The sequence below is a fragment of the Phoenix dactylifera genome, chromosome 2 (genome assembly GCF_051530095.1).
Source record: "Phoenix dactylifera cultivar Ajwa chromosome 2, Ajwa_hap1_PhDact_Kaust_v1.1, whole genome shotgun sequence".
NCBI classification, from domain to species: Eukaryota; Viridiplantae; Streptophyta; class Magnoliopsida; order Arecales; family Arecaceae; genus Phoenix; species Phoenix dactylifera.
Genome location: NC_143191.1, coordinates 58,251,964 through 58,309,493, shown reverse-complemented (window position 1 = coordinate 58,309,493; position 57,530 = coordinate 58,251,964). Strand labels below are relative to the sequence as shown.

At 46.6% G+C, this 57,530-nt stretch overlaps 2 protein-coding genes across 2 annotated transcripts; both read right to left on the bottom strand.

Annotated features, from left to right (window-relative positions):
- Positions 1-24,475: 24,475 nt before the first annotated feature.
- On the bottom strand, positions 24,476-26,753 carry LOC149768472 (uncharacterized). Its single transcript, XM_089929302.1, has 2 exons — positions 26,633-26,753; positions 24,476-25,939 (listed from the first exon to the last, which is right to left on the bottom strand). Exon 2 carries the CDS (start codon positions 25,427-25,429, stop codon positions 24,575-24,577), a length of 855 nt encoding a protein of 284 aa, XP_089785428.1. The 5' UTR covers positions 25,430-25,939; positions 26,633-26,753; the 3' UTR covers positions 24,476-24,574.
- Positions 26,754-35,804: 9,051 nt separating this feature from the next.
- On the bottom strand, positions 35,805-38,331 carry LOC103695784 (Pentatricopeptide repeat (PPR) superfamily protein). The gene is made up of 2 exons (XM_039123502.3): positions 36,104-38,331; positions 35,805-35,980 (listed from the first exon to the last, which is right to left on the bottom strand). The coding sequence occupies exon 1, from the start codon at positions 38,113-38,115 to the stop codon at positions 36,364-36,366; it is 1,752 nt and encodes a 583-aa protein (XP_038979430.2). The 5' UTR covers positions 38,116-38,331; the 3' UTR covers positions 35,805-35,980; positions 36,104-36,363.
- Between the last annotated feature and the right edge of the window lie 19,199 nt (positions 38,332-57,530).

The following is a 57,530-nucleotide window of genomic DNA, read 5'->3' as shown; positions in this document are numbered from 1 at the left end:
ATAGCAAACAAAGTAAAACTGTTAGCATGAAGATATTAGCCTACAAAACAAGAAAGTTCTTGTGATCTACTCTATTCTTATTATTGCAATTTAGTTTCTTCATCGTTATCACATTCTGATTGCGAAAAATCCTAAATGTCTAAACTTATGCAGTCATGGTGACAACTTGCAATTTAAACAAAAATTTAAAAGGGTTTGTGGATGAGTCCGGGTTTATATAACACAAGTGGGTCAAGTATGAATTTATATTTTCCAATCTGATTATCAATAAGCTGGTTTGGGTTGGAATTGTTTTCTTGCCGACGTAAACCGGCATCGACAGAACCTAACCCGACCCAACCTATTGCCACTCCCAGTTGTTGGTGGTTCTTTAGTTCGAACTCACAAATAGTCAGCATGCCCAAGCTTGTCTGATGATTTATGTCTGGTTAATCCTCCCACGGTATGGAAGTTCTGTTATTAGCTCCAAACCGACGGCTGGCTTATATGCTAATGCCAAAGTCTCTTATAATCTAGACTGGGAATTAAAACTAGTTTCTTAAAGAATACAGCACACTTGTAGAACAACTGAAAACAGGGTGGTTGGTTGGTCATGACACTTTGTATTGAGGGAAATACAAGTCACCCTAAAACATATGGTCGGAAGTACCCGACCTTAGGACGACCGACCTGACGTCCGACCTGACGCCCGACCTTAGACGACCGACCTGGCGCCCGACGCCGGACGGCTTGGCGCCAGATCAGGCGCCCAACTCTGGGTTCTCGACCTCAGAACGTCCGATCTCGGAAGGCATCCGATCCCTAGAAGTCAGACCTCACCAACCGCTCGCTACTGTCACGTCCATCTACGGCCCAGCTCGGAACCACGCCTTAGCCGGCTTACTCAACAATTAATGAGCATGGTCTCCGCAGACCTCCGGCCTACTCAACAATTAATGCTTATGACCTCCGGCTTACTCAACAATTAATGAGCATGGTCTCCGCAGACCTCCAGCTTACTCAACAATTAATGAGCATGGTCTCCGCAGACTTCCGGCCTACTCAACAATTAATGCTTATGACCTCCGGCTTACTCAACAATTAATGCGCATGGTTCCTGCCGTTTGCTAACCTCCAGTTCCCCATAGCAGGTCAGTTCGGCTACGTCCAGTCCGCCGCGACAACTCCTTGATTCCGACCTCATCCTCTACAGCAAGGCATTAATTCATGTGATCACCCACCAATTCACGCGACGTACTCAGTCGTACGGCGATCTGGTCCCGTCGCATCACAGGTAATCCAACACCCCATTATAAAAGGAGAGCCCCTCTATCGTAAAAAAGGGGAGAGAGAGAAAGGAAAAGAAAAACTCAGGTCATTCTCCCTCTACTCATATATTCCCCCTCTGACTTAAACATCGGAGGGCCGGCGCCGGAAATCCCGGCCACCGGCTTTTTGCAGATATCCTAGAGGACGTCGTCTGCCGACGGACCGCCGCCACCCGCAGCCCGTCGATCCCCACCGGAGCTCCTCCTTCTCAGCCGACGGCCGCCCCCGGGTCCAGTTTCCAGCAACAGTTGGCGCTAGAGGAAGGGCCCGAGTTGCAGCCATGAAGTTGAGAAATAAAGGAGCTTCTAACACCTCCCGGCGTCCCCCACCAAGTCCTGGACACTCTGTCCAGAACTCACCACCTCCGGCTGACCCAGTTCCTCAAGTTCAGCCGGAACAGTTCAACATCTTAGTGCAGCAGGTCCAGGCCTTGGCCGCAGCCGTCCAAGGCTTGCAGCGCGAGGGAGCTCTACCCGTGCCGCCCCCCCAGGCCCAGGTTCAACCAACGCTCCCTCCAAACGGACCAGTGCCCCAGAGCCAAAACCTCCGTGGCTCCTTAAGGGCCACCAATGAAGAACAGTGCTATCGCCAAAGCTCGGCCCGAGCGTCTCCCCGGAGGGAGTTGCCAGGGAAAAGCATAGACCGAAGGCCACAACTTTCGGAGGCCGAGTCGACCCTGGACCGCCGCGAGCCGGAACAGACTACTGCGGCAATCCCCCAGGCGGGGGAGCTCGACAAGAAAGTCGAGAATCTCGAGCGCCAGATTGAGGCGCTTCACAGCAGGAAGGCGAGGCGCGAAGGGGACTTTGAATTCACCACCAAGTCCCCCTTCTCCCACCACATCGAGGATGAGCCGGTCCCACCGAGGTTCAAGATGCCCCAAGTGGAGCCCTACAATGGAACTACCGACCCCCTCGACCATTTGGAGAGTTACCGAGCTCTCATGGCACTGCAAGGGTCCTCGGAGGCCCTGCTCTGCAAGGCCTTCCCAGCGACCCTCCGGGGAACAGCTCGGCTATGGTTTTCCGGACTGAAGCCGAGCACGGTATCCTCTTTCGAGCAGCTCGGCAGGCAATTCGCCACCAATTTTGCTGCCAGCCGGCGCCAGCGGCGAACATCGGACTCCCTCCAAGATATCAAGCAAAAGGAGGGGGAATCTCTCAGGGAGTATCTCGACCGCTTCACCGCCGCAACATGGGAAGTCCGCGAGCTCGACCAGTCAATAGCCATGTCGGCACTAAAGACTGGGGCTCGCTCCTACAGATTTCTCTTCTCCATTGAAAAAAGCTTCCCCGCCAACTTCACCGAAATGCTGGCCCGAGCCCGGAAATATGCAAAGGCTGAGGAAGCTATCGCCTCCAGGCGGGGTGCGACCGAACTGGCTTCAAAGAAGCAGAAGAAGCACCGCGAGGAGCGCGGCCGCCAGAGAAGTCGATCCCCCTGCCGTGAAAAGAATCTCCCTCGACTAAGGAACCCGCCTCGATAGCAGGGACAGCTTCGACCAAGGTCCCCACCTCAGCCGAGGTCCCCGCTACGACCTCGGATGCATTCGGGGAAGTACGAAAACTACACACCCATCAACGCACCCCGGACCGAGATTCTGATGGAGATTGAAGGTCGGAACTTTTTCCGACCTCCGCCCCCTATGCGGGATATGGGAGTCCCATGCAACCCCAGGAAGTATTGCCGCTTCCATCGAAAGCACGGGCACGACACGGAGGACTGTTTCCAGCTCCGAGACGAGATCGAGGCGCTTATCCGCCGAGGGGTACTCAATCGGTTTGTAAGAAACCGACGTGAGGAAAGAAGGCCAGTGGAAAACGCCGTGCCACCCGAAAACCCAAATGACAACAAGCCCATCGCCGGCATCATCAATGTCATTGGAGGAGGAGAGAGCCCGGCTGAAGACTTAGCCAAGGAAAGGACCTCTTCGAAGCGCCCGCGCACCTCCGAAGCTATCTCATTCTCGGAGGAGGACTTAGAGGGAGTTGAGACTCCTCACGATGATGCTGTGGTTATATCCATGGTTATAAACAAGTTTCATGTAAAGCGGGTCTTAGTTGATAATGGAAGCTCAGCAAATATTTTGTATTACCAAGCTTACCAAAGAATGAGCTTAGCAGAACAGCTTCGGAAAATAAATGCCCCGCTGGTCAGATTCACCGGGGACTCGGTCCCAGTTGAAGGTGAGGTCAGCCTTCTAGTCACGGTCGGTCTCGCCCCCCGAGAAAGTACTATGAAAACGGACTTCCTCGTGGTCCGCCTGCTTTCGGCCTACAATGCTATCCTCGGACGACCAGGGCTAAATGCCCTCTGAGCTATAATCTCAACCTACCACCTTCTTCTGCGGTTCCCTACCAATCAAGGAGTGGGCGAGGTCCGCGGAGATCAGATGATGGCCAAGCGGTGCTATGTGGCGACCTAAGAAGCAAAGCGATCAACTGAAGCATCAGGCCAGCAAGAGTTACTGGCTGAGGCATCAACCCAAGCAACAGGTCGCATGCTACCGATCGAAACCCTGGACGTGCGGGACGACCCTTGGAAGAAACGGGTAGAGCCCGGTGAGCTTCTTACCCAAATCCCTTTACTAGAAAGTTCTCCAGAACTAACCGTACAGGTCGGCTCCGGCTTGAGTTCCTGCGAAAAAGGGCGTCTGATCGAATTCCTTCGAGCCAACATAGATGTCTTCGCCTGGTCGCCTGCTGATATGCCAGAAGTCGACCCCGAGGTCATGACCCACCGACTCCAGGTGAAACCGACCTGCAGACCCGTGAGGCAAAAGAAACGAGGCTCCGCCCCGGAGCGGCAGCGAGCGGCGGCCGAGGAAGTGGACAAACTCCTCGGAGCCGGCTTCATCCGGGAGGTCTCTTATCCAGACTGGCTCGCCAATGTGGTCCTCGTGAGAAAAGCCAATGAAAAATGGCGCATGTGCGTGGACTACACCGACTTGAACAAGACCTGCCCGAAAGACAGTTTTTCCCTCCCCAGCATCGACCAGCTTGTTGACTCTACTTCGGGGCATCAGTTGCTAACCTTCATGGATGCCTTTTCGGGGTACAACCAGATCCGAATGGTGCCCGAAGATGAAGAGAAGACGGCTTTCATCACCGACAAGGGCACTTATTGTTACAAGGTGATGCCATTCGGGTTGAAGAACGCGGGAGCTACATACCAAAGGCTGGTTAGCCAAATCTTCAAAGACCAGATAGGCCGAAATATGGAGGTCTATGTGAATGACATGCTGGTGAAGAGCCGGATGGTATAGCACCATGTGGCTGACCTCGACGAAGCCTTCTCCAAGCTCAGGAAGTACCAAATGAAGCTCAACCCTGCAAAATGTACGTTCGGAGTCACCTCGGATAAATTTCTGGGCATCGTGGTAACCCAGCATGGAGTTGAAGCCAATCCCGAAAAGATCCAAGCGCTGCAAGACATGGTGCCACCGAAGACGGTCAAGGAGGTACAGCGACTTACCGGGCGGGTCGCAGCTCTGGGGAGATTTGTCTCCAGATCGGCCGAGCGACGCCTCCCATTCTTCAAAATCCTCAAGCAACCAAAAGATTTCTTATGGTCGGAGGAATGCCAGCAAGCTTTTGAGGAGCTCAGGCACCTTCTCGTCTCCCCTCCGCTACTCACCAAACCTCAGCAAGGCGAAGTTCTTTACCTGTACCTGGCCGTCTCCCCGATTGCACTGAGCTCGGTCCTGGTCCGGAAGGAGGACAGGCTCCAAAAGCCTATCTACTATACCAGCCGAGTTCTCAGGGATGCCGAGACCCGGTACTCTAAGCTGGAGAAAACAATCTTCGCCCTGATCACTTCGGCTCGGAGACTCCGACCCTATTTCCAGGCCCACACTGTGGTCGTGCTGACTGACCAGCCCATCAAACAAGTCTTGCATAGGTCGGACCGCGCCGGAAGGATCGCCAAATGGGCAGTCGAGCTCGGAGAGTTCGACCTTGAATATCGACCGAGGCCGGCAATCAAAGCTCAGACACTCGCCGATTTCATCGTGGAGTGCACTTTACTGGACGATCCCGAGCACCCATCCATGCCAACAAAGAAGACCCCGGGGCATCCATGGGTCCTATATATGGACGGCTCCTTGACCTCGGGGGGTAGCGGGGCCGGTCTTGTCCTTACAAGCCCAGACGGGGTGGTAGCAGAGCAGGCCCTGCGCCTTGAGTTTCCGGCTTCAAACAATGAGGCGGAGTATGAGGCGCTCATTGCCGGGCTCAAGCTGGCAAAGGAGCTGAAAGCAGAAGATCTGAAGGCCTTCAGTGACTCCCAACTGGTCGTGAGCCAGGTCTTGGGAGATTTTGAAGCAAAGGAATCATCAATGCAGAAATACCTTCAGAAGGTGCGGGAGCTCATATCCGCCCTAGGCTCCTTCAACATTCAACATATTCCCAGAGCGGAGAACCTCAGGGCTGAATTGTCAAAGCTGGCGACTTCCCGCATGAGTGAGCTCCCTAAGGCAACGGTGCTTGAATATCTCCGAACGCCCAGCACAGAAGAGCCTGAGCCGACCATGTGCATCGACACCGAGCCGAGCTGGATGGACGAGCTCGTCGGCTACCTACAAAATGAAACCCTCCCCACTGACAGGCTCGAGGCTCGCCGAATCAGGCGTTTAGCCTTCCGATTTATATTATATGAAGGCAAGCTCTATCGAAAATCTTTCACCTCTCCTCTTCTTAGATGCCTCCGTCCGTCAGAAGCAGACTATGCTATGCGAGAGGTCCATAAAGGAATATGCGGGAACCATCTGGGAGGCCGAGCGTTGGCTCATAAAATTTTGCGCCAAGGCTACTTTTGGCCCACTCTTCAAAAGGATGCGGCAGATTTTGTCTGAAGGTGCGACCGATGCCAGCGGAATGCCAATATCCAGCGCCGACCCTCGACCCCGCTGACCTCGATTATCGCCCCCTGGCCATTCGCCCAATGGGAGATTGACATCCTGGGGCCTTTTTCCCTAGCCACCGGGCAAAGAAAGTTCCTGGTCGTCTCCATCGACTACTTCACCAAATGGATCGAGGCTGAGCCCGTAGCCCGGATCACCGAGCAGAAGATGCGGGACTTCGTCTGGAAGTCAATAATCTGCAGATTTGGGCTCCCCCGCATTCTTATATCTGACAACGGCCGCCAGTTCGACAACATTCATTTCAGGGAGTTCTGCTCTGAGCTCGGCATCGACCAATGTTTCACCTCGGTCGTCCACCCCCAAACAAACGGAGAAACTGAGGTAACAAATCGTACCATTTTGCAGGAGCTCAAGGCCAGGCTTGATCGGTCCAAAGGATAGTGGGTCGAGGATCTGTGCAACGTCCTCTGGGCTTACCGAACTACGTTCCGGTTATCCACTGGCGAGACCCCCTTCAACTTGGCATACGGGACGGAGGCCGTTATCCCGCTCGAAATCGGCCTCCCCTCCTTGAGAGTGGAACATTACGACGCCGACTCCAACTCTTCTCGGCTCAGGAATAACTTGGACCTCGTTGAAGAAACACGAGAGGTCGCTCGAGTCCGCATGGCAAGGTACCAGCAGAAAACGGCCCAGTACTACAACTCCAAAGCCAAGCCCAAGCTCTTCAAGGTAGGGGACCTCATCCTCAGGAGAGCCGAAGCTTCTCAGCCCACCGAGCAAGGAAAGCTCGCTCCAAATTGGGAAGGACCGTACCGAATTGCCCGAGTACAACGATCCGGAGCATATAAGTTGGAGTCTCTGGAAGGGACCCCCATTCCACGAAGCTGGAATTTCGAGAATCTACGGATGTATTACCAGTAAAAACCCTAAGGGGTCCCTGGTGATCGGGAGCATGAATCCCGCCTCCTCACGATTGTCTATCTACGATTCTTCTTAAATTATACTGTGTTTCTCCTAATATTGGGACATTTGCGATCCTCAGATTACCTGACCAAGCTCGGATGCCCAGCACGGCTCGGACGCCTAATAGAGTTCGGACGCCCGACTAAGTTCAGATGCCTCGGTTGGACTTGAAGCGTCCCTCCGCGCTGACATCAAGCCCGGCCTCGATCTCCCTCAAATATCTCGACCAAGGTCGGGATGCCCCGTGAGTTGACCGTAGAGTCTCAAACTCCCTCGACCTCGGAAAGCGTCATCAGGTCGACAGCGAGCCCAAGCTCCCTCGACCTCGTGTTCGATACCTCGACTAAGGTCGGGATGCCCCGTGAGTCGACCGTAGAGTCTCAAACTTCCTCGACCTCAGAAAGCGTCATCGGGTCGACAGCGAGCCCAAGCTCCCTCGACCTCGTGTTCGATACCTCGACTAAGGTCGGGATGCCCCGTGAGTCGACCGAGTCTCAAACTTCCTCGACCTCGAGAAGCGTCATCAGGTCGACAGCGAGCCCAAGCTCCCTCGACCTCGTGTTCGATACCTCGACTAAGGTTGGGATGCCCCGTGAGTCGACCGTAGAGTCTCAAACTCCCTCGACCTCGGGAAGCGTCATCGGGTCGACAGCGAGCCCAAGCTCCCTCGACCTCGTGTTCGATACCTCGACTAAGGTCGGGATGCCCCGTGAGTCGACCGTAGAGTCTCAAACTTTCTCGACCTCGGAAAGCGTCATCGGGTCGACAGCGAGCCCAAGCTCCCTCGACCTCGTGTTCGATACCTCGACTAAGGTCGGGATGCCCCGTGAGTCGACCGTAGAGTCTCAAACTCCCTCGACCTCGAGAAGCATCATCGGGTCGACAGCGAGCCCAAGCTCCCTCGACCTCGTGTTCGATACCTCGACTAAGGTCGGGATGCCCCGTGAGTCGACCGTAGAGTCTCAAACTCCCTCGCCCTCGGGAAGAGTCACCGGGTCGACAGCGAGCTCAAGCCCCCTCGACCTCGTGCTCGATACCGGCGATATCTCCCAATTCGTCGGCATTCCCGAGACGGACTCCGAGCTAAAAAGCGCCTCCAAAAGTCGACCAAGAAACAAAGCGACCTACTTCGACATGGAGCACTTGGTCTTAAAGGTGCAAGAGGTACATCCCACTTGACACCTGCCCCATTACATTTGTCTATTTACGTACTACTGGCAAGATCCTGATTGAGCTCGGGGCCTCCCCCTGACCAAGGTCGGGATGCCCCTTTGAGTAAATCTAAGGCCGGGGTCTCGCCAACCTCGTGCGCGCTCTCTCCATCGACGACCTCCATGTTAATCTATATAAACCCTTCTGAATAAAGGCTCGGCCAAGTCCCAAACACCGAAAAATCGATGTTAGCCTGCAGTAACGACCCCGATCGCGGACACACTGGTCGAGCTCGAGAGGGCCAAGGCACTCACCATAGGTTCCGACTCTATTTGCCAAAACCTCGATCAAGCCCGAGGCCAACAACTATAAAGGCCCCGACGACAACCCGACCTTGGTTCACGATCTCCTTAGGGGCCGACCCCAGCATTATCGGTAAACCTACGCCCGAAAAAGCCGAGCTCAAGAACTTGGCCAAATACCCCAGAAGATGAACCTGGAGGTCTAACGAAACCCTTTTGAGGCTTGAGGTCCGAGCCTGGTGTCCTCGAAATTCAGGAGCCAGGCTCAACGGCCCTGCGAACTTCAAATCCGAGCCCAAAGACTTAGTGAACTCTCCTAGAGTCTGAGCTCGAAGCCTCCCTAGCAAGCATAACTGGAGCTCGGATACATAGAATTCGAGTCTACAATCCTGACCGAGCCCAAAGGTCTGAGCTCGGCGCCAAAAAGTCATTTTTTTATCGAACTTAAGCTTGATAACGTAGCGAGCATAATCCGAACCTAAGTCTACGGGCCTAGCCAAACTCGGATACTTGGATAAATCAGTTAGAGGAAAAAGAAGTAAGTACGAACTGGCAAAAATATTTTTTCATTAAGGAAGAGCCCGAAGGCTTAAGTACAAAATTGAGAGTCGGCCAAACAACAAGTTTAAAGGCCGACCTCGTTTACAACAATAAGGAAAACAAAAAAGACTAAGTCCTAAGGAACGGCGGCATCACCAGCATCACCCTCGAGGTCGTCGATTGCGATGACCTGAGGGCCTTCCGCGGGCGCTGGCTCTGAACCCTCTGCGGCGACCTCGGTCGAGGCCTCGTCAGTAGCCCCATGAGCCCCCTCGGCGATCTCGGTCAGGGCCTCGTCAGTAGCCCCGTGAGCCTCCTCGGCGACCTCGGGGGGAGCCCCTGATGTCTTCTGATCGGCCATGCTGGCTTCGATCTCGGCGAGCTCCTCCTCGGCCATGATAATTGCGGGAACCTCGTCCTCGTTCCCATCACTCAGGCCCATCCTCGGACGGATTCCCGAAAGGTCGAGCTGGGGGCAATATCGATGCATTTGTCTTCGAAAGTTCTCGAAGCCCCAGAGGAACCCGTCCACGGTTTCCTCCTCCAGCATGTCGCGGAACTCTTCAGACTCCTTGAAGAGCTCCACGGCATTCTCCGCCCGCTCGAGTGCCTTCTTCTCCCGGGCCTCGAGCTGCTCAATTTTTAGGCGGAGGACCCCGCCCTCATACTTATAGCCGGCGGCTTCGGAACGGGCCTCGGCCAAGCGCGCCTCGGAGGCACGCAACGCTGATCTCGTCAAGGAGTGTGCAGCTCTCTCCTCTTCGAGTTCGTCAACGATGGATCGCCGACCTACCTCTGTGGCCTCCCTCCGTGCTACAGCTTCCGCTAGCGCGGCCTCCGCCTCAGCTAGCCTCTTCTCGGCTGACTCCAGCTGTTTCTGAAATCGCCGAGATTCATTCTAGCAATCTGAGGTGATGAACACCAGAGTGTCTACTTCATGGATATGCTGCAGGAAAAGATAGCGATGAGTAATAATCGAAGGAAACACTGACGACTAAAACCAAAATAAGAGAATATCTCACCCGAGCAGTGTTACAATACGTCTGGTCGACAATCTCCTCAAGGCCGAGAGCTCCAAACTCGGCCCGGTCGGCTGGGAGCATCGCACGGCGAAAAACAGCCCGCGCGACATCGCCATCCCGGAAGGCCGAGCTGCCCTCCGGGATCGGGGACTCTGGCTCAGCCGATCCCCCCTCAGAGTGCCCTCCGACCCCTGAGGAACTCGCCCCGCCCGAGCCCAGGGCAACAGGACGAGAAGGGCCCGGAACCCCGGGGCCCCTGCTCGGCTTAGGCCCCGAGCGCCTTAGGTGAATGACTGGCCGGCTCGCCCACTAGGAGATGGGAGCAGGGCAGGTCGGCGAAGCCGAGCCCGACGCTCCGGAGCCCGAGCTCGCGCGCTCGAGGACTGGAGCTCTCCCCCGAGAAGACCCCGAGGCCCCAGCCCCCGAGCCCCTCGCCTCGGCAGGGGTAGAAGTGGTGGCCAGCCTGACCTTCTTGCGGGGCTTGGGCATAGCCTCGCCGGTCTCGTCCGACCTCCTCTTCAGCCGGGCGAAAAGGGACGCATTGCTGGTCGGCATATGAGGAATATCTGAAACAAAGAGAAAAATTTTTGTTAAGTATCGGACTGCATCAGGAGAACAAAAAGAAGAAACAGATGGGGCGGGAACTGAAAAATGAAGGAGCAGTACAACTGCCCTTACCCTCGGGGCGCGCCGAGCTCCAACGTGCACAAGAGCTTCTTCAGTCAAGAACTCGATCAGAAGGATGTCCCTCCCGAGACTCCGCAGAGCGTCAAAGGCCCTCTGCTCCTCCACTGAGAGACCACTAAGCCTGTTCAGGGCCTTCAACCCGGGATGCCCCCACCTCGGATCGAACCCCCACGAGAGCTCGGAAGAAAGAAAGAAAAATTTTCCCTTCCACTCGTGAATAGAGGAAGGGGCACCTCGGAAGAGCGACAAGCCGCTCCTCCAAGCAAAATATAACCACTCCACATCCGCCGAGTTCGTTTTGAGCATAAAACACCGGCGGAATACGCTCACTGAGGTCGGGATCCTATGCGCTAGGCAGAGGGACGCGAACCCGATGATGGTCCTCCACGAGTTCGGAGTGAGCTGTGCTGGCGCGAGTTTATACTCCACCAGCAAGTCATTTATGAACTCGTGCAGGGGGAACCGCAGGCCGGCCCAGAGTGCATCGACATACACTCTGACCCGACCTGGCGGAGGTCTCGTCATCCGATCTTCCGGCCCCGCAAGTTCGAGATGAAACCCGGGTTGAAAGAAGAACCGGGAACGGACCAACTCCAGTTCCTCCTCAATCAGAGTGGACCCAACCTCACCGGGACCGAGACCCATCTCAAAAAGGAAGAAGAAAAGGAGAAAGGAGTAAAAAATGAACACGAAGAAGAAGGAAGAGACAAGTATCTAAAGAAAAGGAGAAAGCCTTCGAGCCAACATGGGAGAACGACCTACTGTAAGGTCACCGGAGTATCGCCGGAAATCGCCTCCAAACGTCGCCGGGAAGGTTCAGCCGCAGTCGGGGAAGAAGAAAAGAAAGGACAACGGCGGAATCAAACAAGGGAGACCTTTCTAGGGCAAAGTCGAGGGCTTATATAGACCCTCCCGACGGCTCAGATCGGCAGGGCTAAAACCCGCCTCCCGTCCAGATTGCGCCACGTGTCCGCCCCGAGAACTGAAGCAGCGCATTTATTCTGGGCGGACGCCTCGGATACGGGATCAAGGCGCCGTCCCATCGGATCCCGGAGCCCCATCATGAGCCCGCTACTCAAAACAGCCTCGAAGGACGAAAGGGCGTCGTCTCCTCTCCCTTCATTAAAAACGCCCCGAGGCGCGCGAAATGCCGGCATAATTTAAACCTCCCTAACCCCCACCGCTGCAATAAAAGCAATTACTTCCCACGTCCCAGCTCGCCAACAGCTTGGACTCGGAAGTCGGGGTGATGACCCAAAGATTGATTCAAAGATTGATTTTGATGATCACAAAACCTTGAAGTATAGATACTAATGTTTATGTTGTAAGGAGAAAGATATTTATTTTGCAAGGAACATAGCAAGTTGGAAGAACACAAGAAGGCCTCCAAAGCTCTCAAGAAAAGTTGGAAGAAAGCTACAATTTATTGGCCCAAGTTTAAAGTTCAAAGGATTCAAATTGGAGGAGCAAATTCAAAGGAAAATTCAAAAGAATAGTCTTCGAGTCGACTCCAGAGTAGAACGAGTCGACTCTAGGGAGTAACAGACAGAAAGACAGAGAAGCTATTTTGGACTCTGAGAGGCGAGTCGACTCCTGAAGAACTCGAGTCGACTCCAATAGCTGGCAAGTCAACTCCTAAGAAAAATAAGACAAAAGTCAGAGAGCGATTTTCGACCCTGAGATTCGAGTCGACTCCTGTGGAACGCGAGTCGACTCCAATGGTTTGCAGGTCGACTCCAAAGAAAGCGAGAGTCGACTCTCAGTGGAACACAAGGAAAAAGTCAGAGAGCAGTTTTCGGACTCTGAGATCCGAGTCGACTCTCAGACAACTCGAGTCGACTCCAAGGCAGCGCTACACCAAAATGGCAGAAGGCTGTGTTTCGGAAACTGAGAGCCGAGTCGACTCCGGAACAGTTTGAGTCGACTCCAAGACCAGACAAGCCAAAAATGCAGAGGATCAGTTTTCGGGCTCTGAGAGCCGAGTCGACTCCAAGAGAATCCGAGTCGACTCGAGGAAGAAAATCAGAAAGTATGTCCTCTGAATTCATGGGATGAGCCGACTCCGAAGATGCCAAGTCAGCTCCAGATGTTGGCGAGTCGACTCCGGGTTAAGACGAGTCGACTCCCAGTCGAGGATGCATAATAATTCAAATTTGGAACAGTGGCCGAGTCGTCTCCAGTAAAGCACGAGTCGACTCCTGCAACAGACGAGTCGACTCCTGATCGCGCGAGTCGACTCCGATCCCAACGGTAATATTGTCAGGAAGTGCAGACTGTGTCCAACGGCTCTATTTTTGTCTCTAACGGCTAGATTCTTGTTTCCACACCATCTAAAGCTATAAAAACAAGAGGAGAGCTAGGGGAGAAGGCATGGAAAGTGGGAGAGAACATTTAGGAAAGAGATTCCAAAGAGATAACAAGGGAAATCTCTCATAAGCACAAAAGGGACATCCAAAGCGAAATAGAGAGAAGAAGAGCATCCAAGTGAATCCCAAAGCTTCCTCTCCATCCGTGTGCTGCCTCGGTGATCCTCTACTTCGTGCCAAATCAGAAGAGGGTCAAGTAAAGAAGAAGCCGAGCTCCTTCATCTTCAAAACTCGGTTGAGGGCTTCTCTTTACACTATTTTGTTTATATTGTTATATTTGCTTGTTTAAGAAGCTTTGATTTGTTTTAAACTTTGTTTTTAATATCTTGTAACTTGATTCAATCAAGGGATTGAATCAAGAGATTAAGGTTTGTTGGTGAGCCAAAGAGAAAACCAACGGTGAGAGGTTAGTTGGTGAGCCTAGGTTGAAACCAACGGTGTAAGGGTTTGATTGTGATTCCGGAAAAACAATCGGGGTGGTTCTAGTCGGTGAGCCTGGGAAAACCGACCGAGTTCGTTGTGCGCTCGTAAAACAACAAGTTGGGTTGTGAGCTTGTAAAACAACCGGCTGTAATCTGTAGGATTATAGTGAAATTCCCAAGAGGTCTTGGGGAGTGGATGTAGGTGCTGGGGTGCACCGAACCACTATATGTTTGTTGTGTTTGTAATGCCTCTTGTCATTGTCTAACTAACACACTTACTTACTTAGATAGATTGCTTGCTTAACTGTTATCCGCACATCCTTTAGTTGCAAGCATATTCAATCAAGTCACATTCTATACATCAAACTGTTGCTAAGTTTGACTTTCACTGTGCATCCATACAACTTAGCATAATTAATCAAAAACTTTCAGAAGTAGGTTAAAAGTTTTAAAAGACCCAATTCACCCCCCCTCTTGGGTTGTATCTACTGGGCAACAAGTGGTATCAGAGCAGGTGCTCAAATATTATTTGTAGTCTTAACCGACTAGAGCCAAAGATCATGACAACTCAAATTGATAGTTTTCTAGGAGAAGGACAATCAATTGATACACCTCCACTATTTAATGGCATAAACTATACACATTGGAAAATACGCATGCGCATTTTTATTCAATCACAAAACTATTATTTATGGAAAATTATAATAAATGACCTTCACACACTCTCTCAAACTATTAATGATAAGGACTTAGCACAATTGAATGCTAATGCTATGAACATATTATATTGTGCTATTCAAGAAACAAAGTTTAATGAAATTTCTGCATGCTTATCTGCTAAGGAGATCTGGAATACTTTAAAAAATATTTATGATAAATCTCAGATTAGCTTACATGTGCTTCAATTACCTACTAACAATGAGACTGCAGAAAAAGGTGTTGAATCTCCCACCTCAGTCGAGTCGACTCCAAGTATTCCAGAGTCGACCCTTAAGTTAACCGAGTCGACTCCAATAAGGTTCGAGTCGACTCCGAGGCAAATCAGCTTCCTAAAGACAAAGAAGAAGAGAAAGCAAGAAGAAAGGAAGAAAGAGATAAAAAGGAAGAAAGCCTTGACCAAGAAAGAGTCAAGCAAGAAAATAAAAGTTAGGAGCAACAATGATGATATTAGCTCCAAGAAACTACAAGAGGTAACTAACTTGTGCTTTATGGCACAAGAAGACAAGGTAAAAACTGAATCCTCTCTTACATCCAATGTTTTTCAAGAAGAATTATCTAATGATGAATTATTAAATGCTTTTCATGATTTGTATGGTGAATGTAGAAAATTAGCTGTGAAGAATAAAAATCTTAAGAAACTAAATTTGAAAATTTCAAAAGAAAGAAATTCTAATGATGAAATACAAGATAAACTAAATTCTGAAAATGAAATCTTAAGGTCAAATTCAAAACAATTAATTCAAAAAAATCAGAATTTAATTAAAGAAAATCAAAACTTAAGTAAAGAAATCAATCAATTAAGATCTTTTATTAACAAATTCACTGTAAGTTCAGAAAGATTAAAAATGATGTTTGAAAGCCAACATGCTGATTTTGATAAATCAAAATTTAGCTTGACTCCTTCACTTAGTCATAAATCTCTAGGAAAAAAGGTTATCAATTCACCAAGCAAACCATTAAATAAGATAACTTATTTCAAAAATGAAAAGAATGGGCATAACAACTTTACCTATCGTTCTAACACAATTAAATCAAATGGTAAAGTTATTACTATCAAACAGATTTGGATTCCAAAAGGAACCATATGTCCTAACTCTCAAGGACCCAAGCAAGCTTGGGTACCCAAAATGAAAATATGAGGATGTAGACATAGATGTGCCAAGATACCCATGAAACAAATAGATTCATACAAATGGGTGTTCTAGACACATTGAAACTTAAAATATACTTATGAAAAGTAATTTTAAATAATAATAATAATGAAATCAGTAATCCTTGCATCTCATCATTATTTTTGTTTTAGTATTTGATTAAAGTATGAATTGCATGTGTTGATCAATTTTGTGATATAGAAAATACTTTTGGAAATATAATCAAATCACTTCATTTTATAGGATACTTTACTCACCATTGGATAAAGTTGCTAAATGATTAATCATTATTAAGATTAATTCTATGAATTCTCTATATGCTTGATTGAGAGTTTTTTATCCATGGCATTATTGTTTATTGATCATAGATATGATAATGTGTACTTGGTATGCTTTTGAATATATGCACTATGAATACCAAGATTAAAGAAACCATCCTTGGCACATAGAATCAACTCATGCTAGTATGTACTTAATCTCAAAAGACCTTGCCATAGGCTTACTTAGATTATCTACTTAAAGGTCAAAGTTTTGCTATGCATGCTAACTAAGGAAACAAACAAAAATCATTTCTAAATCTAAAGATGTTGTTTCCATCTCTAAGTTTTCAAAAGCTTACATTGGATTTGTTCTTGGAAAATAAAACTGAAGTATTTTTCTGTATTTACTAAATCTTGTAAAAGCGTTTCAAATGAAAAAGGTTTCCAAACTGTGAAGATCATGGCACAGTGTTGAAAACCAAAATCCTGATTAAGGTTATACAGAAAATAATATTAAATTCAATTATTTCAGCTCCAAGGACATCATAAGTAAAATAGGGTTAATAGAATTCTTGAAGAAATGAAAAAGACAATTATGTATGATAGTCATCTACTTAAATAATTTTTAAAAGACTATCATCACTGCTTGTCATACATATGATTTCTATTAGATCTATTTTTGATGAAAATTTTGATCTTCTGAAAAATGAAAAATGAGCCATTGCATATCTTTCATATTTTTCAGTCGTACATGTTATGCTTGATATGCTCTTATGAAAATAATGCCAAATCTGATAGAGATATGTCTATCCTTGGATATCATTCATCAAGCAATGCATATAGAATATTCAATGAAAAGTTTTTAGTTACAAAAATATCATGTCATTTTATTCTCTATGAGACTAATGATTTATTATCAAGATACTAAAATTAGATTATATATGTATATGGTTAATCTTTTACATATAACAATCTGAAAACTTGTTAATAATTAGAACCAAATTGAGTTTTTCAGAAATGCACTCAATAAAGAAAAATTGATAACTACTAAAAGACTAAATCAAGAAAAGATGAAATAGATTTTGATGAAATTCTTGCATGATTAGAAGTAAAGATCACCATTATCATCTGCTTGCTTTATGAGCTTTATATTCTGTCAAATGAATGTGTAGAATTCACTCCTATGTGGTTATTTCATTAAAAAAGGAGATCTATGTAAAATAACCACCATATTTAAAGATTACACATTACATATATGATAAAGCAATTTGTGATTTGGAACAAGCATCAAAAGCATGTTAGAATAATTATTTAATAGACCAGACTGTGTGATCATTATGTGCCCTTGTGTAAGACTTCAATCTAACTCTAATGAATCATAATTTATTGATAACAAATGAATCATAATCTGAATTTTGATAGAAACAATTGTTTAAGGCAATTCGATCAAAACTTAGCTAGCATGCCTTATTGATAATTATCTTAAGCAAATAGAATCTAAGCTAAATTGATGTTGAAAATAAGAAATTAATTTGACCTTGATGAATCTTCCTATTGCTTCACATGCTTGTCCTTGAACAGTCTTGGTTAATGAAACTATCTCTTTAGTTCAAGTGTCATATGTTTGCTTATATTTAGGCAATCTCTTGAGTAAAGTGACTCAACATTCAATGATTATCATATCTTAGGTTGAGTTACCTAGTTAAGAAATATGCTATATGAATGTTTTGTATCTTGAAGAAACTAATAACTTTCTTTCAAGAAAGAAAAGAATTTTGTTAATAATGCAGGATCCTTGAGCAAGAAAATGAGAGATTTCAACTTGAAGGATATCTCCACGTAAGATACAATAAACATTCTCATGCAAACAAGAGAGAGGACATTCTTCAGCCAAAAGTTCATACATAAGAAATCTAGTAGGTATTTGACTGAAGAATGCAGAATGGATTGGTAATTCTAGATACCTCTCTCATAAATTAATTGAGCAAAGTCAATAACTTAAATCTTAGTATGGCATGGTTAAAATCTTTAATTATTAATTCCTTGATATCATGTCTATATATATGTATTGATTGACTTATGCTTTTAGAAATTGTTTCATGGTTTGCCCAAACTAAAATATATCTTTGCCAATGTCATAACCATGAAATACACAAGTTTATGCTTAAAATTTTGATTTAAAATAACTTGTGAGAAATTATGAATCCTTGAGCACAGTGAAAATGTTGTTTGCATGATATACATCTATATGATACATTTGATTATTTCTTTATTCTGCTCTTTCATGTAAATTACTTGAGAATAACAAAATGAAAGAGAGATAAAGAAAAGAAAATGAACATTATTCAAGAGAAGTAAAGATCTAAGTAAAAGGCAAATACTTCAATCTTAAGGAAAAGCAAAACAAGCATAATATATTCGGCACATTTGGAAGGAATAAAATCCATAATTAATTACACTTAAACAGGGAGAATTTGAAGTAAACATTTTAACCTTTCTATATTGCTCATCATAGGGATGGTGCCAATGGGGAGGCTAGTGGTAGTACCCGGCACTATTTGACCCAACTATTCGGTGTAGGGCATATTAGGGACGGCACAAGAGGGAGGCTAGTGGTAGTACCTCGTGCCCCTTCCCAACTCCACCGGATAGGGAGCAAGTAGAGTATAGAGCATAAGAAAGTAAAAATGAAAGACAAAGTTAATGAAATTATATAAGAAGAATCAAGTCAAAGTTATTAATCACTTGAAAACACACTTTAAGGATGAAATCATTGCAAGATAATACTTAAACAGGGGGAGTTTATTTGAAAAGAATTGATTTTGATCCTTGATATGCTTGTTCTTATTATTTTAATGCATGACTTAACACATAATATATCTTGCATGTGGCATGATGTCTTGAATTATGGGTTCTCAATATTTTGTAATGCTTCATACTTGGACAATTTGATTGAATGTTTGAAATGCTACATAACATCTTTTGTTTGGTATTATTGAAAAGAAATTTTCAGATTTGTCGTTAACAATCATCGTTAAAACCTGAAAGTTGAATAAATTTGTAAAAAGGAGAAGAGAAGGATATCTCTATTTAGGCAAAATGAATTGAGTTGTTTTTATCCTTCAACTTGATTAACTTTGGTATATAATGTTCTAACTCATACCAAAACTCAACATAAATACAAATACTCTGAATATGCTCTTACATGTTTGAAATATGTGTTTTCAAACGTAATGATTTAAGATGAGCTACAATCTGAAAGATACATATCTCAAATTATGATTTTGAAAGCCTCAATTGAAAATCCTATGTAATTCAGAATCTGATTTTGTATAAAAGCTTAAACTCCATATGATTTCTAAATAAAATCTTAATGAAAGAAAAACAGAATTAATTTTGATGCCTTTGGTTGATTGCTCCGATACGCATCCGAAACATATCATTTCTTATCTTCAAAGTATACTAATATTGGCATAAATGATGTGGCTTTCAATGATCTTGATTGCAAGTAAATATTTTTAAATATATGATTTTATTTAAGAGATTAAGACATCTATAAATATATATATGATTAAGAAATTGAGTTCTATAAATATATATATATCAATGATCATCTATATGTTTTTCTCTCCTACATTATTAAAGACAGAATAGAGTGAATGATCTTAAAGCAAGAAATATTTCAGCTCACTCGAATGATTCTAAAAGAAAGAAAATGTAAATGCCTTTGAAAGAAACTGAGCTTCAAATGAATCATTTTCTGATTAATATTTCTATACATTTTTCTCTAAGATTAGGAGAAAGCATAACTTGTTCTTAAAGGATTAGAAAGAGTGATTACTATAAATTTTGAATAATTCTAGATCACTCTACATTCTTGATATCATAAAGTTTCAGGTTTATTCACGTTTAACATTAAAATCTGAAATTCAACAAAAGAAAAGAATGATTAAAGAAGTATGCATCTTTTGAGGGGGAGCTTTAGATATCTTATCCTAAAGTTACTTCAATTTGAAGCATACCTTGATTTTTATGGATTGATTTTGATGAACCTCCTTATAATGCAATACTTGCTTTAATTATAAGTTTATGCCTTGAGAAGAGTTCTATAAAGGTTGTCTTATCTCATACCTTGAGTCTTATGAAAATAAGCTGAAACTTATGGAAAACATATTTTTGAGATTGACAATTTTATTGAACATTATCTTCAAACTCTAAACTGTTAAATGGAATAATCAATTGAGGGGGAGAAAGAAAATTTCAGAAGGAGAGGTATTATGGAACTTAATCGCAAAAATCTTTATGATACACCTTGAGGATTGTTATTTGGTTAATATTTCTTATGCATACATCATGAACCAAATTGCAAGTCAAACAGTTGATCTTAAGAGCCTCTAACTTAATGAAAAAGGGGGAGAATAACGTGTTGAATTTTTTTGAGTATCTCTTAGAAAATCTATTTTGAAATTCACTAATGAGTCCAAATTGGCTTGCTCTTTAGAACTTAAATTGTGTGCCAATTCATATTTTTTATGTATCAAATTGTGCTTATTTTCTAAAAGAACAAAAGAAAGTCTTTAAAAGAGCTCTGAGATGAATCATAAATTGCATGAATTCATATTTTGGTATTTGTGCCCCAATGCTCTTATTATCATAAAAGAACCTTGAAGTCATTAAGAATTAATGATCCAACATGATGATATGTCTTTCAAATATATAAATTTTGATCTTTTACTCTGAAAATCAATTAAATTGCTCTCATGTTGATAAAATACTTAATAGATTGGGCAAAAGGTCTTAAATGAACAAGCTTTCATACTTATTAAAGAGAGGTTAGATTTCCACTCATGTGTTTCCTTGAATATCATTTGTGGTACTTCTTGTATTAACCTAAGGAAGATTCCACCTATACTTGATTAGAAAACTATCTGTGGTATCAAATTAGAAAACTTCTTGAAATCACATTCGATGTGTTCTGCTCTGAAATTATCTTAATTGGCTATGATCTATGCTCATTAATCTGATTCTAATATTATTGCCTTGAGTTTTATGATTCATATCCTTGCAATAATTTGACATGCAAATCAGAGTACAATAAGGAAAAGAAATGTTTGAGTATTCTTATCTTTGTGCTTAATGTTTCACTATCTTTTTGATGTTGTCAAAAAGGGGGAGAAATATCTAAGTATATGCTCATAATGCTTTGTGTTTTGTATTGAACACCAACTCAGCTTAAATTGAAATAGGTTGATTGTGTTAAGCTGATTAAATCTAAAACATTATCATGAAGTATGTTTTAAATATTAAATATACATGTTTTCTACTTCATGCAACTTAGCCATGTATTACTCCTAGAAAACAATATCTTTTATATTGCATATACTCCAAGTTTTGTCATCATCAAAAAGAGGGAGACTGATGACCCAAAGATTGATTCAAAGATTGATTTTGATGATCACAAAACCTTGAAGTATAGATACTAATGTTTATGTTGCAAGGAGAAAGATATTTATTTTGCAAGGAACATAGCAAGTTGGAAGAACACAAGAAGGCCTCCAAAGCTCTCAAGAAAAGTTGGAAGAAAGCTACAATTTATTGGCCCAAGTTTAAAGTTCAAAGGATTCAAATTGGAGGAGCAAATTCAAAGAAAAATTCAAAAGAATAGTCTTCGAGTCGACTCCAGAGTAGAACGAGTCGACTCCAGGGAGTAACAGACAGAAAGACAGAGAAGCTATTTTGGACCCTGAGAGGCGAGTCGACTCCTGAAGAACTCGAGTCGACTCCAATAGCTGGCAAGTCAACTCCTAAGGAAAACAAGGCAAAAGTCAGAGAGCGATTTTCGACTCTGAGATTCGAGTCGACTCCTGTGGAACGCGAGTCGACTCCAATGGTTTGCAGGTCGACTCCAAAGAAAGCGAGAGTCGACTCTCAGTGGAACACAAGGAAAAAGTCAGAGAGCAGTTTTCGGACTCTGAGATCCGAGTCGACTCCCAGACAACTCGAGTCGACTCCAAGGCAGCGCTACACCAAAATGGCAGAAGGCTGTGTTTCGGAAACTGAGAGCCGAGTCGACTCCGGAACAGTTTGAGTCGACTCCAAGACCAGACAAGCCAAAAATGCAGAGGATCAGTTTTCGGGCTCTGAGAGCCGAGTCGACTCCAAGAGAATCCGAGTCGACTCGAGGAAGAAAATCAGAAAGTATGTCCTCTGAATTCATGGGATGAGCCGACTCCGAAGATGCCAAGTCAGCTCCAGATGTTGGCGAGTCGACTCCGGGTTAAGACGAGTCGACTCCCAGTCGAGGATGCACAATAATTCAAATTTGGAACAGTGGCCGAGTCGTCTCCAGTAAAGCACGAGTCGACTCCTGCAACAGACGAGTCGACTCCTGATCGCGCGAGTCGACTCCGATCCCAACGGTAATATTGTCAGGAAGTGCAGACTGTGTCCAACGGCTCTATTTTTGTCTCTAATGGCTAGATTCTTGTTTCCACGCCATCTAAAGCTATAAAAACAAGAGGAGAGCTAGGGGAGAAGGCATGGAAAGTGGGAGAGAACATTTAGGAAAGATATTCCAAAGAGATAACAAGGGAAATCTCCCATAAGCACAAAAGGGACATCCAAAGCGAAATAGAGAGAAGAAGAGCATCCAAGTGAATCCCAAAGCTTCCTCTCCATCCGTGTGCTGCCTCGGTGATCCTCTACTTCGTGCCAAATCAGAAGAGGGTCAAGTAAAGAAGAAGCCGAGCTCCTTCATCTTCAAAACTCGGTTGAGGGCTTCTCTTTACACTATTTTGTTTATATTGTTATATTTGCTTGTTTAAGAAGCTTTGATTTGTTTTAAACTTTGTTTTTAATATCTTGTAACTTGATTCAATCAAGGGATTGAATCAAGGGGTTAAGGTTTGTTGGTGAGCCAAAGAGAAAACCAACGGTGAGAGGTTTGTTGGTGAGCCTAGGTTGAAACCAACGGTGTAAGGGTTTGATTGTGATCCCGGAAAAACAATCGGGGTGGTTCTAGTCGGTGAGCCTGAGAAAACCGACCGAGTTCGTTGTGCGCTCGTAAAACAACAAGTTGGGTTGTGAGCTTGTAAAACAACCGGCTGTAATCTGTAGGATTATAGTGAAATTCCCAAGAGGTCTTGGGGAGTGGATGTAGGTGCTGGGGTGCACCGAACCACTATATGTTTGTTGTGTTTGTAATGCCTCTTGTCATTGTCTAACTAACACACTTACTTACTTAGATAGATTGCTTGCTTAACTGTTATCCGCACATCCTTTAGTTGCAAGCATATTCAATCAAGTCACATTCTATACATCAAACTGTTGCTAAGTTTGACTTTCACTGTGCATCCATACAACTTAGCATAATTAATCAAAAACTTTCAGAAGTAGGTTAAAAGTTTTAAAAGACCCAATTCACCCCCCCTCTTGGGTTGTATCTACTGGGCAACACGGGGGGTAGTATTGAGGGAAATACAAGTCACCCTAAAACATATGGTCGGAAGTACCCGACCTTAGGACGACCAACCTGACGCCCGACCTTAGACGACCGATGCCGGACGGCTTGGCGCCAGATCAGGCGCCCAACCTGGGTTCTCGACCTCAGAACGTCCGACCTCGAAAGGCATCCGATCCCTAGAAGTCAAACCTCGCCAACCGTCCGCTACTGCCACGTCCATCTACGGCCCAGCTCGGAACCACGCCTTAGCCGGCTTACTCAACAATTAATGAGCATGATCTCCGCAGACCTCCGGCCTACTCAACAATTAATGCTTATGACCTCCGGCTTACTCAACAATTAATGAGCATGGTCTCCGCAGACCTCCGGCTTACTCAACAATTAATGAGCATGATCTCCGCAGACCTCCGGCCTACTCAACAATTAATGCTTATGACCTCCGGCTTACTCAACAATTAATGCGCATGGTTCCTGCCGTTTGCTGACCTCCAGTTCCCCATAGCAGATCAGTTCGGCTACGTCCAGTCCGCCGCGACAACTCCTTGATTCCGACCTCATCCTCTACAGCAAGGCATTAATTCATGTGATCACCCACCAACTCACGCGACGTACTCAGTCGTACGGCGATCTGGTCCCGTCGCATCACAGGTAATCCAACACCCCATTATAAAATGAGAGCCCCTCTATCGTAAAAAAGGGGAGAGAGAGAAAAGAAAAGAAAAACTCCAGTCATTCTTCCTCTACTCATATATTCCCCCTCTGACTTAAGCATCGGAGGGCCGGCGCCAGAAATCCCGGCCACCGGCTTTTTGCAGATATCCTAGAGGACGCCGTCCGCCGACGGACCGCCGCCACCGGCAGCCCGTCGATCCCACCAGAGCTCCTCCTTCTCAGCCGACGGCCGCCCCCGGTTCCAGTTTCCAGCAACACTTTGGTTTGGGTGAAATCAAGCATGTCATGTAAAGGATCAGTTTATCAAAATTTTCATGCATCATGATGCTCAGCTTATATTTTACAATACCCTGCAACATGGGGGGGGGGGGGGGGGGGGGGAGATTACGAAATATTGCAGGACAATGACTAATCAAAAAATCTTCTTTATTTTTGGAAACATCAAATGTCCAACAAGGTGACAACTTATAAAAAAGTGTCATTTATGATAGTCCATTCAAATCTGCTGGTAATCGAGAAACAAACCAGAACTGGAAACCTTGAATGTAATATGATAGAAAAGTAATATGAACAAACCATCAGAGTTGTAAAGAAGATCAAAGTTTCACTGATAGGAAAAATAACTCAGGTTCGTGATTCGTCAAAAAAAAAGAAGAAAGAAAATACACAGAATAAATGCAAATTCAAGAAGTCCTGGGGAGACATTGCGGCATTTCAAACTTAAGCAGCACTGCTATTGAAGACTGCAGCCCCCCCAGCTGCTTCATCTTTGATTCTGCCTCTTCTCCAGCTCGAAGTGACTCCACTACTTGTCTGGATTCTTCTTTAGCTTTTTGAAGCTCCCAGGAAATAGAAGTCATGGATGCTATTGCTTTACTAATTGCTTCATCTTGTTTCTGAATTTGTGCCTCATTTTCAGCCAATTCAGTCTCAGCTTGTTCAAGTTCTTGCTCCAAGGTGGTCATCCGGGTCATTATTTCTCCTCTGTTCTTGACAAGCTTTGCTTTGCGACTGATCTCAGTCACCAGTTCCTTCTCATAGTCTCGCATCAAAGACTTGTGCCGGTTGACAGACTGTCGTATGTTGGAGAGCTCCTTGCTTTTGGCCGCAGTCAATTCTTCCACTACTGAGCCTAGAGTCATTGACTGCTGCCTCTTTATTTCATTTAGAATTTGTGACACACAGTCCCGAAAATCCTTGAAGCAATACCCTGATAAATTCTCTTCAGCTATCATGTTTTGTAATAGCTCCTCAACATAGTCAGTTGGCACAGGCTGCTCCTCAAACATTTTCTTAATAGTGTCGACATCCCCCTTAAGGTGAGCCCATGCCACTACTTGCTTTGTCAAGGCCGGGCATGGGGCGGTTGTCGAACTAAACGCTGGGGCGGTTGTCGAACCAAATGCTGGCATGGTTGTGGCACCAAAGCTCGGAGAAGATGTAGCACCAAAAGCCGGAGTGGCTGTGGCACCAAAAGCAGGGGTGCTTGTAGAGCCAAAGGCTGGTGTGCTTATAGAACCAAAAGCCTGGGTACTCATGGGTGTCGAACTAAATGCTGGGGCGGTTGTCGAACCAAAGGCTGGCGTAGTTGTGGCACCAAAGCCCGGAGAAGATGTAGCACCAACGGCCGGAGTGGCTCTGGCACCAAAAGCAGGGGTGCTTGTAGAGTCAAAGGCTGGTGTGCTTGTAGAACCAAAAGCCTGGGTACTCGTGGGTGCCGAACTAAATGCTGGGACGGTTGTCGAACCAAATGCTGGCGTAGTTGTGGCACCAAAGCTCGAAGAAGATGTAGCACCAACGGCCGGAGTGGCTGTGGCACCAAAAGCAGGGCTGCTTGTAGAGCCAAAGGCTGGTCGACTTGATGCACCAAATGGTGTGGAGGAACCAAAAGGATTGCTGCCAAATGCTGGTGATTGTGATAGCTGAAATGTGCCACCAAATGGACTTGATTGGCTAGGTGATGACCCAAACGGATTAGTGCTAGAGCTGCTTGGCTGCTGCCGAGACAGACTGGGAACCAAATGGGCTACTCGAAGACTGCCCAAATGCTGTACAGCAGAATAGCAGCCATCAGAAGTAGAGAAGAGGTGAAATGAGACAATCCACAAGCCGAGAAAACCTGAGCATATGGCATGCTACGAAAATTTGTTACCATGCTGCAGAGCAAAGCGATTAGTAAAATAGCTAATGCTGCTCGTCAGCAGCAAATATCATACTCATATGTGGAGGAAAAATCAAGCTGAAAAAAGGTAAGATAAGCCATCTAGCAGGAGAAATTTCAGTCATAGCATGCGAACTGGCGGCGACTAACTACTGGAAAAGGAAGAAAGATGAAGAAAAGCTAACTCGAATTCCCATCAAGACTGATAAAGAGACTTCAATCCTTCAAATCTTTTTACCAAGTCGAACGTCGAGAAACAAAACAATCTACCAAGATTTCTGCTGCTTGAATACAGACATGCAAGCGGCTCAGCATACCAACGAAATCAAACCCACAGAATCAAAGCCTAGAAGATCTCCCAAGAAGCAAACAGGAAACAAAATCCCGAATTCAAACCTTCCGAAAAAAGTCGCCACGAGAGCATAAAATAAGCCAAACCAAAAGAATCGAAACAAACTAAGAAAATCCACAAACCGATCTAATACTCTCACTGATAGGATCCAAAAACATATCTAGAACCCATAAAAAACAAGAATAAAAAAAAAAGAAGAAAGGAAAAAGAACGGGAGAGAGAGCAGACGGTTGGTGATGCCGAACATGGCTGCGAACTCTCTTCGATCGCTGAGATGGGAGGATTTCGATCTGCGACAATAAACGTACCGATCGATTAATTTCGTGACAAGTCTTCAGCTACATATATGAGGCAGACCAAGGGTCTCAGCTTTACAATAAAAGAACGCTGAATTGAATTAAAATAAAATATAAAATCCAACTGGTCGTCACGTGGCAAGCAGTGGGAGTTCTGTTACTTAACTATCGGTGTCGAGACCTCGTACCTGATCCGAATCATCTTGTAGCTTAGTTGTTGTCCTCCTACCCGGTGAGATTACTCACCAGAAAATTCATGCCAATCTTTCTCACCATAAAAAACAACTACCGGACGCAATATCTAGTTGTTGTCCTCTTTTTTTTTTTGATAAAAAGCGGAGCTTAAAGCGAGATTCCAAACAAAATAGTGTCACTGATGTACCAAAAAAAAAAAAAAAAAAAAGAAACAAAAGAGTATCACAGAGTATAATAGTTCCTTCTGAAAGAAGGAACCCAAACATCCAAATATATCAGGCAGATAACCTTGGCCACCGGCAAATTAAAGATAACCATAGTCATTAAATGCAGCGAGTAGACCACCCAGCTGAGAGCCATATGAAAGGACAGATTTTGTGTTCCCGAGGCCAAATTCCACTGATAGAGAGATGGGAGAAAAAAGAGGCAAGAATTAGAAGAATACAAAACGAAAGAGAAAGGGACAGTCTGTAGCATCCGTGGAGCGAGCCGTGGCTACGGGCGGGCACTCTACCATCGCGCGGAGAAAAAAGATCTGAGCCGGGGAAAATAATTGAAATACTTAGAAGCACTGACTGCTTAAAACGAACGCAAGTGCTTTTTCTGAAAACTATTGGGGGCGTTTGGTAACCCCAACAGGTTCACCATGGTGATCTAAAATCTCTGGTGATCTAAATATTGAGATAATTTGATCCTAGTAATCTGAAATTAATGTGTTTGGTGGGCAATAATCCTGTAATTAAAAATCTCGGAGTATCCATAAGTAACTTGTTTGGTATGGTACAGAGATCCAAAATCACCGACCATATAATACCACAAATACCCCTGATATATTTTAGATAGATTTTTTATGTGTTTTTAATTCTCATGAATCAAAAATACAAGTCAATATGCTAATTTATATAATAACGTCATAATTTTGTCATATATTCTACTTTTAGCAGCTTTTATCATATATTTATTAATTATATAAAATATATTATAATAAAATTTATATATATCTATCAATATATTAATTATTAATATATTCTATAAAAATATATATTTATTACTCCTATAAATTATTAATATAATATCTTATTTTTCATTATGGAATTAATATTTTTATTTATAATTATAATAGATTTTTAATACTAATAATTATTTTGATTAGAAAAATAAGATAAATAGGAATAATATATTAAATATTTTCATTATATAAATATAAAATATAATAATATATTTCTACTATAATTTAAAATTATCCTTCAATAATAATAAGATAATAATATGATTAGTAATATATTATAATATAATATATCATTAATATAATATATAATATCAATATAATATTATATATATATATAACATTGACATAATATATTGATGGTATATTGATGGATATTTTTGTCTTTAATTGTCAATTTAGAATCACTATCCTGGGGTGATCTTGGATTTCCGACCTCAAGGACGGGTATCCCATCACCGAGTTGGGCGGTGATGGGAGGAGTGGAGGTAATTTAGGATCACCGCCACGTAGGATCACCGTGGTGCAACCAAACGCGGTGATCTCATCACCTCCACCCACATCACCCTTGATTCTGAGACGATCACCCCATACCAAACGCCCCCTATAGGAAATAAAGCAGCACCGCCCGGGTCCTATCAAGAAAATAGAAATAGATAATTAACTAAAATATTTTAGGAGGAGATAATCCTCTTTCAATAACAGTAGCATTGAATATATATATATATATATATATATATATATATATATATATATATATATATATATATATATATTACAATATAGAGAAGCACCTTTTATGTAGACGAGGAGGCTGACAAAATTTAGTTAGGTTGATTAAGTTTGGCACAATCAATCACAAATCAATCAACATGAAATTTGATAAGACCGACTAATTTGGCACAACCAGCTTATATGGAGGCCAACTATATTTGGTACGATTAATGGTGAAGTTTGGTAAGGCCGACTAAGCTGGGCATAATCAATCAATCAATGGATTCTAACATTCTCCCTCAAACTTAAGGTGGTAAAATAGACACCAACTTGAGTTTGGAAACAAGAGATCGAAAGATGCTAGGAGGATGAGCTTTGATGAAGACGTCCGCAAGTTGATCAGCCATGGAAACAAGATCACGAATGTACTGAAATACTGACGTACTAGATCAAGAGTAGGAGTAGGAGCTGCTGGAGTTTGGAGCGAGACCGCGCCTGCTAAGTTTACTTTCGTCAAGCTTCTGACGGTACAGTTTGACGCGTTGCTGTTGGGGTTTGAAGGAAGACCGCGCCTGCCAAGTTTACTTGCCAAACTTCTGATGATACGGTTTGACACGCTACTGCTGGAGTTTGAAGCGAGACCAAACCTACCAAATTTACTCGCTAAGCTCTGACGGTACGGTTTGATGTGCTAATGTTGGAGTTTGAAGCGAGACTACACCTACCAAGTTTACTCGTCAAGCTTCTAAAGGTACGGTTTGATGTGCTGCTGCTGGAGTTTGGAGCGAGACACGCCTGCCAAGTTTATCCGCCAAGCTTCTGACGATACGGTTTGACGCGTTGTTACTGGAGTTTGGAGTGAGACTGCATCTACCAAGTTTATCCGCCAAGCTTCTGACGGTATGGTTTGACGTGCTGCTGCTGGGGTTTGGAGCGAGACCGCACCTGCCAAGTTTATCCGCCAAGCTTCTAACGGTACGGTTTGATGCGTTGTTGCTGGAGTTTGAAGCGAAACCACGCCTGCCAAGTTTACTCGCCAAGCTTCTGATAACACGGTTTGATGCGCTGCTACTAAAGTTTGAAGCGAAATCGCACCTGCCAAATTTACTTTCACCATGTTTTTGACACATGTCACAGCCGCCTCCATGGAGGAACAGAAAAAAGAAAAAAGTGTGAGAAGAATAGTTGTGTTTTCGGCTTGGGAGAGCGAACACCCAAACCTATTGAGCGCCTCACGTGAAGCACCTCGGAAGAAACACACCAAATCCCCCCCCCCCCCCCCCCCCCCCTCATGTGAAGAAAAACACCCACGACAGCCCAACATTTTTTTTTTAATTGAAAGTCAAACAATTAAAGAGAAAAAGAAGAAAAAAGTAGGCTATAATTTTATCAGGATCTTGATGAGAAGAAGGAGCTTTGAAAGCCGCCGAGGTTGGAGCTCCGGCTATCCCCAAATGAGGCAAGATAAACAGAGGATCTGCAAGCGACGACGGCAACCATAGAAAAGCGGAAGAGAGGATAGCAACAGGTTACGTGATCAGTGGCTCTGATACCATATTAGAAAAAAAAGAGAGGAGAATTTTATTTCTGCCTGTCTGTTACAATATAGAGGAGCAGCATTTATATAAACTAGGAGGTTGACGAAATTTAGTAAGACCGACTAAGTTTGGCACAATCAATCACAAATCAATCATGGTGAAGTTTGGTAGGGCCGACTAAATTTGACATAATCAACCTTTATGGAGGCTAATTATATTTGGCACAATCAATGGTGAAGTTTGGTAAAGCCAACTAAGTTAGGCATAATCAATCAATCAACGGATTCTAACATCCACCCTCAAACTCAAGGCGGCAAAGTAGACACCAACTTGAGTTTGAAAACAAGAGATCGAAAGATGCTAGGAGGATGGGCTTTGGTGAAGACGTCCGCAAGTTGATCAACCGTGAAAACTGTATCACGAATGTACAAAAAAACTGATGTACTAAATCAAGAGTAGTAGGAGCTGCAAGAGTTTGGAGCGAGACCGCGCCTTCCAAGTTTACTTTCGCCAAGTTTCTAATGGTAGGGTTTGATGCGCTGCTGCTGAGGTTTGGAGTGAGATCGTGAAAGTCGCTGAGGTCGAAGCCCCGGCTCTTATACCATGTTGAAAGAGGAGAATGAAAGAAAAAATATTGTATTTCTGCCTGTCTGTTACAATGTACATGAGCAGCCTTTATATAGACTAGGAGGCTGACGAAATTTAATAAGATCGATTAAGTTTGGCGCAATCAATCACAAATCAATCAAAGTGAAGTTTGGTAAGACTGACTGAGTTTGGCACAACCAGTCTTTATGAAGGCCAACTATATTTGGCACAATCAATGGTGAAGTTCGATAAAGCTGACTAAGTTTGGTATAATCAATCAATCAATGGGTTCTAACAAATAGAACAGAGACATTAGCAGAAACATAAAGAGAAGAGGGTCCATGTAGACTATTACGTGGCAATCAGTGGGCCTTTTAGCTTTTGAGGTAACAATGCCTCCATCTCCCATAGATGCTATCCGATCAACCGTATTATTATATTTACTATAGATGTGTTTGATGGCACAAGAAGTATAGCTAAAGATGAATCTTCGCGTGTCCAACAAAAGGATGCTCAAGTCTTGATACTCCATCTCTACTCTCGTCCACCAAATGGCTGCTCTTGAATCACCTTGCAGAACAAAGCTGTTAGACATTTAGTTTAGAGCCATTTAACTTCTTTTTCTCGCATCTGTTCTTCTCCTTTCTTGACAATATAACTCATCTCTGCCCCTCATCTCTATTGTAAATACGATTAATTTTTAATAAAAATCGGATGGCTCCTTTTGCCTCCCTTTACATAAATAAAAAAAAAAAAAGAAAAGAAGAAAAGAACCTGTCAGCTCCTAGAACAAGAATGGCATATGTCAAGCCTTTCCACGTAGTTATCAACTCGGCGAGTAGGACCGACATGTCATACAATGGACATCCACCTGCCGTGACCAAAGACAATATGTGATCATGAATAACAAAGCCAATTCCTCCTTATTTTTCACATTTCCATCAAAATTGATCTTGAGGAAGCCCAAAGAGTAAAGGTTGCCAAGTAAAAAGAACCACATTAGACGTAGAAGTTGCAAGTGTGGCCTGAATAAAATCAGAAGCATCGGTGATGGCTCTTGTTGCAGTCATCAAGGGAATCTCGATCATGCTCTCAAACAGTCTCATGTTCCTGCCCCCCAAATATGATAGGCAATGTAGCAAAACAAAAAAAAAAAAAACTAGGCCTCAACCCCCAGCATCTCTGTGCCTCCCCTCCTTTCCAATGCCTGATCCTAGGGAAGAGGCAACTAAACATCCTACTCCAGATCTATCGTTGAACTGGGCATTCAAACAATACATGATCAATGGACTCCTCTACGGCTCTATCTCTGCACACAACTCACAGAAGGGAGGAATGGCCAAGAGTAGGAGAAATAAGAGTAGGATAAGCTGAAAATGGGGAGGATGCATTCCTATAGTCTCTAAATAAAAATTTAAATTTTATATCAAAATAAATAAATAAATAAATCAAATCTATTTGAAAAGCAAAGTATATAACGAATATATAAAAAGTTGATTGATGCATTGACTAAATTTTTTATGGAATGACACACTTTATTAGTGATAAAGGATTTTGTTACTCTTATTTCGGTTTTAGAATGAAATAGGATTCCTACTACAATATGTTGGAGATGTATTCTCCAATCCTGTTGCTACTTAATTAAGTTTATTCATAGATAATGAATTTTGAGTTATGAATCTGAATTCGCCAAGCAAATCGGCCAATTATGATAGCATGGGAACATATGTTCCTTCATCCTAGTGATTTGTTTCTTTTTTTCTCTTTTTTTTTTGACACATATCCTTTCTTTTATTTGGGTAAAAATGCCCTTGCAATTAGCTTGGACCATTAGAACTATTCAGATTTTGATAGGACAAATATTTGTGAATTAGAATATAATCTTGTCATTTCCATTGAAAGTTAACACAAATCATGAGTTGGGTCGACAATGAGATCTTATACTCTAGTTTTCAAATCGAGGTAAGATCCTGACCTTTTATTTATATTTAATTTTTAATTAAAAAATAGAGAATATAGGTAATTGAAATATTAGAACTCTAAAATTAAGTAATTACTAAATAATTGATTCATTAATATGGCAAGTGATTGATGAGGGATAAGTTGGCATTATATTAATATTAAATTGACTGGACAGATTACGTATGGATTGGTAGCATTATAGCTGCATTGGATTGCAATAGAGGTAAGAACCCTTATACTCGGTCACCAATTATATATATATATATGTGTGTGTGTGTGTGTGTGTGTGTGTGTGTGTTTATTGGGTTGTACAGTTGGATTTATATCATGAGAAACATCGATAAATTTTGTTTAGCATATGATGGCATATTTTATATGATTTTCATTACAGATATATTCGTATGGTTATTATATGTATCAGATATTGAAAATATGATTATGTGAATAAGGATACCTTGAATTTGAGAGAAATTGATTGCATAAGTAGAAACTAATTTGACAAGAGTAACATGTAAATCAGATAAACAAGATATAGTTTGAACTAACAACGTCATAGAATAGCCTCTACCAGCTTAACACATGGAGATAGCCTCCATGGGCTTACGCATGAAATTTTGTCAGTCTTGAACTGAGTAATGATCTTGGTTAGTCCAAAGATGGAAGATAATTGATATAAAATCTGTAAATCAAGTTAATGAGAAACAGATGACATGATATAAGAAATTGTTGTTGAACAATTGGATACATTTGAGATATATGTTTAGATATATATGTGTGTGTGCGCGTGTGTATGTATGTATGTATATATATACATATTTCTTTGAAAAGATATTATATGCATATTATTTAAATGAGTTTTTCAAGTATCGATACGATATTCATTTTATCCGATATTGCTAATTGATTATTTTTTTATTACTTATGGTACAACGATTCGGGATTCTTACTGGGTTATAAAGCTCATAACCCTCTTTTTCTTTTCTTTTTAGAGTTGTAGGTTGCAGGTTGCTTAGTATCTATTTATGGTTGCTTGGCTATGATTGAGATCACATAGAAAGGAATGAATAAATTGAGCACCACTCTGGTTGAATCATTAAATTTTGTAATTGGATTAGTTTTGTTAATTCGTTATAAATTAAGATCATTTTTTATTATGGATATTGATGTTGTAAAAAATTTTTAGACTTTGCATATTTTCTAGGGCCTTACCTTAGAGAATGTGCGGCTGTGTTATGTGTTCAGACTCGGGTGCTGGGTTCGAGGTGTGACAGTAAATACCACCTTTTCTTTTTTTAATTTTTGCAAATTAATTCTTGCTATATTTCATATTTGCTTATTAATGCTCGTATTTTCTAGATTTATGTACTAATACCTACAAGCTTGTAGCTTATTTCTTTAGGTTCCTTAGGTTAACTAGATTTAAACAGAATTTTGTGTTTATTTCTCTAATGGTGCTTGTTTCATAACTCTGCCCAGTTTTTGGATGGGCTTGCCCAGGTCTCCTTAACTCTCCAACAAGGGAAAGAGAGCCAGAGCCAGCTTATCAAGCTGATAAAGTGTAACAACCCAGGACCTCATCCAAAATGACTAGCCGTAAGGTATTGTTTGGGTTCCTTGATCCTGTATAAGTACCCAAGATCTACCTAGCGAATAACTGATGTGGGACTAAATACACGCTCGCACGGGTCCTCATATACTCCCCCCGTTCAAGTCCTGACGTTCATATAAGTTATGGGCCGGGTCCGCTCTGATACCATTTGTAACAATCCAGGACCCCACCCAAAATGACTAGCCGGAAGGTATTGTTTGGATTCCTTGATCCTACGAATAACTGATGTAGGACTAAACACATGCCCATATGGATCCTCACATAAAGTACTTGGCAGTTGGACTAAAAAGACTAGAAGAGTGACTAGAGCTCTTTGAAAAAGAGTGACCTCCTTTGTTGCTTGCAAACCCTTGTACCAAAAAAAAAAAAAAAAAAAAAAAAAAACCATCTTTGCTCCATGCCGCTTCCTTCTCTTCTCAGCAATACCACACCACTGCTTCCCCTTTCCTCGAGTTGGGACCCAACCACTCCTTCCCCCTCCCCCCTTCTCTCTCTCTCTAAGGTGCTCAGTTTTCCTCTTTTCTCACATTCTTTGGTGCTCTGTAGTCCCAAGTGATTGTGGTACTCCTCAAAGAGATCCAAGGATTCTAAGGATAAAAGGATTACCTACTTTTCCCTCCATTTTGATTAGAAAAATTAGTTCTTAGACAGAGAAGTAACGTGTTTTTTAGAATTCAGTATAGAACCATTCAAAACCCGTAACTGTGGGCTTGAATTGCTCCGAGTTGTCATCTCCATTCGACATTTGATAGATAACTTGGTCAGGGAGAAGAGGAAAACTAAAAGAAAGGGAAAGGGGGCTAAGGTTAATACCCGCTCCTATTCGCAGAAGGACCGGCCTGCGCAAAGGAGCAGTTTGCATGGATTAGTAATCTCTTTTCCTTACTGATGAGCAAAATCACATTAAAGCAGAGCTTAGACAAAGCAAGTTTCATGTCACGTCATGTCATTCATCATGGTTTGAAACTTTATTCTTGGCCCTCAATCTACTCTCAACTTGTTACTTAATGCCAAAGTCTTGGCTGAAGTATGTTGGCACGTTACCAGTTATGCTACTTTAACATAAAGAACCCGGATTATTGAAAAGGTCAGATAAAGGAGGTTTATTTGTTATAGATGTGTGTCTTGGTCCAAAGAAAAAAAGAAAAGATCATAGACTCAGGTGAGAATCAGAAGTAGTTAGTAAATAAACAAATACAACAAATACCAAACTGTCATCAACTATGAATAAATGAAGATACTGGGGGCAGGAGGGGGGGTTGAATTGGCCATGTGTTCAACTTTCAAGATTAGTTTAGTAATAGTTTCATTAGATGTCCCAATATTTATATCATAATTTTTAAAATTCATATAACATAATTGCCAACAAGGCTCAGGTCAGAGATTCCAAATTTGGTCTGGGACAGTGGGGACACCACCATATTTCTCCAAAAAGATGAAGAAAAAAATATATCATAAAATTGTAATATCAGAATCTTCTTTGGCAAAATTGTCATAAGGAAAAGTCATGAAATATTCATTTTGTTTTCTGGAACATCAAATATCCATAAAGTTACAATCTTGTTACAAGATGAGCATTATTGAACGGTATTCAAAAAGAACAAACAACCAATTGATGAATCTGCACTTTATCTCTCAAGTAGCGAACCATACAGCAGTCTGAAGCTCCTGAGGTTGACAAACAAGCACCAAAGGGCAAACATCAGAAATTTGCCACAACTGGAGCTGTAGACATTGTTCAGAAAACATTGTATAACTTAATTCAACAAAGAAATTGTTAGTTCTCATCACCTTATCGCCCCTTTGACACAATCAACCCACTCTTGGAAAGATCCTTTCAAGGTAGTCCAACCTCTGGTGATGATATCAGAGATTTTTAAGTAGCTGAAGTCTTTGAGTGAGAAAGGCTCTCCTTTGTCTTTTACATTGTGCCAAGGTGTATGAAATGTTACTGCATGTGCCCCTTGGTTGTTCATGGGGCCTTCCAACTCTCATCACTAAGCTGCGATTGATTTCTGGAAGAACTGCATAATTATAACCGCAACAAATTTTCACCAATAATCACTACAAGAACAGGACCCATCCTTGAAATGATGAAACCGCACCCGGTCCCTTACGATGATTTCCCGACCATAAACTCTCGACACCATCTTCGTAAGCGAATGGCAATCCTTACATACCCTTAAATTCTTCACAATTCGAAGACTCGTCCCTTCAGAAGTTTTCATCAGCCCACAAGCAATTGCTAGCATCTCGCTATGACAGTCCCCACCATTCTCAGACAGCTCCTCCAACGCCTCTACAGCGGCATCTTCTTTTGAAGAGACCGGTGCAGAACACAGACGAGCTGCTCGGCTAACCATCTCCTTCAGCTTTTCATAGATTTCTTTAGTATCAGTGTGCGAAGTGTCACCAACGACAAATTTCCTCACCTCACCATTGACTTCGATCCAGGTCCATCCCGGCGTTGTCTTAATACCCTGATCCTTGACCATTTTCCTCATCCTAGCAACACCTTGACTATCTCCTACACTGGCATAGATTCCAGCAAGAAGAGCACAGTCCCCGGCATTCTGAGCTGACAAGTGTGCAAGATTTTTGAAGGCAATCTCGCCCATCTCAACATTCTTGTGGATCTTGCAAGCACTTAACAACGTACGCCACAGGACAGGATCATCGCTGCAGGGTGAACTCCTTATGACTTGGAGAGCCCTATCAAGCTCGCCCGCTCGGCCAAACATGTCCACCATGCATCCATAATGCTTGAGGTCTGGCTGTAAATTGAACTCGGAATGCATAAGTTGAAAATATTTGATACCCTCACCAACTAGGCCTTGGTGGCTGCATCCCATAAGCAATCCAAGAAACGAGACCGAGTTCGGCCGAATTCCGGCCATCAGCATCCTTTGGAAGAACGAGATCGACTCATCGCCATGACCGTGAACTCCCAAACCAACGATCATCGAGTTCCACGTGAAGACGTCCCGCCTCCGCATTCTACCGAAAACCCGGCGAGCCCCATCCAAGCTACCACATTTTGCATGCATGTCGACCAGCGCATTGCCCACATAGATATTCCTTTCCAAGAAACCATTCTTCTCGGCGAATTCTTGAACCTGGATACCGAAATTCAATGCGCCAACATGAGCGCAAGATGAGAGCAGCCCGACGGCGGTAAATTCATCCAGTCCAACACCGAGAACCCTCATTTCATCATATATCTTCAACGCCCCTTCATGCAAACCAGCACGGGAGTAGCACGCGATCATCGAATTCCAGGACACCAGGTCCCTCTCGGGAATTTCATCGAACACCTTCCTCGCGTCGCCTATGAGCTCGTTCCCGGCATAGCAACGGGTCAAATTGGTGCAGACAATGACGCTAGAAGAGAAGCCGATCCGGACGATCGAGCCGTGGGCCTCGCGGCACTTGGCGGCGGCCTTGGAGCGCTCGCAGGCCTTGAGGAGGAAGGAGAAGGTGACGGCATCGGGGCGAGAAACGGAGGAGCTCCGGGCCACGGCGTTGTAGAGGTGGAGGGAGTCGAGAGGGGCGGGGCCGCGGGAGGAGCCGCGGATGAGGGAGTTCCAGTGGTCGAGGTGGAGAGGGGGAGGGAGGTGGGAGAAGAGGAGGCGGGCGTAGGAGAGGTCGCCGGCGGTGGAGGTGGCGCAGAATGCGAGGAGCTTGGCGGAGACGGTGGGGTTGCGGAGGAGGCCGCTGACGATGACCTGAGCGTGGATTCTTCGGAGGCGTCGCATGCTGTTGCAGCCCTGGAGGAGGGTGAGCAGGCTGGCGGCCCGGCACATTGGGAGTCTTCAAGCCCATGTGAATCAACCTTGACGCTCCAAAATTAATACACAAACGCGTAGCCGAAGGAAATCAATGCGCCTCATAAATCTACAACCAAAAGAAGAGAGGTAAAGAGAGATGGTGTCGTCAAGGAACATGGATCTTCTTCTTCTTCTTTTTCTTCTTCTTTTTTTTTTGGAAAGATCCTCCATGGCTCATGCACAGTACTATCTAACATCCCTCCATTACTGATATTTATTTATATTCTCCTTTGATATTAATTTTCATTGTTGGTCAAAGAACCTCATGGCTTGTGCTGTGAAATGGACTTGTCCTTGTTCCCTAGGCTAACTGTTTTGTCCTTATTCACTCCATACATAGCAAAAAAATGAGGGGGCAGTTTGATCTTTGCAGTGCAATCCAAACTATCATAAAGTGTAATGCTCAAAAGATGCACCTTATTCTCTCTACTAATTCCTTCAACTAAATGCTACGCGTGCTTCGCAAAATAGACTGTTGCCCAGTAGATACAACCCAAGGAGGGGGGGGGGATGAATTGGGTCTTTCAAAACTTTTATGCTACTTCTAAAACTTTTTGATTAACTATGCTAAGTTGTATAGATGCACAGTGAAAGTTAAACTTCGCAAGGGTTTGATGTATAGACTTCGACTTGATTAAATATGCTTGCAACTAAAGGATGTGCGGATAAGAATTAAGCAAGCAATTTATCTAAGTAAGTAAGTGTGTTAGTTAGACAATAACGAGAGGCATTACAAACACAAAGGACATATAGTGGTTCGGTGCACCCCAGCACCTACATCCACTCCCCAAGACCTCTTGGGAATTTCACTATAATCCTACCGATTACAGCCGGTTGTTTTACAAGCTCACAACCCAACTTGTTGTTTTACGAGCGCACAACGAACTCGGTCGGTTTTCCCAGGCTCACCGACTAGAACCACTCCGATTGTTTTCCCGGAATCACAATCGAACCCTACTCATTGGTTTTACCCTCGGCTCACCAACAAACCTAACACAGTTGGTTTTCCCTTTGGCTCACCAACAAACCTTACACAGTTGGTTTTCCCTTTGGCTCACCAACAAACCTTAACCCCTTGATTCAATCCCTTGATTGAATCAAGTTACAAGATATTAAAACAAAGTATAAAACAAAACAAAGCTTCTTAAACAAGCAAATATGACAATATAAACAAATAGAGTAAAGAGAAGCCCTCAAACGAGTTTTGAAGATGAAGGAGCTCGGCTTCTTCTTTACTTGACCCTCTTCTGATTTGGCACGAAGTAGAGGATCACCGAGGCAGTACACGGATGGAGAGGAAGCTTTGGGATTCACTTGGATGCTCTTCTTCTCTCTATTTTACTTTGAATGGCCCTTTTGTGCTTATGGAAGATTTTCCTTGTAATCTCTTTGGAATCTCTTTCCTAAATGATCTCTCCCACTTCCATACCTTCTCCCCTAGCTCTCCTCTTGTTTTTATAGCTTTTGATGGCGTGGAAACAAGAATCTAGCCATTAGAGACAAAAATAGAGCCGTTGGACACAGTCTGCACTTCCTGACAATATTACCGTTGGGATCGGAGTCGACTCGCGCGATCAGGAGTCGACTCGCCTGTTGCAGGAGTCGACTCGTGCTTTACTGGAGACGACTCGGCCACTGTTCCAAATTTGAATTATGGTGCATCCTCGACTGGGAGTCGACTCGTCTTAACCTGGAGTCGACTCGCCAACTTCTGGAGCTGACTTGGCAATTTCGGAGTCGGCTCATCCACTGAAGTCCGTGGATCTAATTTTGAATTTTGTCCTCTCGAGTCGACTCGACTGTCCTGGGAGTCGACTCGAATCTCAGATCCCGAACTCCCGATCCTCTGTCTTTTTGCTCGTCCAGTCTTGGAGTCGACTCGAACTTCCTTGGAGTCGACTCGGCTCTCAGTTTGCGAAACTTGGTCTTCTGCCTTTTTGATGTGAAGCTGTCTTGGAGTCGACTCGAGCTGTCTGGGAGTCGACTCGAATCTCAGAGGCAGTAACTTGGTTTTCTGTCTGTTGATGGTCGCGGAGTCTCGGAGTCGACTCGTGCAATGCGGGAGTCGACTCGAATCTCAGAGTCCCAAAAATGCTCTCTGACTTTTTCTTTGTGTTCTGCTGAGAGTCGACTCTTGCTTTCTTTGGAGTCGACCTACCAACCATCGGAGTCGACTCGCGTTCCACTGGAGTCGACTCGAATCTCAGACCCGAAAACTGCTCTCTGACTTTTCTGCCTGTGACTCCTAGGAGTCGACTCAAACTTCTCCGGAGTCGACTCGGTAAACATTGGAGTCGACTCGAAATCCTCAGGAGTCGACTCGAAGACTATTCTTTTGAATTTTTCCTTTGATTTTACTCTTCCAAATTGAATCCTTTGAACTTTAAGCTTGGGTCAATAAATTGTAGCTTTCTTCCAACTTGAGAGCTTTGGAGGCCTTCTTCCAACTTGCTATGTTCCTTGCAAAATAAATATCTTTCTCCTTGCAACATAAACATTAGTATTTATACTTCAAGGTTTTGTGATCATCAAAATCAATCTTTGGGTCATCAATCTCCCCCTTTTTGATGATGACAAAACTTGGAGTATATGCAATATAAAAGATATTGTTTTCTAGAAGTAATACATAGCTGAGTTGCATGAAGTAGAAGACATGTATATTTAAAACATACTTCATGATAATGCTTTTAGATTTAATCAGCTTAACATAATCAACATATTTCAATTTCAGCTTTGTAATACAATTCAAAAACACAACGCATTATGAGCATATACTTAAAGATTTTGATGATGACAAAACTTGGAGTATATGCAATATAAAAGATATTGTTTTCTAGAAGTAATACATAGCTGAGTTGCATGAAGTAGAAGACATGTATATTTAAAACATACTTCATGATAATGCTTTTAGATTTAATCAGCTTAACATAATCAACATATTTCAATTTCAGCTTTGTAATACAATTCAAAAACACAACGCATTATGAGCATATACTTAAAGATTTCTCCCCCTTTTTGACAACATCAAAAAGATAGTGAAACATTAAGCACAAAGATCAGAATGCTCATAAATTTCTTTTCCTTATTGTACTCTGATTTGCAAGTCAAATTATTGCAAGGATATGAATCATATAACTCAAGGCAATAATATTAGAATCAGATTAACTCAAGGCAATTTCAGAGCAGAACACATCGAATGTGATACCACAGATAGTTTTCTAATCAAGTATAGGTGGAATCTTCCTTAGGTTAATACAAGAAGTACCACAAATGATATTCAAGGAAACACATGAGTGGAAATCTAACCTCTCTTTAATAAGTATGAAAGCTTGTTCATTTAAGACCTTTTGCCCAATCTATTAAGTATTTTATCAACATGAGAGCAATTTAATTGATTTTCAGAGTAAAAGATCAAAACTTATTAAGTATGATTGCAAAGTTCTTTTATGATGTAAAAATAATATGGCATAAATACCAAAACATGAATTCATGAAATTTATGATATATCTTAGAGCATACATAAAATGCAAAGCTTTGAAAGATCATTTAGAGTTCTTTTAAAGATTGTCTTTTATTCCCAAAAAAAAATAAGCACAATTTGATACATAAAAAAAATATGAATTGGCACAAAATTGAAGTTCTAAAGAGCAAGCCAATTAGATCTCATTAGTGAATTCCAAAATAGATTTTCTGAGAGATACTCAAGAAAATTCAACACGTTATTCTCCCCCTTTTTCATTAAATTAGAGGCTCTTAAGATCAACTATTTGAATTGCAATTTGGTTCATGATTTATGCATAAGATATATTAACCAAATAACAAGCCTCAAAGAGTATCATAAAGATTTTCAGATTTAAATTTCAGATGATACATATTGGAGAGCATTAGGATCACTTTTCACTTGGTATGCTTTCTCTCTCCTTTAGTTATAGATTTATGCGATTAAGTTCTGTTGCTGGTGGTCCAAACCGAGAACGATTGGCACAGCGGTGTGAACGGGGTTCCCTTGGAGTTGGGTTGGTTGCGCTCCACCTTCCACCGGGAAACCTGCAAGCAAGCCTCGCACCACCACTGGGGTAGTGGGGGCCCTCCGACGATCAAGTCAGAGAGGATTGAAAGAGAAGGAGAGATAGCAGTAGCAGGTAAGAGAATGCTCTGGAAAACCTTTTTCTTACCTCCCCTCTTCTCCCCCCAGCCGCATATATACCAGGCTGGGGGGTCCTTCTGGGGGGTTGGTCATCGTGTAGCACGATGGAGCTGCCACTGACATGGCCGTTACAGGGCGTCGTGGGGCAGCGCTGGGTACGGCCATGACAGGGCGTAGTGGAGCTCCGCTTTGTACGGCTGTTACAGGGAATCGTGGAGCAGCGCCGGATACGACCGTTGCAGGGAGTAGTGGAGCAGAGGGCCGCGGCGTGCTTCAGGGGAACAGCCTGTCGTTGTCGAGAGATTACCGACTCGGGGTCGGACTGCTGGATCAAGGGGCAGCCGACTCGGGGTCGGGCTGCGAAGCCGAAGACATCCGACTCGGGGTCGGACTGCTGGATCAAGGGGCAGCCGACTCGGGGTCGGGCTGCGAAGCCGAAGATATCCGACTTGGGGTCGGATAGCTGGATCAAGGGGCAGCCGACTCGGGGTCAGGCTGCGGAGCCGAAGATATCCGACTCGGGGTCGGATTACTGGATCAAGGGACTGCCGTAGTCTTCCTGGGTGCGCGTGCCGGTCACGTGGGGCGTGGCGGCTAAGTTCCCCCGTAACAGTAGCCCCCCACTTCCGAGCCTGGAACCAGGAGGGGAACGGGTGAAGGGAGTGATGCTTTGAGATTGCCGCCATCCCTCGGAAAGGCGCGCGCGTTTCGAGCTCCCCGCCTCCTATATGGCGTATAGCGGTTGTCGCTGATCTGGCAGTCTGCGGATTTCGGCGGACATCCTTCCTTAATGGCGTCGATTCGCCTTTGGGGCGCGAGCGATCCTTCGGCAGCCAGGCGTCCTCTGGCGTCACCGAGGCGTCACCCGCCTTTCCACCTATTTAACCGGGGGCCCTCCCCCGTCCGCTCTTCTCTTCACAGACATCTTCGAGTTTCTCCCTTGTGCTGCTGTCGTTGCCGTCGGACTGTTCGCTCGCTCCTCCTTTGACGCTCTCGGAGCCGTTCTTCCTTCCCTTCCGGTGAGTTGCCCCATTCTTCAATTTAGGGCTCTCCATACTTTCTCCTTCCGTATTAGTGTACTCCAGTCGTTCCGGTCCTTTCCCCCTTCTTGACCCCGTCCTGACCGTAGATTCACTGGCCATTAGGTATGGACGAAGTGAGAGCGGACCGCATTCAGTCGGAGCTGGCCTCCGAAGACTTAGATAGGTTCGTGGCTCGGTACCACCTTCCCGAAGCCTGCAACGTTACGCTCCCGGGGCCTGAGGAGAGGATGTCCCATCCTCCTCCAGGGAAGGTCGCCATCAATGAGGGCATCCTCCAGGCCGGGTTCCGCTTTCCCCCCTCGGACTTAGTCGTGCAGGTGCTTCGGGGTTTAAGAGTGGCGCCAACGCAACTGGTGCCGAACTCATGGCGCGCCCTGACGGCCTTCCAGGTTCTCTGCCGCATGCACGAGGTCCCCGCCACCCTGAATGTCTTTTGGGAATGCTACGGCCTGAACGGCCACCCCCAGGACAGAGGGTGGTGGTGCTTTGCGGCGCGGCGAGGGTGCGGCCTCGTCAAGGAGGCTCCTTCCTCCATTCATGGCTGGAAGGAGCGTTTCTTCTTCATCGACGTAGATCCCTCTTGGGGAATCGGGGCAACCTGGGAGACGCCGATGAAGTCCCCGATTGGCCTATCGAGGTTGTCGAGGGAGGAATCCAATGGCGTCGCCGTCTTGAAGGGGTTGGTCGCCGAGGGCCGGCTCCCCCCGGTGGCTCGTCTTATTTCCGAGGATACTTTGGTGAACGTCGGTCTGAGCTCGATGCCCGTCGACCGTGAGCCTGCCACCGCTTCTTCTTTTTCAGCTCTTTTCTCCTCTTTCGTTTCTTCCTTCCATCAGTTTCTCAGTTTCTAACCACCCCGTCCTTTTTGCAGAAATCGGCGACGTCATGCGGTCGGACAAGGCAAAGGCTGTCAGTAGGGTGTCCCTACTGGAAGCGGTCCGGAAGAAGAAACGGACTCCTCCGAGCGGGGTCCCCCCGGCGAAGAAGTCCCGCCAGCAGGCGACTCCGATGCCGACAGACGGCTCAGGGCCCAACGATCAGGGGGACGCTGCGGGCTCAGACCGACAATTGACACCGCATCGGCCCTCTGGTGATGAGACTACTGCTTCTCCGGAGGTGTCACCCGGGCGCGCCCGAGACGGCCGGGTCGGACGCGATCGATCCCCAGCCCGGCCTTCGACTCGGTCGGCTTCGGACGATACGAGAAGGAGGGGCGCGCCGAGGCCCCGGCCGAGCGGGACCCTGTCGATTCCTGGAGCGGCCCCCGCCCCGAGCACGGTCAGCATGGCTCTTCCCCAAGCGATGGGTAAGGGTAAGGCTGCAGAACCACCGTCCGGCTCCGGGGCGAAGTCTGGGTCAGCCTTCACTTTCACCGGCGCCCGAAACCTCATCGAGACGGTGCTGCTGGAGAGCGACCGTAGGCGGGTCCGGCAGATGGGGATCCCTGACGTCGGAGCTGCCAGCTGCGTCTGTCTCATGTCGGTGAGTGTCCTTTTGGTCGCTTTCGTCATTTATAGGCTCTATTGATGATCCCCGCCTGACGCCCTCATTTTTTCTGTTTCTTAGCTCGCCCAGTACATGATCCGTCTGGAGGAGAGCCACGAGGAACAGGCGAGGCTTCTGGCGAGGGCCGAGAGCCAACTGAAGGCTGTAGAGGAGGGAGGCCAAGCTACGGCGGGGAGGACGACCGGGGACCTCGAGACGAGGCTCCAGGTGGCTGAAGAGCGGGTACTCGGTTTCGCTGCCCTCGAGAGGCAACTGTTGGAGACTCAAGAGCAACTCAAGGTCGCCTCGAGTCTCGAGGGCGAGATCAGGAAGGCGGAGGAGCGGGCTAAAAAGCAGTCCCGGAAGGCTGCCGACTTCCGGGAGAGGTGGGAGAAGGCCCAGCAGTCAGCCGACAACGCCCGCAACCGAACCCGGTCTCTTGAAGCCAAGCTGGGCGAATTGGAGTCGGCCTTGGAGGGGTCCCGCGCGAGCGACCAGGAGCTTCGTTCGCGCCTGGAAGAGGCTGAGGCTGCTCGCATTGCTGCCGAGGCGAAGCACAAGGAGGCTCGGGCTGATCTGCTGAGGGTCTCCTCCGAGGTGGACGACCGGATTGTGGCGAAGGTCATGGAGGCAAAGGCTCAGATTACGGAGCGAGCAGAGGCAGCACTGGCCGAGAAGAGCGCGGAAATCGGGCGTCTGGCGGTACAGGCCTATCGTCAGTCCGCCGAATTCACCCGTGACATGTCGGAGGCGGTACAGGCTTATCGTCAGTCCGACGAGTTCGTCCGTGACATGTCGGACGCGGGGTCCGACTCCTTTGTCTTAGGCTTCGATGAAGGCTTGGCAAGGGTGTCGGCTAAATACCCCGGGATTGACCTGAGTGGGGTCTTCCTCCTCGACTCCCCTCCGGCGCTATTGCCTGCTGATTCTCCTGCCGCCTCCCTATCCCTTGCGGACGTGCCCGACGTTTCCGACCCAGGGGCTCCTCCAAGCTGACCCTCTGTACTTTTCTTTGATCTTTTCTTTGTATGTTGGCGTTTTGCCATGTTGTATGGGTCTCGGCCCTGAAGCAATGAAAGTTAATACAAACAGAGTGTTTCTTCATTTCACTTTCGTCCTTCCTCTTTTTAACTCTTGGTAGCGTCTCGCCGACTCCTGACTCTCGAAGTTCTTCCGGCGCTAGGCCAGGCATCCGAGGGTTAGGCCTCAGGAGATTCTTCCGGCGCTAAGCCAGGCATCCGAGGGTTAGGCCTCAGGAAATTCTTCCGGCGCTAAGCCAGGCATCCGAGGGTTAGGCCTCAGGAAATTCTTCCGACGCTAGGCCAGGCATCCGAGGGTTAGTCCTCAGGAAATTCTTCCGGCGCTAAGCCAGGCATCCGAGGGTTAGGCCTCAGGAAATTCGTCCGGCGCTAGGCCAGGCATCCGAGGGTTAGGCCTCAGAAAATTCTTCCGGCGCTAAGCCAGGCATCCGAGGGTTAGGCCTCAGGAAATTCGTCCGGCGCTAGGCCAGGCATCCGAGGGTTAGGCCTCAGGAAATTCTTCCGGCGCTAAGCCAGGCATCCGAGGGTTAGGCCTCAGGAAATTCTTCCGGCGCTAAGCCAGGCATCCGAGGGTTAGGCCTCAGGAAATTCGTCCGGCGCTAGGCCAGGCATCCGAGGGTTAGGCCTCAGAAAATTCTTCCGGCGCTAGGCCAGGCATCCGAGGGTTAGGCCTCAGAAAATTCTTCCGGCGCTAAGCCAGGCATCCGAGGGTTAGGCCTCAGGAAATTCGTCCGGCGCTAGGCCAGGCATCCGAGGGTTAGGCCTCAGGAAATTCTTCCGGCGCTAAGCCAGGCATCCGAGGGTTAGGCCTCAGGAAATTCCGCTCGTTGGTCGGCCAAGGCTGGCGCAAGCCGAGGCGACCGGTCGGGGCTTCAGGCTAGTCTGCTCCCGGGATGATCATCGGGTTAGCCTGGCATCCGAGGGCCGAGCCTCGGAAAATTTCGCTCGTTGGTCGGCCAAGGCTGGCGCAAGCCGAGGCGACCGGTCGGGGCTTCAGGCTAGTCTGCTCCCGGGATGATCATCGGGTTAGCCTGGCATCCGAGGGCCGAGCCTCGGGAAATTCCGCTCGTTGGTCGGCCAAGACTGGCGCAAGCCGAGACGACCGGTCGGGGCTTCAGGCTAGTCTGCTCCCGGAATGATCATCGGGTTAGCCTGGCATCCGAGGGCCGAGCCTCGGAAAATTCCGCTCGTTGGTCGGCCACGGCTGGCGCAAGCCGAGGCGACCGGTCGGGGCTTCAGGCTAGTCTGCTCCCGGGATGATCATCGGGTTAGCCTGGCATCCGAGGGCCGAGCCTCGGGAAATTCCGCTCGTTGGTCGGCCAAGGCTGGCGCTAGCCGAGGCGACCGGTTGGGGCTTCAGGCTAGTCTGCTCCCGGGATGATCATCGGGTTAGCCTGGCATCCGAGGGCCGAGCCTCGGAAAATTCCGCTCGTTGGTCGGCCAAGGCTGGCGCTAGCCGAGGCGACCGGTCGGGGCTTCAGGCTAGTCTGCTCCCGGGATAGTCATCGGGTTAGCCTGGCATCTGAGGGTTGTTAGGCCTCAGGGAAATTCCGCTCGTTGGTCGGCCAAGGCTGGCGCAAGCCGAGGCGACCGGTCGGGGCTTCAGGCTAGTCTGCTCCCGGGATGATCATCGGGTTAGCCTGGCATCTGAGGGTTGTTAGGCCTCAGAAAAATTCCGCTCGTTGGTCGGCCAAGGCTGGCGCAAGCCGAGGCGACCGGTCGGGGCTTCAGGCTAGTCTGCTCCCGGGATGATCATCGGGTTAGCCTGGCATCCGAGGGCCGAGCCTCGGGAAATTCCGCTCGTTGGTCGGCCAAGGCTGGCGCAAGCCGAGGCGACCGGTCGGGGCTTCAGGCTAGTCTGCTCCCGGGATGGTCATCGGGTTAGCCTGGCATCCGAGGGCCGAGCCTCGGAAAATTCCGCTCGTTGGCTACGCGCCTGTCGCTTGCCACTCGACGGGATTTCTCCGTGTCCAGCTACGATCGTGTTTCTCCTCCTCTCCAAGCGTCGCCTGGAGAACACCAGAAGGGCATTAAATGCTAATTGAAACGTTACCTGGAAAATCGGACCGCCAGTTGCTGCTTGCAAGGAGTGTCAGTTAAGCGGCCGCGATACACGCGTTCTTCGAGGCGGATGCGACCTGGGCGCGAGCGGAGATACGTGGACCGAGGGATACATGCCGCCCGGAGTGTCCTGCACAAAGAATGCAATTAAGGAGAACGACGCTTAGGAGATCGTGGGAGGATACGCCTCGAGAGCCGGAACGGCTCCGGATTCGGTGCGCCCGCCTTTATTGGAGCCACCCGCATCGGAACGACCGGGGGGCCTCAGTTTGGCTATAAATATAAGTGCAGGTGCGGTGGAGTCTGCCAAGCCGAAGGTATTCAGGTTGCCATGGATCGTGGACCTCCTCTCCGGCGTGTGGCTGGGAAACCCCTGCTGGAGGAACGGGAGGCGCGCCCCTCGCGACTTCCGCCAACTAGCCGTTTCATCTGGGATCAACAAGGAGGTTCTCCCCGGCGGAACTCCGCTCTAGGCGTTTCATCCGGGATCACATCCCCCCTCCTTTCAGTCCCCCCTCCCGATTGAGCTCTGCGCCAGACACTCCATCCGGGATCGCGCCTCCTCGCGCTCTTCTTCCCTTGTATTCCTTCTCTCCCCTAACCTGGGGAGGACCGGGATATCCCTTGGAGGTGGCGTTCCTCTGGAGGCAGCGGGAACTTCTTCTTCGTCCACTTCTTCTTCGTCCGCGCTGGCTCTTCGTCTTTTTGCGTGAGGCGTCCATGGCGCCTCCGGAGAGAAGCACCCACGCCCGGCGGGATTGCAGCTGCTTCGGATGGAGGGTTCGGGATCCCAGATCTTCAGCTCTACAGAGTCTCCACCTCTTCCTTGCTTTCTTTACTCCCTAATTCCCCCCTGGGAATTTTTTGTAATCACACGAACACACCGTTGTAACCAAGAATTATTGAAATGAAAAGAGTTGTACATTCTTCGAACTGTCTTCCTGGTTTTGTCGTTCTACTGGTAATACACCCGCAGGTTAGCGGAATTCCAGCTCCTTGGAATTTCTCGACCATCTAGGGCCTCCAACTGGTAGGAGCCAGGTCGGTTTACCCAGCGAACCCTATACGGGCCTTCCCAATTCGGCGCCAGCTTCCCACCTTCCGCGGGTTGAGATGCTTTGGCTCGCCTTAGCACCAGATCTCCGATTCTGAAAAGTTTCGGTCGGACCTTGGAGTTATAATATCGGGCCACCCTCCGCTGATACATCGCCATCCGAACCTGCGCCATTTTCCTTGCTTCTTCCAAGAGGTCCAGGTTCCCTCGGAGCTGCTCCGAATTGACCTCGAGTCGGTGCGCGGCCACCCGAGGTGAGGGGAGTCCGAGCTCCACGGGGACGACCGCTTCCGTGCCATAGGTTAGGCTGAATGGCGTCTCCCCGGTAGGGGTCCGATGCGTGGTCCGATACGCCCAAAGGACATTCTCGAGTTCTTCAACCCAAGCTTGCCCTGTCCGACCGATTCGCGCCTTAATTCCTTGGAGGATCGTCCGATTTGTGACCTCGGCCTCACCGTTGGTTTGGGGATGCGACACAGATGTGAACCGATGCTCGATCCCGAACTCCTCGCAGAAGTCACGGAAATGCTTGTTGTCGAACTGTCGACCATTATCCGAGATGAGGACCCGAGGTACCCCAAATCGGACAATGATGTTCTTCTTCACGAACTTCCGGACTTGCGCCTCCGTGATAGTGGCCAGCGGCTCTGCTTCTACCCACTTGGTGAAGTAGTCGATTGCAACAATCAAAAATTTCCGCTGGGCTGAAGCGACGGGGAATGGTCCGAGGATATCCATTCCCCACTGTGCGAAGGGCCAGGGTGCGGTGATCGGGGCCAAGGGGACAGAAGGGACTCTCTGGACGTTGGCGTGGCGCTGGCAGGCGTCGCATTTCCGCACGTGATCCTTCGAGTCCTCCAACAAGGTAGGCCAATAATAGCCTTGCCTCATGATCTTGTGCGCTAAGGACCTAGCCCCCAAGTGCGATCCGCAGATGCCCTCGTGGACTTCGCCGAGGACGTAGACCGCCTCCGAGGGGCGGAGGCATCTTAAAAGGGGGGCGGTGAACGAGGTCCGATACAGCCTCCCTTCATAGAGTACGTAGTGGGCGGACTTCTTGACAAGTCGCCGAGCTTGCTCTTCGTCTTCAGGGAGGATCCCTTCGGCGAGGTAGGCGACGAGCGGATCCATCCAAGACGGCTCCGAATCAATCGCCATCACCGCTCCAGCCTCGTCGATGCTCGGCGCATCCAGGGTCTCTAGGTAGATCGCCCTCGACAAGTTGTGCGCCTCTACGCCCACCAAGCGGGACAACCTGTCGGCCCTGGCGTTTTCGCTTCTGGGGACCTGCTGGAAGTCGACGCTGCCGAGGTCGGGAATGAGCGCTTGCACCTTCCGGACGTAGTTCTGCATGGTCGGGCTCCGGGCCTCGAACTCCCCACGGACCTGCCCGACCACCAGCTGGGAGTCGGTGAAGACCTTCAGACGCCGGATGCCGAGCTCCTTGGTGAGTTTGAGTCCCGCGACTAGGGCCTCGTACTCCGCCTCGTTGTTGGTCACTGGAAATCCAAACCTCAAGGCATACTCGGCTATCACTCCATCAGGACTGGTAAGGACCAGCCCGGCCCCTCCTCCTTCGGGGTTCGACGACCCATCGATGTGAAGCGTCCAGATCGGGAGGTCGAGGCTGGGCGTTTCTGGCGGTCTAGGTTCCGCCTCCTGCACCGTGCACTCAGCGAGGAAGTCCGCGAGCACCTGGGCCTTGATGGCGGGTCGAGGCTGGTAGCGGATGTCGAACTCACCGAGTTCTACTGCCCACTTCACCAGCCGTCCCGCATTCTTGGGGTTGCTGAGGATCTGTCGTAATGGTTGGTCGGTTAAGAGAGTGACCGAATGGGCCTGAAAATAGGGGCGAAGCCTCCTGGTCGCGGTCAGCAGCGCGAAGGCGATCTTTTCAGCCTTCGTGTACCGCGTCTCGGCATCCCGTAGGACCCGGCTGATGTAGTACACGGGCTTCTGGAGCTTTGCCTCTTCTCGAACCAGCACCGCACTAACCGCGGTTGGGGAGACCGCCAGATAGAGGTAGAGCATCTCCCCTTCTTGCGGCTTGGACAGCAGGGGAGGAGACGCCAGATATTCCTTGAGTTGGTCGAACGCTGCTTGACATTCGGCCGTCCAGAGGAAGTCTTTCGGACGTTTCAACACCTTGAAGAATGGTTGGCAGCGTTCGGCCGATTTTGCCACAAATCGTCCGAGCGCGGCAACCCTTCCAGCGAGCTCCTGAACCTCCTTCACTCTGGTCGGGGGGGACATACCTTGGATAGCCTTGATTTTGTCCGGGTTTGCTTCGATACCCCGCTGGTTGACAATGAAACCAAGGAACCTCCCGGCCGAAGCGCCGAAGGCGCACTTCGCTGGGTTCAGCTTCATGCGAAACTTCCGCAAGGTGGTGAAAGTCTCCTCCAGGTCCGCGATGTGCTGATCTGCATGGCGGCTCTTCACCAGCATATCGTCCACGTACACCTCCATGTTCCGGCCGATTTGCTCTTTAAAGATTTTGTTGACGAGGCGCTGGTAAGTGGCGCCAGCATTCTTCAGACCGAAAGGCATCACCTTGTAGCAGTACAGCCCCCGGTCTGTTATAAAAGCAGTTTTCTCCTCGTCTTGAGGGGCCATCATTATCTGGTTGTAGCCGGAGAAGGCGTCCATGAAAGACAGCAGCTGATATCCGGAAGTCGCGTCGACCAGTTGGTCTATCCGCGGAAGCGGAAAGCTATCCTTGGGGCATGCCTTGTTCAGGTCGGTGTAGTCGACGCACATCCTCCACTTCCCGCTCGCCTTCCGGACAAGTACGACATTTGCCAGCCACTCGGGGTAACTCACCTCCCTTATGAATCCTGCCTCCAAGAGCTTGTCTACCTCCTGGTCGACCACCCGGATCCGATCCGGGGCACAGTGTCTCTTCTTTTGCTTTACTGGTCGGTGGGTCGGGTCGACGTTGAGGGCGTGAGAAATGACCTTCGGGTCGATCCCGGGTACATCGGCCGCCGACCAGGCAAATACATCGGCATTGGCTCGGAGGAATTCCACCAACCGAGCCCGAGCTCTCGAGTCGAGATTGGCGCCGACCCGGACCGTCCGGTCTGGGCGGCCTTCCTCGAGGGGAACTTCGACCACACCCTCGGCTGGCTCCCCCTGCCGCAAGGCCACCTCGTCTCTGGCATCAAGGGACTCGACGCTTAGGGCTTCCACGGGCTTCTTCCCTTTGAGAGTCGCTAGGAAACATTGCCGTGCGGTCGGTTGGTCACCTCGGACCTCTCCGATCCCAGCCGCCATGGGGAACCGCATGAGCAAGTGGTACGTAGAGACCACCGCACGAAGGGCGTTCAGTCCAGGTCGTCCAAGGATAGCGTTGTAGGCCGAGGGAAGACGGACGACCAAGAACCCGAGTCGCACCATGGCTTCTGCGGGTGCAACGCCCGCAGTCACAGGCAGCTCAACGACTCCTTCGGCCGGGACAGCGTCACCAGTGAATCCGATGAGGGGGGTGGATGTTTTATGCAACAATTGTCTGGTCAAGCTCATTTTTTGGAAGGCCTCGTAAAACAAAATATCAGCTGAGCTTCCACTATCAACAAGAACACGCCTTACATCATAGTTTGCCATAGTGAGGGAGATCACCATGGCATCATCGTGGGGAGTCTGAACCCCCTTTACATCCTCATCAGAAAAGGTGATTACATTATCGACCCTCTGCCTCTTTACGATGGCCGTCCCTGACGCTTCCGCCGAGCCCCCTGCGTTCCTCACGGGCCGTGAGCAGCCCCCAGTGATAGTGTGGATCACGCCCGCAACGGGTCGATTCTGCTCCCGAGGCTCCGGAGGAGCCGGGTCGGCTGGACGCGGGTCCGCGGGGGGACGTCGGTCGTTCACATATCGTCCGAGACGCCCCCGGCGGATGAGAGCCTCGATCTCGTCCCGAAGCTGGAAGCAGTCTTCGGTGTCGTGGCCGTGGTCCCGGTGGTACTCACAGTACGCCCGGGAGGGCCTCCTCCCAGGGATCTTCCGCATCTGTCTCGGGGCCGGGAGGTCCTCCCGCCCCTTGATCTCCATAAGGATCTGGGCCCGGGGAGTCAGGAGAGGGGTGTACCGGTTGAAACGTCGGGGCGGAGAACGAGGGCGTGGGGCGCCGTGGTTCCTCGCCGGCGACGGGCTTCTGCGCCGACGCTGGGGCGTCGGGCTCCTCCTCTGGCGTGCCTCTTTTCGCCTTTTCTTCCCAAGCTTTGGAGGGATCTCGACGGCCTCCTTGCTCCGGTGGGCGGCCGCCTCTTCGGCGTCCGCATACTGGTTCGCCCGGGACAACAGCTCCGGGAAGCTCCTCGGCAGGCGTTTGTCCAGGGAGAAGGTGAGTCTGCCCTTCCGGAAGCCGCGCTTCAGGGCTGAAAGAGCTACCTCCTGGCTTAGGTTCCGGACCTCCAGCGTAGCCTTGTTGAAGCGGGTGAGATAATCCCGCAGGCTTTCTCCCTCGTTTTGCCGAACATCAAAGAGGGAGTCGGAGACCAGTCGCCGCCGGCTACTGACGGCGAAATGAGTGATGAAGAGGCGAGTGAACTGGTCGAAGGACTGGATTGAGTTAGCCTCCAGGCCGGCGAACCACGCCCTTGCCGGGCCACGGAGGGTTGCTGGGAAAGCCTTGCAGAGGAGAGGATCTGATGCTCCGTGGAGGAGCATAAGGGTCCTGAAACTCTCGACGTGATCCCGCGGGTCCGCTGCCCCGTTATAGGGCTCGATCGCCGGCATCTTGAACCCCGGCGGATTCGGGGTCCGCAGGATCCTCGAGGCTAGCGCCGGCTGGGAGGAGATCTCCAAGTCGGCGAAAGGATCTTTGGAATGGCCCTTCAGGACCTGGAGTTGTCGGTGGAGATCGTCCACCTGCCGGTCCAGGGAGCGCGACCGGTGGGCGGGAGACAAGGAGCGGCAGGAGGGAGACCGACTGGAGCGCGGGTTCCTCGAGGACTGGGGGGTCTGGGAATGCGCCCGGGTCCGCCTCTCGTACCCCGCGCAGCTCCGATGAGAAGGTCCCGGCAGAATGGAACGCGCTCGAGAATCCTCCTCGCGCCGGCGCTCCTCCCCATGGGAGAGGAAGGAGCGCGGGTTGAGGAGAGCAGGCGAACGCTCAGGCAGCAGCGGCTTCTGAGCCCGCTGCGGCGCCCGGGACATCACACCCTGCAGATTCTGCACCGCCTCCGCGAGGGTGCGAACCTGCTGGGCTAGCTGGTCGAACTGAGCGGCTTCGACCGTCTGAATAGGCGGTGGGGCGGTGGAGTGTTGCTGAGAGCGCGTTGGAGATGCAGCGGCCTCCCGGCCGGAGGCGCGAGAGGCCCCGCGACCGGAAGCGTTGGAAGCTCCACGACCACCTCGCCGTGCCATTACGATCGCTCTGAGATCCGTCCTTTCCTCTAGCGCCAACTGTTGCTGGTGGTCCAAACCGAGAACGATTGGCACAGCGGTGTGAACGGGGTTCCCTTGGAGTTGGGTTGGTTGCGCTCCACCTTCCACCGGGAAACCTGCAAGCAAGCCTCGCACCACCACTGGGGTAGTGGGGGCCCTCCGACGATCAAGTCAGAGAGGATTGAAAGAGAAGGAGAGATAGCAGTAGCAGGTAAGAGAATGCTCTGGAAAACCTTTTTCTTACCTCCCCCCTTCTCCCCCCAGCCGCATATATACCAGGCTGGGGGGTCCTTCTGGGGGGTTGGTCATCGTGTAGCACGATGGAGCTGCCACTGACATGGCCGTTACAGGGCGTCGTGGGGCAGCGCTGGGTACGGCCATGACAGGGCGTAGTGGAGCTCCGCTTTGTACGGCTGTTACAGGGGATCGTGGAGCAGCGCCGGATACGACCGTTGCAGGGAGTAGTGGAGCAGAGGGCCGCGGCGTGCTTCAGGGGAACAGCCTGTCGTTGTCGAGAGATTACCGACTCGGGGTCGGACTGCTGGATCAAGGGGCAGCCGACTCGGGGTCGGGCTGCGAAGCCGAAGACATCCGACTCGGGGTCGGACTGCTGGATCAAGGGGCAGCCGACTCGGGGTCGGGCTGCGAAGCCGAAGATATCCGACTTGGGGTCGGACAGCTGGATCAAGGGGCAGCCGACTCGGGGTCAGGCTGCGGAGCCGAAGATATCCGACTCGGGGTCGGATTACTGGATCAAGGGACTGCCGTAGTCTTCCTGGGTGCGCGTGCCGGTCACGTGGGGCGTGGCGGCTAAGTTCCCCCGTAACAAGTTCCATAAGATCTCTCCTTCTGAGATTTTCTTTCTCCCCCTCAATTGATCATTCCATTTAAGAGTTTAGAATTTTGAAGATAATGTTCAGTAAAATTGTCAATCTCAAAAAAAAATTTTCATAAGTTTCAGCTTATTTTCATAAGACTCAATGTTTGAGATAAGACAACCTTTATAGAATTCATCTCAAGGTAATTAAAGCATGTCTTGCAATATAAGGAGGTTCATCAAAATCAATCCATAAAAAACAAGGTATGCTTCAAATTGAAGTAACTTTAGGATAAGATATCTAAAGCTCCCTCTCAAAAGATGCATACTTCTTTAATCATTCTTTTCTTTTGTTGAATTTCAGATTTTAATGTTAAACGTGAATAAACCTGAAACTTTATGATATCAAGAATGTAGAGTGATCTAGAATTATTCAAAATTTATAGTAATCACTCTTTCTAATCCTTTAAGAACAAGTTATGCTTTCTCCTAATCTTAGAGAAAAATGTATAGAAATATTAATCAGAAAATGATTCATTTGAAGCTCAGTTTCTTTCAAAGGCATTTACATTTTCTTTCTTTTAGAATCATTCGAGTGAGCTGAAATATTTCTTGCTTTAAGATCATGCACTCTATTCTGTCTTTAATAATGTAGGAGAGAAAAACATATAGATGATCATTGAAGTATATATATTTATAGAACTCAATTTCTTAATTATAGTTTTTCAGCAATGTATACATGAAGCACAATAAATCTTTTTAATATCAAAATAAAATTATATATTTAAAAAATATTTGCTTGCAATCAAGATCATTGATCATTTAGACCAATATTAGTAGATTTTAATGATATGAAAAGATATGTTTCGGATGCGTATCGGAGCAATCAGACAAGGCATCAAAATTAATTCTGTTTTTCTTAAATTAAGATTTTATTTAGAAATCATATTGAGTTTAAGCTTTTATACAAAATCAGATTCTGAATTTTCATAAGAATTTCCAAGAAGGCTCTCAAAATTTGAGATATGTAGCTTCTACTTTGTAGCTCATCTTAAATTACTAAGATTGAAAACACATATTTCAATAACATTAGAGCACTTTCAGAATCTTTGTATTTAGTATTGAGTTTCGATACAAAATGGAGGATATTTTAACAAGTATTAGGATATTATGTATCAAAGTTAGGCAAGTAGAAAGATAGATCAAGATCAATTCATTTTGCCTAAATAGAGATATCTTTCTCTTCTCATTTCAACTTTCACATTTTAACGATGATTGTGAATGACAAATCTGAATTTTCTTACCAAACAAAATTTTATGTAGTATTTCAAACAATCAATCAAATTGTTCAAGCATGAAGCATTACAAAATATTGAGAATCCATAATTTAAAGCATCATGCCATAGGCAAAATATATTATGTGTTAAGTCATGCATTAGAATATTAAGAGTAAGAATGTTAAGGATCAAAATCAATTCTTTTTCAAATAAACTCCCCCTATTTAAATATAATTTTGCACTGATTTCATCCTTAAAGTGTGTTTTCAAGTGATTAAAAAATTTGACTTGATTCTTCTTATATACTTTCATTTACTTTGTCTTTCATTTATAACTTTCTTATGCTCTATACTCTATTTGCTCCCTATCCGGTGGAGTTGGGAAGGGGCATGAAGTACTACCACTAGCCTCCCTCTTGTGCCGTCCCTAATATGCCCTACACCGAATAGTTGGGTCAAATAGTGCCGGGTACTACCACTAGCCTCCCCATTGGCACCATCCCTATGATGAGCAATATAGAAAGGTTAAAATGTTTACTTCAAACTCTCCCTGTTTAAGTGTAATTAATTATGGATTTTATTCCTTCCAGATGTGCCGAATATATTATGCTTGTTTTGCTTTTCCTTAAGATTGAAGTATTTGCCTTTTACTTAGATCTTTACTTCTCTTGAATAATGTTCATTTTCTTTTCTTTATCTCTCTTTCATTTTGTTATTCTCAAGTAATTTACATGAAAGAGCAGAATAAAGAATTAATCTTATGTATCATATATATGTATATCATGCAAACAACATTTTCATTATGCTCATGGATTCATAACTTCTCACAAGTTATTTTACATCCAAAATTTTAAGCATATACTTGTGTATTTCATGGTTATGATATAGGCTAAGAAATCATTTAGTTTGGGCAAACCATGAAACAGTTTCTAAAAGTATAAGTCAGTCAATACACATATAGACATGATATCAAAAATTAATAATTAAAGAATTTAATCATGCCATCATAAGATTTAAGTTATTGACTTTGCTCAATTAATTTGTGAGAAAGGTATCTAAAATTACCTATTCATTATA

Bases quoted from the DNA above. Each gene is read 5' to 3' on its own strand.
- LOC149768472 (XM_089929302.1), bottom strand. From the start codon at position 25,429: ATGAGTACCCAGGCTTTTGGTTCTATAAGCACACCAGCCTTTGGCTCT.
- LOC103695784 (XM_039123502.3), bottom strand. From the start codon at position 38,115: ATGTGCCGGGCCGCCAGCCTGCTCACCCTCCTCCAGGGCTGCAACAGC.